Raw genomic sequence first — 72089 nt, 5'->3', positions numbered from 1 at the left:
TTTTGGCCTCTAGCTCAGCCGGCACCTAGGGAAACCTACCAAACCTGTGCATTTTTTAAAACTAAAGTCCTAGGGGAATCCAAGTTGGGGTGACGTGTGGGGCTCTAACCAGGTTCTGTTACCAGAATCCTTTGCAAAACTCAAAATTCGGCTAAAAAAACACATTTTCCTCACATTTCGGTGACAGAAAGTTCTGGAATCTGACAGGAGCCACACATTTCCTTCCACCCAGCATTCCCCCAAGTCTCCTGATAAAAATGGTACCTCACTTGTGTGGGTAGGCCTAGCGCCCGCGATAGGAAATGCCCGTAAACACAACGTGGACACATCACAATTTTTGACAGAAAACAGAGGTGTTTTTTGCAAAGTGCCTACCTGTAGATTTTGGCCTCTAGCTCAGCCGGCACCTAGGGAAACCTACCAAACCAGTGCATTTTTGAAAACTAGTGACCTAGGGGACTCCAAGATGGGGTGACTTGTGGGGCTCTGACCAGGTTCTGTTACCCAGAATCCTTTGCGAACCTCAAAATTTGGCTAAAAAAAACACATTTTCCTCACATTTCGGTGACAGAAAGGTCTGGAATCTGACAGGAGCCACAAATTTCATTCCACCCAGCCTTTCCCCAAGTCTCCCGATAAAAATAATACCTCACTTGTGTGGGTAGGCCTAGCGCCCGCAACAGGAAATGCCCCAAAACACAACTTGGACACATCACAATTTTTGACAGTAAACAGAGGTGTTTTTTGCAAAGTGCCTACCTGTAGATTTTGGCCTCTAGCTCAGCCGGCACCTAGGGAAACCTACCAAACCTGTGTATTGTTGAAAACTGGAGGCCTAGGGGAATCCAAGATGGGACGACTTGTGGGGCTCTGACCAGGTTCTGTTACCCAGAATCCTTTGCAAACCTCAAAATTTGGCTAAAAAAAAACTTTTTTCCTCACATTTCGGTGACAGAAAGTTCTGGAATCTGAGAGGAGCCACACATTTCCTTCCACCCAGCGTTCCCCCAAGTCTCCCCGATAAAAATGATACCTCACTTGTGTGGGTAGGCGTAGCGCCCGCAACAGGAAATGCCCCAAAACACAACTTGGACACATCACAATTTTTGACAGTAAACAGAGGTGTTTTTTGCAAAGTGCCTACCTGTAGATTTTGGCCTCTAGCAGCCGGCGCCTAGGGAAACCTACCTAACCTGTGCATTTTTGAAAACTAGATACCTAGGGGAATCCAAGATGGGATGACGTGTGGGGCTATGACCAGGTTCTGTTATCCAGAATCCTTGGAAAACCTCAAAATTTGGCTAAAAAAACACATTTTCCTCACATTTCGGTGACAGAAAGGTCTGGAATCTGACAGGAGCCACAAATTTAGTTCCACCCAGCGTTTCCCCAAGTCTCCCGATAAAAATGATACCTCACTTGTGTGGGTAGGCCTAGAGCCCACGACAGGAAATGCCCCAAAACACAACATGGACACATCACAATTTTTGACAGAAAACAGAGGTGTTTTTTGCAAAGTGCCTACCTGTAGATTTTGGCCTCTAGCTCAGCCGGCACCTGGGGAAACCTACCTAACCTGTGCATTTTTGAAAACTAGATACCTAGGGGAATCCAAGATGGGATGACTTGTGGGGCTCTGACCAGGTTCTGTTACCCAGAATCCTTTGCAAACCTCAAAATGTGGCTAAAAAAACACGTTTTCCTCACATTTTGGTGACAGAAAGTTCTGGAATCTGAGAGGAGCCACAAATTTCCTTCCACCCAGCATTCCCCCAAGTCTCCCGATAAAAATGATACCTCACTTGTGTGGGTAGGCCTAGCGCCCGCGACAGGAAATGCCCCAAAACACAACGTGGACACATCACAATTTTTGACAGAAAAGAGAGGTGTTTTTTGCAAAGTGCCTACCTGTTGATTTTAGCCTCTAGCTCAGCCGGCACCTAGGGAAACCTTCCAAACCAGTGCATTTTTGAAAACTAGAGACTTAGGGGAATCCAAAATGGGGTGACTTGTGGGGCTCTGACCAGGTTCTGTTACCCAGAATCCTTTGCAAACCTCAAAATTTGGCTAAAAAACACATTTTCCTCACATTTTGGTGACAGAAAGGTCTGGAATATGACAGGAGCCACAAATTTCGTTCCACCCAGCCTTTCCCTAAGTCTCCCGATAAAAATGATACCTAACTTGTGTGGGTAGGCCTAGCGCCCGAAACAGGAAATGCCCCAAAACACAACGTGGACACATCACATTTTTTGACAGAAAACAGAGGTGTTTTTTACAAAGTGCCTATCTGTAGATTTTGGCCTCTAGCTCAGCCGGCACCTAAGGAAACCTACCAAACCTGTGCATTTTTGAAAACTAGAGACCTAGGGGATTCCAAGATGGGGTGACTTGTGGGGCTCTGACCAGGTTCTGTTACCCAGAATCCTTTGCAAACCTCAAAATTTGGCTAAAAAAACACATTTTCCTCTCATTTTGGTGACAGAAAGGTCTGGAATCTGACAGGAGCCACAAATTTTGTTCCACCCAGCGTTTTCCCAAGTCTCCCGATAAAAATGATACCTCACTTGTGTGGGTAGGCCTAGCACCCACGACAGGAAATGCCCCAAAACACAACATGGACACATCACGTTTTTTGACAGAAAACAGAGCTGTTTTTTGCAAAGTGCCTACCTGTTGATTTTGGCCTCTAGCTCAGCCGGCACCTAGGGAAACCTACCAAACCTGTGCATTTTTTAAAACTAAAGTCCTAGGGGAATCCAAGTTGGGGTGACGTGTGGGGCTCTAACCAGGTTCTGTTACCAGAATCCTTTGCAAAACTCAAAATTCGGCTAAAAAAACACATTTTCCTCACATTTCGGTGACAGAAAGTTCTGGAATCTGACAGGAGCCACAAATTTCCTTCCACCCAGCATTCCCCCAAGTCTCCTGATAAAAATGGTACCTCACTTGTGTGGGTAGGCCTAGCGCCCGCGATAGGAAATGCCCGTAAACACAACGTGGACACATCACAATTTTTGACAGAAAACAGAGGTGTTTTTTGCAAAGTGCCTACCTGTAGATTTTGGCCTCTAGCTCAGCCGGCACCTAGGGAAACCTACCAAACCAGTGCATTTTTGAAAACTAGTGACCTAGGGGACTCCAAGATGGGGTGACTTGTGGGGCTCTGACCAGGTTCTGTTACCCAGAATCCTTTGCGAACCTCAAAATTTGGCTAAAAAAACACATTTTCCTCACATTTCGGTGACAGAAAGTTCTGGAATATGAGAGGAGCCACAAATTTCCTTCCACCCAGCCTTCCCCCAAGTCTCCCAATAAAAATGATACCTCACTTGTGTGGGTAGGCCTAGCGCCCGCCAGGAAATGCCCCAAAACACAACGTGGACACATCACAATTTTTGACAGAAAACAGAAGTGTTTTTTGCAAAGTGCCTACCTGTAGATTTTGGCCTCTAGCTCAGCCGGCACCTAGGGAAACCTACCAAACCTGTGCATTTTTTAAAACTAGAGACCTGGGGGAATCTAAGATGGGATGACTTGTGGGGCTCTGACCAGGTTCTGTTACCCAGAATAATTTGCAAACCTCAAATGTGGCAAAAAAACACATTTTCCTCACATTTAGGTGACAGAAAGTTCTGGAATCTGAGAGGAGCCACAAATTTCCTTCCACCCAGCATTCCCCCAAGTCTCCCAATAAAAATGATACCTCACTTGTGTGGGTAGGCATAGCGCCCGTGACAGGAAATGCCCCAAAACACAACGTGGACACATCACATTTTTTGACAGAAAACAGAGGTGTTTTTTGCAAAGTGCCTACCTGTTGATTTTGGCCTCTAGGTCAGCAGGCACCTAAGGAAACCTACCAAACCAGTGCATTTCTGAAAACTAGAGACCTAGGGGAATCCAAGATGAGGTGACTTGTGGGGCTCTGACCAGGTTCTGTTACCCAGAATCCTTTGCAAACCTCAAAATTTGGCTAAAAAAACACATTTTCCTCACATTTCGGTGACCGAAAGGTCTGGAATCTGACAGGAGCCACAAATTTCATTCCACCCAGCCTTTCCCCAAGTCTCCCGATAAAAATAATACCTCACTTGTGTGGGTAGGCCTAGCGCCCGCAACAGGAAATGCCCCAAAACACAACTTGGACACATCACAATTTTTGACAGTAAACAGAGGTGTTTTTTGCAAAGTGCCTACCTGTAGATTTTGGCCTCTAGCTCAGCCGGCACCTAGGGAAACCTACCAAACCTGTGCATTGTTGAAAACTAGAGGACTAGGGGAATCCAAGATGGGATGACGTGTGGGGCTATGACCAGGTTCTGTTATCCAGAATCCTTTGCAAACCTTAAAATTTGGTTAAAAAAACTTTTTTCCTCACATTTCGGTGACAGAAAGTTCTGGAATCTGAGAGGAACCACAAATTTCCTTCCACCCAGCGTTCCCACAAGTCTCCTGATAAAAATTATACCTCAGTTGTATGGGTAGGACTAGCGCCTGCGACAGGAAATGCCCCAAATCACAACGTGGACACATCACAATTTTTGACAGAAAACAGAGGTGTTTTTTGCAAAGTGCCTACCTGTAGATTTTGGCCTCTAGCTCAGCCGGCACCTGGGGAAACCTACCTAACCTGTGCATTTTTGAAAACTAGATACCTAGGGGAATCCAAGATGGGGTGACTTGTGGGGCTCTGACCAGGTTCTGTTACCCAGAATCCTTTGCAAACCTCAAAATGTGGCTAAAAAACCACGTTTTCCTCACATTTTGGTGACAGAAAGTTCTGGAATCTGAGAGGAGCCACAAATTTCCTTCCACCCAGCATTCCCCCAAGTCTCCCGATAAAAATGATACCTCACTTGTGTGGGTAGGCCTAGCGCCCACGACAGGAAATGCCCCAAAACACAACGTGGACACATCACAATTTTTGACAGAAAACAGAGGCGTTTTTTGCAAAGTGCCTACCTGTTGGTTTTGGCCTCTAGCTCAGCCGGCACCTAGGGAAACCTACCAAACCAGTGCATTTTTGAAAACTAGAGACCAAGGGGAATCCAAGATGGGGTGACTTGCTGGGCTCTGACCAGGTTCTGTTACCCAGAATCCTTTGCAAACCTCAAAATGTGGCTAAAAAAACACATTTTCCTCACATTTCGGTGACAGAAAGGTCTGGAATCTGACAGGAACCACAAATTTCGTTCCACCCAGCCTTTCCCCAAGTCTCCCGATAGAAATGATACCTCACTTGTGTGGGTAGGACTAGCGCCCGAAACAGGAAATGCCCCAAAACACAACTTGGACACATCACAATTTTTGACAGTAAACAGAGGTGTTTTTTGCAAAGTGCCTACCTGTAGATTTTGGCCTCTAGCTCAGCCGGCACCTAGAGAAACCTACCAAACCTGTGCATTGTTGAAAACTAGAGGCCTAGGGGAATCCAAGATGGGATGCCTTGTTGGGCTCTGACCAGGTTCTGTTACCCAGAATCCCTTGCAAACCTTAAAATTTGGCTAAAAAACACAGTTTCCTCACATTTCGGTGACAGAAAGGTCTGGAATCTGACAGGAGCCACACGTTTCGTTCCACCCAGCGTTTCCCCCAGTCTCCCGATAAAAATGATACCTCACTTGTGTGGGTAGGCCTAACGCCTGTGACAGGAAATGCCCCAAAACACAACGTGGACACATCACATTTTTTGACAGAAAACAGAGGTGTTTTTTGCAAAGTGCCTACCTGTAGATTTTGGCCTCTAGCTCAGCCGGCACCTGGGGAAACCTACCTAACCTGTGCATTTTTGAAAACTAGATACCTAGGGGAATCCAAGATGGGATGACTTGTGGGGCTCTGACCAGGTTCTGTTACCCAGAATCCTTTGCAAACCTCAAAATGTGGCTAAAAAACCACGTTTTCCTCACATTTTGGTGACAGAAAGTTCTGGAATCTGAGAGGAGCCACAAATTTCCTTCCACCCAGCATTCCCCCAAGTCTCCCGATAAAAATGATACCTCACTTGTGTGGGTAGGCCTAGCGCCCACGACAGGAAATGCCCCAAAACACAACGTGGACACATCACAATTTTTGACAGAAAACAGAGGCGTTTTTTGCAAAGTGCCTACCTGTTGGTTTTGGCCTCTAGCTCAGCCGGCACCTAGGGAAACCTACCAAACCAGTGCATTTTTGAAAACTAGAGACCAAGGGGAATCCAAGATGGGGTGACTTGCTGGGCTCTGACCAGGTTCTGTTACCCAGAATCCTTTGCAAACCTCAAAATGTGGCTAAAAAAACACATTTTCCTCACATTTCGGTGACAGAAAGGTCTGGAATCTGACAGGAACCACAAATTTCGTTCCACCCAGCCTTTCCCCAAGTCTCCCGATAGAAATGATACCTCACTTGTGTGGGTAGGACTAGCGCCCGAAACAGGAAATGCCCCAAAACACAACTTGGACACATCACAATTTTTGACAGTAAACAGAGGTGTTTTTTGCAAAGTGCCTACCTGTAGATTTTGGCCTCTAGCTCAGCCGGCACCTAGAGAAACCTACCAAACCTGTGCATTGTTGAAAACTAGAGGCCTAGGGGAATCCAAGATGGGATGCCTTGTTGGGCTCTGACCAGGTTCTGTTACCCAGAATCCCTTGCAAACCTTAAAATTTGGCTAAAAAACACAGTTTCCTCACATTTCGGTGACAGAAAGGTCTGGAATCTGACAGGAGCCACACGTTTCGTTCCACCCAGCGTTTCCCCCAGTCTCCCGATAAAAATGATACCTCACTTGTGTGGGTAGGCCTAACGCCTGTGACAGGAAATGCCCCAAAACACAACGTGGACACATCACATTTTTTGACAGAAAACAGAGGTGTTTTTTGCAAAGTGCCTACCTGTAGATTTTGGCCTCTAGCTCAGCCGGCACCTGGGGAAACCTACCTAACCTGTGCATTTTTGAAAACTAGATACCTAGGGGAATCCAAGATGGGATGACTTGTGGGGCTCTGACCAGGTTCTGTTACCCAGAATCCTTTGCAAACCTCAAAATGTGGCTAAAAAACCACGTTTTCCTCACATTTTGGTGACAGAAAGTTCTGGAATCTGAGAGGAGCCACAAATTTCCTTCCACCCAGCATTCCCCCAAGTCTCCCGATAAAAATGATACCTCACTTGTGTGGGTAGGCCTAGCGCCCGCGACAGGAAATGCCCCAAAACACAACGTGGACACATCACATTTTTTGACAGAAAACAGAGGTGTTTTTTGCAAAGTGCCTACCTGTTGATTTTGGCCTCTAGCTCAGCCGGCACCTAGGGAAACCTACCAAACCAGTGCATTTTTGAAAACTAGAGACCTAGGGGAATCCAAGATGGGGTGACTTGTGGGGATCTGACCAGGTTCTGTTACCCAGAATCCTTTGCAAACCTCAAAATTTGGCTAAAAAACACATTTTCCTCACATTTCGGTGACCGAAAGTATGGAATTTGACAGGAGACACAAATTTCGTTCCACCCAGCGTTTCCCCAAGTCTCCCGATAAAAATGATACCTCACTTGTGTGGGTAGGCCTAGCGCCCACGACAGGAAATGCCCCAAAACACAACGTGGACACATCACAATTTTTGACAGAAAACAGAGGCGTTTTTTGCAAAGTGCCTACCTGTTGGTTTTGGCCTCTAGCTCAGCCGGCACCTAGGGAAACCTACCAAACCAGTGCATTTTTGAAAACTAGAGACCAAGGGGAATCCAAGATGGGGTGACTTGCTGGGCTCTGACCAGGTTCTGTTACCCAGAATCCTTTGCAAACCTCAAAATTTGGCTAAAAAAACACATTTTCCTCACATTTCGGTGACAGAAAGGTCTGGAATCTGACAGGAACCACAAATTTCGTTCCACCCAGCCTTTCCCCAAGTCTCCCGATAGAAATGATACCTCACTTGTGTGGGTAGGACTAGCGCCCGAAACAGGAAATGCCCCAAAACACAACTTGGACACATCACAATTTTTGACAGTAAACAGAGGTGTTTTTTTGCAAAGTGCCTACCTGTAGATTTTGGCCTCTAGCTCAGCCGGCACCTAGAGAAACCTACCAAACCTGTGCATTGTTGAAAACTAGAGGCCTAGGGGAATCCAAGATGGGATGCCTTGTTGGGCTCTGACCAGGTTCTGTTACCCAGAATCCCTTGCAAACCTTAAAATTTGGCTAAAAAACACAGTTTCCTCACATTTCGGTGACAGAAAGGTCTGGAATCTGACAGGAGCCACACGTTTCGTTCCACCCAGCGTTTCCCCCAGTCTCCCGATAAAAATGATACCTCACTTGTGTGGGTAGGCCTAACGCCTGTGACAGGAAATGCCCCAAAACACAACGTGGACACATCACATTTTTTGACAGAAAACAGAGGTGTTTTTTGCAAAGTGCCTACCTGTTGATTTTGGCCTCTAGCTCAGCCGGCACCTAGGGAAACCTACCAAACCAGTGCATTTTTGAAAACTAGACACTTCGGGGAATCCAAAAATGTGGTGACTTGTGGGGCTCTGACCAGGTTCTGTTACCCAGAATCCTTTGCAAACCTCAAAATGTGGCTAAAAAACACATTTTCCTCACATTTTGGTGACAGAAAGGTCTGGAATCTGACAGGAGCCCACAAATTTTGTTCCACCCAGCCTTTCCCCAAGTCTCCCTATAAAAATGATACCTAACTTGTGTGGGTAGGCCTAGCACCCGAAACAGGAAATGCCCCAAAACACAACGTGGACACATCACATTTTTTGACAGAAAACAGAGGTGTTTTTTGCAAAGTGCCTACCTGTAGATTTTGGCCTCTAGGTCAGCCGGCACCTAAGGAAACCTACCAAACCCTGTGCATTTTTGAAAACTGGAGACGTAGGGGAATCCAAGATGGGGTGACTTGTGGGGCTCTGACCAGGTTCTGTTACCCAGAATCCTTTGCGAACCTCAAAATTTGGCTAAAAAAACACATTTTCCTCACATTTCGGTGACAGAAAGTTCTGGAATATGAGAGGAGCCACAAATTTCCTTCCACCCAGCGTTCCCCCAAGTCTCCCAATACAAATTATACCTCACATGTGGGTAGGCCTAGCGCCCGCCAGGAAATGCCCCAAAAAACAACGTGGACCCATCACAATTTTTGACAGAAAACAGAGGTGTTTTTTGCAAAGTGCCTACCTGTAGATTTTGGCCTCTAGCTCAGCCGGCACCTAGGGAAACCTACCAAACCTGTGCATTTTTTTAAACTAGAGACCTAGGGGAATCTAAGATCTGATGAGTTGTAGGGCTCTGACCAGGTTCTGTTACCCAGAATCCTTTGCAAACCTCAAAATGTGGCAAAAAAACACATTTTCCTCACATTTAGGTGACAGAAAGTTCTGGAATCTGAGAGGAGCCACAAATTTCCTTCCACCCAGCATTCCCCCAAGTCTCCCAATAAAAATTATACCTCACTTGTGTGGGTAGGCGTAGCGCCCGTGACAGGAAATGCCCCAAAACACAACGTGGACACATCACGTTTTTTGACAGAAAACAGAGCTGTTTTTTGCAAAGTGCTTACCTGTTGATTTTGGCCTCTAGCTCAGCCGGCACCTAGGGAAACCTACCAAACCAGTGCATTTTTGAAAACTAGAGACCTAGGGGAATCCAAGATGGGGTGACTTGTGGGGCTCTGACCAGGTTCTGTTACCCAGAATCCTTTGCAAACCTCAACATTTGGCTAAAAAAACACATTTTCCTCACATTTCGGTGACAGAAAGGTCTGGAATCTGACAGGAGCCACAAATTTCATTCCACCCAGCCTTTCCCCAAGTCTCCTGATAAAAATGATACCTCACTTGTGTGGGTAGGCCTAGCGCCCGCAACAGGAAATGCCCCAAAACACAACTTGGACACATCACAATTTTTGACAGTAAACAGAGGTGTTTTTTTGCAAAGTGCCTACCTGTAGATTTTGGCCTCTAGCTCAGCCGGCACCTAGGGAAACCTACCAAACCTGTGCATTGTTGAAAACTAGAGGCCTAGGGGAATCCAAGATGGGATGACGTGTGTGGGGCTATGCCCAGGTTCTGTTACCCAGAATCCTTTGCGAACGTCAAAATTTGGCTAAAAAAACACATTTTCCTCACATTTCGGTGACAGAAAGTTCTGGAATCTGAGAGGAGCCACAAATTTCCTTCCACCCAGCATTCCCCCAAGTCCTCCCAATAAAAATGATACCTCATTTGTGTGGGTAGGCATAGCGCCCGTGACAGGAAATGCCCCAAAAACAACGTGGACACATCACGTTTTTTGACAGAAAACAGAGCTGTTTTTTGCAAAGTGCTTACCTGTTTGATTTTGGCCTCTAGCTCAGCCGGCACCTAGGGAAACCTACCAAACCTGTGCATTTTTTAAAACTAGAGACCTAGGGGAATCTAAGATCTGATGACTTGTGGGGCTCTGACCAGGTTCTGTTACCCAGAATCCTTTGCAAACCTCAAAATGTGGCAAAAAAATACATTTTCCTCACATTTAGGTGACAGAAAGTTCTGGAATCAGAGAGGAGCCACAAATTTCCTTCCACCCAGCATTCCCCCAAGTCTCCCAATAAAAATGATACCTCACTTGTGTGGGTAGGCATAGCGCCCGTGACAGGAAATGCCCCAAAACACAACGTGGACACATCACGTTTTTTGACAGAAAACAGAGCTGTTTTTTGCAAAGTGCTTACCTGTTGATTTTGGCCTCTAGCTCAGCCGGCACCTAGGGAAACCTACCAAACCAGTGCATTTTTGAAAACTAGAGACCTAGGGGAATCCAAGATGGGGTGACTTGTGGGGCTCTGACCAGGTTCTGTTACCCAGAATCCTTTGCAAACCTCAACATTTGGCTAAAAAAACACATTTTCCTCACATTTCGGTGACAGAAAGGTCTGGAATCTGACAGGAGCCACAAATTTCATTCCACCCAGCCTTTCCCAAGTCTCCTGATAAAAATGATACCTCACTTGTGTGGGTAGGCCTAGCGCCCGCAACAGGAAATGCCCCAAAACACAACTTGGACACATCACAATTTTTGACAGTAAACAGAGGTGTTTTTTGCAAAGTGCCTACCTGTAGATTTTGGCCTCTAGCTCAGCCGGCACCTAGGGAAACTACCAAACCTGTGCATTGTTGAAAACTAGAGGCCTAGGGGAATCCAAGATGGGATGACGTGTGGGGCTATGCCCAGGTTCTGTTACCCAGAATCCTTTGCGAACGTCAAAATTTGGCTAAAAAAACACATTTTCCTCACATTTCGGTGACAGAAAGTTCTGGAATCTGAGAGGAGCCACAAATTTCCTTCCACCCAGCATTCCCCCAAGTCTCCCAATAAAAATGATACCTCATTTGTGTGGGTAGGCATAGCGCCCGTGACAGGAAATGCCCCAAAAACAACGTGGACACATCACGTTTTTTGACAGAAAACAGAGCTGTTTTTTGCAAAGTGCTTACCTGTTGATTTTGGCCTCTAGCTCAGCCGGCACCTAGGGAAACCTACCAAACCTGTGCATTTTTTCAAACTAGAGACCTAGGGGAATCTAAGATCTGATGACTTGTGGGGCTCTGACCAGGTTCTGTTACCCAGAATCCTTTGCAAACCTCAAAATGTGGCAAAAAAATACATTTTCCTCACATTTAGGTGACAGAAAGTTCTGGAATCAGAGAGGAGCCACAAATTTCCTTCCACCCAGCATTCCCCCAAGTCTCCCAATAAAAATGATACCTCACTTGTGTGGGTAGGCATAGCGCCCGTGACAGGAAATGCCCCAAAACACAACGTGGACACATCACGTTTTTTGACAGAAAACAGAGGTGTTTTTTGCAAAGTGCTTACCTGTTGATTTTGGCCTCTAGCTCAGCCGGCACCTAGGGAAACCTACCAAACCAGTGCATTTTTGAAAACTAGAGACCTAGGGGAATCCAAGATGCGGTGACTTGTGGGGCTCTGACCAGGTTCTGTTACCCAGAATCCTTTGCAAACCTCAACATTTGGCTAAAAAACACATTTTCCTCACATTTCGGTGACAGAAAGGTCTGGAATCTGACAGGAGCCACAAATTTCATTCCACCCAGCCTCTCCCCAAGTCTCCCGATAAAAATGATACCTCACTTGTTTGGGTAGGCCTAGCGCCTGCAACAGGAAATGCCCCAAAACACAACTTGGACACATCACAATTTTTGACAGTAAACAGAGGTGTTTTTTGCAAAGTGCCTACCTGTAGATTTTGGCCTCTAGCTCAGCCGGCACCTAGGGAAACCTACCAAACCTGTGCATTGTTGAAAACTAGAGGCCTAGGGGAATCCAAGATGGGATGACGTGTGGGGCTATGACCAGGTTCTGTTACCCAGAATCCTTTGCAAACCTTAAAATTTGGTTTAAAAAAATGTTTTCCTCACATTTCGGTGACTGAAAGTTCTGGAATCAGAGAAGAGCCACAAATTTCCTTCCACCCAGCGTTCCCACAAGTCTCCCGATAAAAATTATACCTCACTTGTATGGGTAGGACTAGCGCCCGCGACAGGAAATGCCCCAAATTACAACGTGGACACATCACAATTTTTGACAGAAAACAGGGTTTTTTTTTGCAAAGTGCCTACCTGTAGATTTTGGCCTCTAGCTCAGCCGGCACCTAGGGAAACCTACCAAACCTATGCATTGTTGAAAACTGGAGGCCTAGGGGAATCCAAGATGGGATGACTTGTGGGGGCTCTGACCAGGTTCTGTTAACCAGAATCCTTTGCAAACCTTAAAATTTGGCTTAAAAACACATTTTTCCTCACATTTCGGTGACAGAAAGTTCTGGAATCTGAGAGGAGCCACACATTTCCTTCCACCCAGCGTTCCCCCAAGTCTCCCGATAAAAATTATACCTCACTTGTGTGGGTAGGCCTAGCGCCCGTGACAGGAAATGCCCCAAAACACAACGTGGACACATCACAATTTTTGACAGAAAACAGAGGTGTTTTTTTGCAAAGTGCCTACCTGTAGATTTTGTCCTCTAGCTCAGCCGGCACCTATGGAAACCTACCAAACATGTGCATTTTTGAAAACTAGAGACCTAGGGGAATCCATGATGGGGTGACTTGTGGGGCTCTGACCAGGTTCTGTTAACCAGAATCCTTTGCAAACCTTAAAATTTGGCTAAAAAAACACGTTTTCCTCACATTTCGGTGACAGAAAGTTCTGGAATCTGAAAGGAGCCACAAATTTCCTTCCACCCAGCGTTCCCCCAAGTCTCCCGATAAAAATTATACCTCACTTGTGTGGGTAGGCCTAGCGCCTGTGACAGGAAATGCCCCAAAACACAACGTGGACACATCACATTTTGTGACTGAAAACAGAGGTGTTTTTTGCAAAGTGCCTACCTGTAGATTTTGGCCTCTAGCTCAGCCGGCACCAAGGGAAACCTACCAAACCTGTGCATTTTTTAAAACTAGAGGCCTAGGGGAATCCAAGATGGGATAACTTGTGGGGTTCTGACCAGGTTCTGTTACCCAGAATCCTTTGCAAACCATAAAATTTGGCTAAAAAAACACGTTTTCCTCACATTTCGATGACAGAAAGTTGTGGAATCTGACAGGAGCCACAAATTTAGTTCCACCCAGCGTTTCCCCAAGTCTCCCGATAAAAATGATACCTCACTGTGTGGGTAGGCCTAATGCCCACGACAGGAAATGCCCCAAAACACAACATGGACACATCATAATTTTTGACAGAAAACAGAGGTGTTTTTTGCAAAGTGCCTACCTGTAGATTTTGGCCTCTAGCTCAGCCGGCACCTAGGGAAACCTACCTACCCTGTGCATTTTTGAAAACTAGAGACCTAGGGGAATCCAAGATGGGATGACTTGTGGGGCTCTGACCGGGTTCTGTTACCCAGAAACCTTTGCAAACCTCAAAATGTGGCTAAAAAAACACGTTTTCCTCACATTTTGGTGACAGAAAGTTCTGGAATCTGAGAGGAGCCACAAATTTCCTTCCACCCAGCATTCCCCCAAGTCTCCAGATAAAAATGATACCTCACTTGTGTGGGTAGGCCTAGCGCCCGCGACAGGAAATGCCCCAAAACACAACGTGGACACATCACAATTTTTGACAGAAAATAGAGGTGTTTTTTGCAAAGTGCCTACCTGTTGATTTTGGCCTCTAGCTCAGCCGGCACCTAGGGAAACCTACCAAACCAGTGCATTTTTGAAAACTAGACACCTAGGGGAATCCAAGATGGGGGTGACTTGTGGGGCTCTGACCAGGTTCTGTTACCCAGAATCTTTTGCAAACCTCAAAATTTGGCTAAAAAACACATTTTCCTCACATTTCGGTGACAGAAAGTCTGGAATTTGACAGGAGACACAAATTTCGTTCCACCCAGCGTTTCCCCAAGTCTCCCGATAAAAATGATACCTCACTTGTGTGGGTAGGCCTAGCGCCCACGACAGGAAATGCCCCAAAACACAACATGGACACATCACAATTTTTTACAGAAAACAGATGCGTTTTTTGCAAAGTGCCTACCTGTTGATTTTGGCCTCTAGCTCAGCCGGCACCTAGGGAAACCTACCAAACCTGTGCATCGTTGAAAACTAGAGGCCTAGGGGAATCCAAGATGGGATGACTTGTTGGGCTCTGACCAGGTTCTCTTACCCAGAATCCCTTGCAAACCTTAAAATTTGGCTAAAAAACACATTTTCCTCACATTTCGGTGACAGAAAGGTCTGGAATCTGACAGGAGCCACAAATTTCGTTCCACCCAGCGTTTCCCCAAGTCTCCCGATAAAAATGATGCCTCACTTGTGTGGGTAGGCCTAGCGCCCGAAACAGGAAATGCCCCAAAACACAACTTGGACACATCACAATTTTTGACAGTAAACAGAGGTGTTTTTTGCAAAGTGCCTACCTGTTGATTTTGGCCTCTAGCTCAGCCGGCACCTAGGGAAACCTACCAAACATGTGCATTTTTTAAAACTAGAGACCTAGGGAAATCCAAGATGGGATGACTTGTGGGGCTCTGACCAGGTTCTGTTACCCAGAATCCTTTGCAAACCTCAAAATTTGGCTAAACAAACACGTTTTCCTCACATTTCGGTGACAGAGAATTCTGGAATCTGAGAGGAGCCACTAATTTCCTTCCACCCAGAGTTACCCCTAGTCTCCCAATAAAAATTATACCTCACTTGTGTGGGAAGGCAGAGCGCCCGTGACAGGAAATGCCCCAAAACACAACGTGGACACATCACATTTTTTGACAGAAAACAGAGGTGTTTTTTGCAAAGTGCCTACCTGTAGATTTTGGCCTCTAGCTCAGCCGGCACCTAGGGAAACCTACCAAACCCGTGCATTTTTGAAAACTAGAGACCTAGGGGAATCCAAGATGGGGTGACTTGTGGGGCTCTGACCAGGTTCTGTTACCCAGAATCCTTTGCAAACCTCAAAATTTGGCTAAAAAACACATTTTCCTCACATTTTGGTGACAGAAAGGTCTGGAATATGACAGGAGCCACAAATTTCGTTCCACCCAGCCTTTCCCTAAGTCTCCCTATAAAAATGATACCTAACTTGTGTGGGTAGGCCTAGCGCCCGAAACAGGAAATGCCCCAAAACACAACGTGGACACATCACATTTTTTGACAGAAAACAGAGGTGTTTTTTACAAAGTGCCTATCTGTAGATTTTGGCCTGTAGCTCAGCCGGCACCTAAGGAAACCTACCAAACCTGTGCATTTTTGAAAACTAGAGACCTAGGGGATTCCAAGATGGGGTGACTTGTGGGGCTCTGACCAGGTTCTGTTACCCAGAATCCTTTGCAAACCTCAAAATTTGGCTAAAAAAACACATTTTCCTCACATTTTGGTGACAGAAAGGTCTGGAATCTGACAGGAGCCACAAATTTTGTTCCACCCAGCGTTTTCCCAAGTCTCCCGATAAAAATGATACCTCACTTGTGTGGGTAGGCCTAGCACCCACGACAGGAAATGCCCCAAAACACAACATGGACACATCACAATTTTTGACAGAAAACAGAGGCGTTTTTTGCAAAGTGCCTACCTGTTGATTTTGGCCTCTAGCTCAGCCGGCACCTAGGGAAACCTACCAAACCTGTGCATTTTTTAAAACTAAAGTCCTAGGGGAATCCAAGTTGGGGTGACGTGTGGGGCTCTAACCAGGTTCTGTTACCAGAATCCTTTGCAAAACTCAAAATTCGGCTAAAAAAACACATTTTCCTCACATTTCGGTGACAGAAAGTTCTGGAATCTGACAGGAGCCACAAATTTCCTTCCACCCAGCATTCCCCCAAGTCTCCTGATAAAAATGGTACCTCACTTGTGTGGGTAGGCCTAGCGCCCGCGATAGGAAATGCCCGTAAACACAACGTGGACACATCACAATTTTTGACAGAAAACAGAGGTGTTTTTTGCAAAGTGCCTACCTGTAGATTTTGGCCTCTAGCTCAGCCGGCACCTAGGGAAACCTACCAAACCAGTGCATTTTTGAAAACTAGAGACCTAGGGGACTCCAAGATGGGGTGACTTGTGGGGCTCTGACCAGGTTCTGTTACCCAGAATCCTTTGCGAACCTCAAAATTTGGCTAAAAAAACACATTTTCCTCACATTTCGGTGACAGAAAGTTCTGGAATATGAGAGGAGCCACAAATTTCCTTCCACCCAGCCTTCCCCCAAGTCTCCCAATAAAAATGATACCTCACTTGTGTGGGTAGGCCTAGCGCCCGCCAGGAAATGCCCCAAAACACAACGTGGACACATCACAATTTTTGACAGAAAACAGAAGTGTTTTTTGCAAAGTGCCTACCTGTAGATTTTGGCCTCTAGCTCAGCCGGCACCTAGGGAAACCTACCAAACCTGTGCATTTTTTAAAACTAGAGACCTAGGGGAATCTAAGATGGGATGACTTGTGGGGCTCTGACCAGGTTCTGTTACCCAGAATAATTTGCAAACCTCAAATGTGGCAAAAAAACACATTTTCCTCACATTTAGGTGACAGAAAGTTCTGGAATCTGAGAGGAGCCACAAATTTCCTTCCACCCAGCATTCCCCAAGTCTCCCAATAAAAATGATACCTCACTTGTGTGGGTAGGCATAGCGCCCGTGACAGGAAATGCCCCAAAACACAACGTGGACACATCACATTTTTTGACAGAAAACAGAGGTGTTTTTTGCAAAGTGCCTACCTGTTGATTTTGGCCTCTAGGTCAGCCGGCACCTAGGGAAACCTACCAAACCAGTGCATTTCTGAAAACTAGAGACCTAGGGGAATCCAAGATGGGGTGACTTGTGGGGCTCTGACCAGGTTCTGTTACCCAGAATCCTTTGCAAACCTCAAAATTTGGCTAAAAAAACACATTTTCCTCACATTTCGGTGACAGAAAGGTCTGGAATCTGACAGGAGCCACAAATTTCATTCCACCCAGCCTTTCCCCAAGTCTCCCGATAAAAATAATACCTCACTTGTGTGGGTAGGCCTAGCGCCCGCAACAGGAAATGCCCCAAAACACAACTTGGACACATCACAATTTTTGACAGTAAACAGAGGTGTTTTTTGCAAAGTGCCTACCTGTAGATTTTGGCCTCTAGCTCAGCCGGCACCTAGGGAAACCTACCAAACCTGTGTATTGTTGAAAACTGGAGGCCTAGGGGAATCCAAGATGGGACGACTTGTGGGGCTCTGACCAGGTTCTGTTACCCAGAATCCTTTGCAACCCTCAAAATTTGGCTAAAAAACACTTTTTTCCTCACATTTCGGTGACAGAAAGTTCTGGAATCTGAGAGGAGCCACACATTTCCTTCCACCCAGCGTTCCCCCAAGTCTCCCGATAAAAATGATACCTCACTTGTGTGGGTAGGCCTAGCGCCCGCAACAGGAAATGCCCCAAAACACAACTTGGACACATCACAATTTTTGACAGTAAACAGAGGTGTTTTTTGCAAAGTGCCTACCTGTAGATTTTGGCCTCTAGCTCAGCCGGCGCCTAGGGAAACCTACCTAACCTGTGCATTTTTGAAAACTAGATACCTAGGGGAATCCAAGATGGGATGACGTGTGGGGCTATGACCAGGTTCTGTTATCCAGAATCCTTTGCAAACCTCAAAATGTGGCTAAAAAAACACGTTTTCCTCACATTTTGGTGACAGAAAGTTCTGGAATCTGAGAGGAGCCACAAATTTCCTTCCACCCAGCATTCCCCCAAGTCTCCCGATAAAAATGATACCTCACTTGTGTGGGTAGGCCTAGCGCCCGCGACAGGAAATGCCCCAAAACACAACGTGGGACACATCACAATTTTTGACAGAAAGAGAGGTGTTTTTTGCAAAGTGCCTACCTGTTGATTTTAGCCTCTAGCTCAGCCGGCACCTAGGGAAACCTTCCAAACCAGTGCATTTTTGAAAACTAGAGACTTAGGGGAATCCAAAATGGGGTGACTTGTGGGGCTCTGACCAGGTTCTGTTACCCAGAATCCTTTGCAAACCTCAAAATTTGGCTAAAAAACACATTTTCCTCACATTTTGGTGACAGAAAGGTCTGGAATATGACAGGAGCCACAAATTTCGTTCCACCCAGCCTTTCCCTAAGTCTCCCGATAAAAATGATACCTAACTTGTGTGGGTAGGCTAGCGCCCGAAACAGGAAATGCCCCAAAACACAACGTGGACACATCACATTTTTTGACAGAAAACAGAGGTGTTTTTTACAAAGTGCCTATCTGTAGATTTGGCCTCTAGCTCAGCCGGCACCTAGGGAAACCTACCAAACCAGTGCATTTTTGAAAACTAGAGACCTAGGGGAATCCAAGATGGGGTGACTTGTTGGGCTCTGACCAGGTTCTGTTACCCAGAATCCTTTGCAAACCTCAAAATTTGGCTAAAAAAAACACATTTTCCTCACATTTCGGTGACAGAAAGGTCTGGAATCTGACAGGAACCACAAATTTCGTTCCACCCAGCCTTTCCCCAAGTCTCCCGATAGAAATGATACCTCACTTGTGTGGGTAGGACTAGCGCCCGAAACAGGAAATGCCCCAAAACACAACTTGGACACATCACAATTTTTGACAGTAAACAGAGGTGTTTTTTGCAAAATGCCTACCTGTAGATTTTGGCCTCTAGCTCAGCCGGCACCTAGAGAAACCTACCAAACCTGTGCATTGTTGAAAACTAGAGGCCTAGGGGAATCCAAGATGGGATGCCTTGTTGGGCTCTGACCAGGTTCTGTTACCCAGAATCCCTTGCAAACCTTAAAATTTGGCTAAAAAACACAGTTTCCTCACATTTCGGTGACAGAAAGGTCTGGAATCTGACAGGAGCCACACATTTCGTTCCACCCAGCGTTTCCCCCAGTCTCCCGATAAAAATGATACCTCACTTGTGTGGGTAGGCCTAACGCCTGTGACAGGAAATGCCCCAAAACACAACGTGGACACATCACATTTTTTGACAGAAAACAGAGGTGTTTTTTGCAAAGTGCCTACCTGTAGATTTTGGCCTCTAGCTCAGCCGGCACCTAGGGAAACCTACCAAACATGTGCATTTTTGAAAACTAGAGACCTAGGGGAATCCATGATGGGGTGACTTGAGGGGCTCTGACCAGGTTCTGTTAACCAGAATCCTTTGCAAACCTTAAAATTTGGCTAAAAAAACACGTTTTCCTCACATTTCGGTGACAGAAAGTTCTGGAATCTGAAAGGAGCCACAAATTTCCTTCCACCCAGCGTTCCCCCAAGTCTCCCGATAAAAATTATACCTCACGTGTGTGGGTAGGCCTAGCGCCTGTGACAGGAAATGCCCTAAAACACAATGTGGACACATCACATATTTTGACTGAAAACAGAGGTGTTTTTTGCAAAGTGCCTACCTGTAGATATTGGCCTCTAGCTCAGCCGGCACCAAGGGAAACCTACCAAACCTGTGCATTTTTTAAAACTAGAGGCCTAGGGGAATCCAAGATGGGATAACTTGTAGGGCTCTGACCAGGTTCTGTTACACAGAATCCTTTGCAAACCCTTAAATTTGACTAAAAAAACACGTTTTCCTCACATTTCGGTGACAGAAAGTTCTGGAATCTCAGAGAAGCCACAAATTTCCTTCCACCCAGCATTCCCCCAAATCTCCCGATAGAAATGATACCTCACTTGTGTGGGTAGGCCTAGCGCCCGCGACAGGAAATGCCCCAAAACACAACGTGGACACATCACAATTTTTGACAGAAAACAGAGGTGTTTTTTGCAAAGTGCCTACCTGTTGATTTTGGCCTCTAGCTCAGCCGGCACCTAGGGAAACCTACCAAACCAGTGCATTTTTGAAAACTAGACACTTCGGGGAATCCAAAATGGGGTGACTTGTGGGGCTCTGACCAGGTTCTGTTACCCAGAATCCTTTGCAAACCTCAAAATGTGGCTAAAAAACACATTTTCCTCACATTTTGGTGACAGAAAGGTCTGGAATCTGACAGGAGCCACAAATTTTGTTCCACCCAGCCTTTCCCCAAGTCTCCCTATAAAAATGATACCTAACTTGTGTGGGTAGGCCTAGCACCCGAAACAGGAAATGCCCCAAAACACAACGTGGACACATCACATTTTTTGACAGAAAACAGAGGTGTTTTTTGCAAAGTGCCTACCTGTAGATTTTGGCCTCTAGGTCAGCCGGGCACCTAAGGAAACCTACCAAACCTGTGCATTTTTGAAAACTGGAGACGTAGGGGAATCCAAGATGGGGTGACTTGTGGGGCTCTGACCAGGTTCTGTTACCCAGAATCCTTTGCGAACCTCAAAATTTGGCTAAAAAAACACATTTTCCTCACATTTCGGTGACAGAAAGTTCTGGAATATGAGAGGAGCCACAAATTTCCTTCCACCCAGCGTTCCCCCAAGTCTCCCAATACAAATTATACCTCACATGTGTGGGTAGGCCTAGCGCCCGCCAGGAAATGCCCCAAAAAACAACGTGGACCCATCACAATTTTTGACAGAAAACAGAGGTGTTTTTTGCAAAGTGCCTACCTGTAGATTTTGGCCTCTAGCTCAGCCGGCACCTAGGGAAACATACCAAACCTGTGCATTTTTTAAAACTAGAGACCTAGGGGAATCTAAGATCTGATGACTTGTAGGGCTCTGACCAGGTTCTGTTACCCAGAATCCTTTGCAAACCTCAAAATGTGGCAAAAAAACACATTTTCCTCACATTTAGGTGACAGAAAGTTCTGAAATCTGAGAGGAGCCACAAATTTCCTTCCACCCAGCATTCCCCCAAGTCTCCCAATAAAAATTATACCTCACTTGTGTGGGTAGGCCTAGCGCCCGTGACAGGAAATGCCCCAAAACACAACGTGGACACATCACGTTTTTTGACAGAAAACAGAGCTGTTTTTTGCAAAGTGCTTACCTGTTGATTTTGGCCTCTAGCTCAGCCGGCACCTAGGGAAACTTACCAAACCAGTGCATTTTTGAAAACTAGAGACCTAGGGGAATCCAAGATGGGGTGACTTGTGGGGCTCTGACCAGGTTCTGTTACCCAGAATCCTTTGCAAACCTCAACATTTGGCTAAAAAAACACATTTTCCTCACATTTTGGTGACAGAAAGGTCTGGAATCTGACAGGAGCCACAAATTTCATTCCACCCAGCCTTTCCCCAAGTCTCCTGATAAAAATGATACCTCACTTGTGTGGGTAGGCCTAGCGTCCGCAACAGGAAATGCCCCAAAACACAACTTGGACACATCACAATTTTTGACAGTAAACAGAGGTGTTTTTTGCAAAGTGCCTAGCTGTAGATTTTGGCCTCTAGCTCAGCCGGCACCTAGGGAAACCTACCAAACCTGTGCATTGTTGAAAACTAGAGGCCTAGGGGAATCCAAGATGGGATGACGTGTGGGGCTATGCCCAGGTTCTGTTACCCAGAATCCTTTGCGAACCTCAAAATTTGGCTAAAAAAACACATTTTCCTCACATTTCGGTGACAGAAAGTTCTGGAATCTGAGAGGAGCCACAAATTTCCTTCCACCCAGCATTCCCCCAAGTCTCCCAATAAAAATGATACCTCATTTGTGTGGGTAGGCATAGCGCCCGTGACCGGAAATGCCCCAAAAACAACGTGGACACATCACGTTTTTTGACAGAAAACAGAGCTGTTTTTTGCAAAGTGCTTACCTGTTGATTTTGGCCTCTAGCTCAGCCGGCACCTAGGGAAACCTACCAAACCTGTGCATTTTTTAAAACTAGAGACCTAGGGGAATCTAAGATCTGATGACTTGTGGGGCTCTGACCAGGTTCTGTTACCCAGAATCCTTTGCAAACCTCAACATTTGGCTAAAAAAACATATTTTCCTCACATTTCGGTGACAGAAAGGTCTGGAATCTGACAGGAGCCACAAATTTCATTCCACCCAGCCTCTCCCCAAGTCTCCCGATAAAAATAATACCTCACTTGTTTGGGTAGGCCTAGCGCCTGCAACAGGAAATGCCCCAAAACACAACTTGGACACATCACAATTTTTGACAGTAAACAGAGGTGTTTTTTGCAAAGTGCCTACCTGTAGATTTTGGCCTCTAGCTCAGCCGGCACCTAGGGAAACCTACCAAACCTGTGCATTGTTGAAAACTAGAGGCCTAGGGGAATCCAAGATGGGATGACGTGTGGGGCTATGACCAGGTTCTGTTACCCAGAATCCTTTGCAAACCTTAAAATTTGGTTTAAAAAAAATGTTTTCCTCACATTTCGGTGACTGAAAGTTCTGGAATCAGAGAAGAGCCACAAATTTCGTTCCACCCAGCGTTCCCACAAGTCTCCCGATAAAAATTATACCTCACTTGTATGGGTAGGACTAGCGCCCGCGACAGGAAATGCCCCAAATTACAACGTGGACACATCACAATTTTTGACAGAAAACAGGGTTTTTTTTTGCAAAGTGCCTACCTGTAGATTTTGGCCTCTAGCTCAGCCGGCACCTAGGGAAACCTACCAAACCTATGCATTGTTGAAAACTGGAGGCCTAGGGGAATCCAAGATGGGATGACTTGTGGGGCTCTGACCAGGTTCTGTTAACCAGAATCCTTTGCAAACCTTAAAATTTGGCTTAAAAACACTTTTTTCCTCACATTTCGGTGACAGAAAGTTCTGGAATCTGAGAGGAGCCACACATTTCCTTCCACCCAGCGTTCCCCTAAGTCTCCCGATAACAATTATACCTCACTTGTGTGGGTAGGCCTAGCGCCCGTGACAGGAAATGCCCCAAAACACAACGTGGACACATCACAATTTTTGACAGAAAACAGAGGTGTTTTTTGCAAAGTGCCTACCTGTAGATTTTGTCCTCTAGCTCAGCCGGCACCTATGGAAACCTACCAAACATGTGCATTTTTGAAAACTAGAGACCTAGGGGAATCCATGATGGGGTGACTTGTGGGGCTCTGACCAGGTTCTGTTAACCAGAATCCTTTGCAAACCTTAAAATTTGGCTAAAAAAACACGTTTTCCTCACATTTCGGTGACAGAAAGTTCTGGAATCTGAAAGGAGCCACAAATTTCCTTCCACCCAGCGTTCCCCCAAGTCTCCCGATAAAAATTATACCTCACTTGTGTGGGTAGGCCTAGCGCCTGTGACAGGAAATGCCCCAAAACACAACGTGGACACATCACATTTTGTGACTGAAAACAGAGGTGTTTTTTGCAAAGTGCCTACCTGTAGATTTTGGCCTCTAGCTCAGCCGGGCACCAAGGGAAACCTACCAAACCTGTGCATTTTTTAAAACTAGAGGCCTAGGGGAATCCAAGATGGGATAACTTGTGGGGTTCTGACCAGGTTCTGTTACCCAGAATCCTTTGCAAACCATAAAATTTGGCTAAAAAAACACGTTTTCCTCACATTTCGGTGACAGAAAGTTGTGGAATCTGACAGGAGCCACAAATTTAGTTCCACCCAGCGTTTCCCCAAGTCTCCCAATAAAAATGATACCTCACTGTGTGGGTAGGCCTAATGCCCACGACAGGAAATGCCCCAAAACACAACATGGACACATCATAATTTTTGACAGAAAACAGAGGTGTTTTTTGCAAAGTGCCTACCTGTAGATTTTGGCCTCTAGCTCAGCCGGCACCTAGGGAAACCTACCTACCCTGTGCATTTTTGAAAACTAGAGACCTAGGGGAATCCAAGATGGGATGACTTGTGGGGCTCTGACCGGGTTCTGTTACCCAGAAACCTTTGCAAACCTCAAAATGTGGCTAAAAAAACATGTTTTCCTCACATTTTGGTGACAGAAAGTTCTGGAATCTGAGAGGAGCCACAAATTTCCTTCCACCCAGCATTCCCCCAAGTCTCCAGATAAAAATGATACCTCACTTGTGTGGGTAGGCCTAGCGCCCGCGACAGGAAATGCCCCAAAACACAACGTGGACACATCACAATTTTTGACAGAAAATAGAGGTGTTTTTTGCAAAGTGCCTACCTGTTGATTTTGGCCTCTAGCTCAGCCGGCACCTAGGGAAACCTACCAAACCAGTGCATTTTTGAAAACTAGACACCTAGGGGAATCCAAGATGGGGGTGACTTGTGGGGCTCTGACCAGGTTCTGTTACCCAGAATCTTTTGCAAACCTCAAAATTTGGCTAAAAAACACATTTTCCTCACATTTCGGTGACAGAAAGTCTGGAATTTGACAGGAGACACAAATTTCGTTCCACCCAGCATTCCCCCAAGTCTCCAGATAAAAATGATACCTCACTTGTGTGGGTAGGCCTAGCGCCCACGACAGGAAATGCCCCAAAACACAACATGGACACATCACAATTTTTTACAGAAAACAGATGCGTTTTTTGCAAAGTGCCTACCTGTTGATTTTGGCCTCTAGCTCAGCCGGCACCTAGGGAAACCTACCAAACCTGTGCATCGTTGAAAACTAGAGGCCTAGGGGAATCCAAGATGGGATGACTTGTTGGGCTCTGACCAGGTTCTCTTACCCAGAATCCCTTGCAAACCTTAAAATTTGGCTAAAAAACACATTTTCCTCCCATTTCGGTGACAGAAAGGTCTGGAATCTGACAGGAGCCACAAATTTCGTTCCACCCAGCGTTTCCCCAAGTCTCCCGATAAAAATGATGCCTCACTTTTGTGGGTAGGCATAGCGCCCGCGACAGGAAATGCCCCAAATCACAATGTGGACACATCACAATTTTTGACAGAAAACAGAGGTTTTTTTTGCAAAGTGCCTACCTGTAGATTTTGGCCTCTAGCTCAGCCGGCACCTAGGGAAACCTACCAAACATGTGCATTTTTTAAAACTAGAGACCTAGGGGAATCCAAGATAGGGTGACTTGTGGGGCTCTGACCAGGTTCTGTTACCCAGAATCCTTTGCAAACCTCAAAATTTGGCTAAAAAAACAAATTTTCCTCACATTTCGGTGACAGAAAGGTCTGGAATCTGACAGGAGCCACAAATTTCGTTCCACCCAGCCTTTCCCCAAGTCTCCCGATAGAAATGATACCTCACTTGTGTGGGTAGGCCTAGCGCCCGAAACAGGAAATGCCCCAAAACACAACTTGGACACATCACAATTTTTGACAGTAAACAGAGGTGTTTTTTGCAAAGTGCCTACCTGTTGATTTTGGCCTCTAGCTCAGCCGGCACCTAGGGAAACCTACCAAACATGTGCATTTTTTAAAACTAGAGACCTAGGGAAATCCAAGATGGGATGACTTGTGGGGCTCTGACCAGGTTCTGTTACCCAGAATCCTTTGCAAACCTCAAAATTTGGCTAAACAAACACGTTTTCCTCACATTTCGGTGACAGAGAGTTCTGGAATCTGAGAGGAGCCACTAATTTCCTTCCACCCAGAGTTACCCCTAGTCTCCCAATAAAAATTATACCTCACTTGTGTGGGTAGGCAGAGCGCCCGTGACAGGAAATGCCCCAAAACACAACGTGGACACATCACATTTTTTGACAGAAAACAGAGGTGTTTTTTGCAAAGTGCCTACCTGTAGATTTTGGCCTCTAGCTCAGCCGGGCACCTAGGGAAACCTACCAAACCCGTGCATTTTTGAAAACTAGAGACCTAGGGGAATCCAAGATGGGGTGACTTGTGGGGCTCTGACCAGGTTCTGTTACCCAGAATCCTTTGCAAACCTCAAAAGTTGGCTAAAAAACACATTTTCCTCACATTTTGGTGACAGAAAGGTCTGGAATATGACAGGAGCCACAAATTTCGTTCCACCCAGCCTTTCCCTAAGTCTCCCGATAAAAATGATACCTAACTTGTGTGGGTAGGCCTAGCGCCCGAAACAGGAAATGCCCCAAAACACAACGTGGACACATCACATTTTTTGACAGAAAACAGAGGTGTTTTTTACAAAGTGCCTACCTGTTGATTTTGGCCTCTAGCTCAGCCGGCACCTAGGGAAACCTACCAAACCTGTGCATTTTTTAAAACTAAAGTCCTAGGGGAATCCAAGTTGGGGTGACGTGTGGGGCTCTAACCAGGTTCTGTTACCAGAATCCTTTGCAAAACTCAAAATTCGGCTAAAAAAACACATTTTCCTCACATTTCGGTGACAGAAAGTTCTGGAATCTGACAGGAGCCACAAATTTCCTTCCACCCAGCATTCCCCCAAGTCTCCTGATAAAAATGGTACCTCACTTGTGTGGGTAGGCCTAGCGCCCGCGATAGGAAATGCCCGTAAACACAACGTGGACACATCACAATTTTTGACAGAAAACAGAGGTGTTTTTTGCAAAGTGCCTACCTGTAGATTTTGGCCTCTAGCTCAGCCGGCACCTAGGGAAACCTACCAAACCAGTGCATTTTTGAAAACTAGAGACCTAGGGGACTCCAAGATGGGGTGACTTGTGGGGCTCTGACCAGGTTCTGTTACCCAGAATCCTTTGCGAACCTCAAAATTTGGCTAAAAAAACACATTTTCCTCACATTTCGGTGACAGAAAGTTCTGGAATATGAGAGGAGCCACAAATTTCCTTCCACCCAGCCTTCCCCCAAGTCTCCCAATAAAAATGATACCTCACTTGTGTGGGTAGGCCTAGCGCCCGCCAGGAAATGCCCCAAAACACAACGTGGACACATCACAATTTTTGACAGAAAACAGAAGTGTTTTTTGCAAAGTGCCTACCTGTAGATTTTGGCCTCTAGCTCAGCCGGCACCTAGGGAAACCTACCAAACCTGTGCATTTTTTAAAACTAGAGACCTAGGGGAATCTAAGATGGGATGACTTGTGGGGCTCTGACCAGGTTCTGTTACCCAGAATAATTTGCAAACCTCAAATGTGGCAAAAAAAACACATTTTCCTCACATTTAGGTGACAGAAAGTTCTGGAATCTGAGAGGAGCCACAAATTTCCTTCCACCCAGCATTCCCCAAGTCTCCCAATAAAAATGATACCTCACTTGTGTGGGTAGGCATAGCGCCCATGACAGGAAATGCCCCAAAACACAACGTGGACACATCACATTTTTTGACAGAAAACAGAGGTGTTTTTTGCAAAGTGCCTACCTGTTGATTTTGGCCTCTAGGTCAGCCGGCACCTAGGGAAACCTACCAAACCAGTGCATTTCTGAAAACTAGAGACCTAGGGGAATCCAAGATGGGGTGACTTGTGGGGCTCTGACCAGGTTCTGTTACCCAGAATCCTTTGCAAACCTCAAAATTTGGCTAAAAAAACACATTTTCCTCACATTTCGGTGACAGAAAGGTCTGGAATCTGACAGGAGCCACAAATTTCATTCCACCCAGCCTTTCCCCAAGTCTCCCGATAAAAATAATACCTCACTTGTGTGGGTAGGCCTAGCGCCCGCAACAGGAAATGCCCCAAAACACAACTTGGACACATCACAATTTTTGACAGTAAACAGAGGTGTTTTTTGCAAAGTGCCTACCTGTAGATTTTGGCCTCTAGCTCAGCCGGCACCTAGGGAAACCTACCAAACCTGTGTATTGTTGAAAACTGGAGGCCTAGGGGAATCCAAGATGGGACGACTTGTGGGGCTCTGACCAGGTTCTGTTACCCAGAATCCTTTGCAAACCTCAAAATTTGGCTAAAAAACACTTTTTTCCTCACATTTCGGTGACAGAAAGTTCTGGAATCTGAGAGGAGCCACACATTTCCTTCCACCCAGCGTTCCCCCAAGTCTCCCGATAAAAATGATACCTCACTTGTGTGGGTAGGCCTAGCGCCCGCAACAGGAAATGCCCCAAAACACAACTTGGACACATCACAATTTTTGACAGTAAACAGAGGTGTTTTTTGCAAAGTGCCTACCTGTAGATTTTGGCCTCTAGCTCAGCCGGCGCCTAGGGAAACCTACCTAACCTGTGCATTTTTGAAAACTAGATACCTAGGGGAATCCAAGATGGGATGACGTGTGGGGCTATGACCAGGTTCTGTTATCCAGAATCCTTGGAAAACCTCAAAATTTGGCTAAAAAAACACATTTTCCTCACATTTCGGTGACAGAAAGGTCTGGAATCTGACAGGAGCCACAAATTTAGTTCCACCCAGCGTTTCCCCAAGTCTCCCGATAAAAATGATACCTCACTTGTGTGGGTAGGCCTAGAGCCCACGACAGGAAATGCCCCAAAACACAACATGGACACATCACAATTTTTGACAGAAAACAGAGGTGTTTTTTTTGCTAAGTGCCTACCTGTAGATTTTGGCCTTTAGCTCAGCCGGCACCTGGGGAAACCTACCTAACCTGTGCATTTTTGAAAACTAGATACCTAGGGGAATCCAAGATGGGATGACTTGTGGGGCTCTGACCAGGTTCTGTTACCCAGAATCCTTTGCAAACCTCAAAATGTGGCTAAAAAACCACGTTTTCCTCACATTTTGGTGACAGAAAGTTCTGGAATCTGAGAGGAGCCACAAATTTCCTTCCACCCAGCATTCCCCAAGTCTACCAATAAAAATGATACCTCACTTGTGTGGGTAGGCATAGCGCCCGTGACAGGAAATGCCCCAAAACACAACGTGGACACATCACATTTTTTGACAGAAAACAGAGGTGTTTTTTGCAAAGTGCCTACCTGTTGATTTTGGCCTCTAGGTCAGCCGGCACCTAGGGAAACCTACCAAACCAGTGCATTTCTGAAAACTAGAGACCTAGGGGAATCCAAGATGGGGTGACTTGTGGGGCTCTGACCAGGTTCTGTTACCCAGAATCCTTTGCAAACCTCAAAATTTGGCTAAAAAAACACATTTTCCTCACATTTCGGTGACAGAAAGGTCTGGAATCTGACAGGAGCCACAAATTTCATTCCACCCAGCCTTTCCCCAAGTCTCCCGATAAAAATAATACCTCACTTGTGTGGGTAGGCCTAGCGCCCGCAACAGGAAATGCCCCAAAACACAACTTGGACACATCACAATTTTTGACAGTAAACAGAGGTGTTTTTTGCAAAGTGCCTACCTGTAGATTTTGGCCTCTAGCTCAGCCGGCACCTAGGGAAACCTACCAAACCTGTGCATTGTTGAAAACTAGAGGACTAGGGGAATCCAAGATGGGATGACGTGTGGGGCTATGACCAGGTTCTGTTATCCAGAATCCTTTGCAAACCTTAAAATTTGGTTAAAAAAACTTTTTTCCTCACATTTCGGTGACAGAAAGTTCTGGAATCTGAGAGGAACCACAAATTTCCTTCCACCCAGCGTTCCCACAAGTCTCCCGATAAAAATTATACCTCAGTTGTATGGGTAGGACTAGCGCCTGCGACAGGAAATGCCCCAAATCACAACGTGGACACATCACAATTTTTGACAGAAAACAGAGGTGTTTTTTGCAAAGTGCCTACCTGTAGATTTTGGCCTCTAGCTCAGCCGGCACCTGGGGAAACCTACCTAACCTGTGCATTTTTGAAAACTAGATACCTAGGGGAATCCAAGATGGGATGACTTGTGGGGCTCTGACCAGGTTCTGTTACCCAGAATCCTTTGCAAACCTCAAAATGTGGCTAAAAAAACAAGTTTTCCTCACATTTTGGTGACAGAAAGTTCTGGAATCTGAGAGGAGCCACAAATTTCCTTCCACCCAGCATTCCCCCAAGTCTCCCGATAAAAATGATACCTCACTTGTGTGGGTAGGCCTAGCGCCCGCGACAGGAAATGCCCCAAAACACAACGTGGACACATCACATTTTTTGACAGAAAACAGAGGTGTTTTTTGCAAAGTGCCTACCTGTTGATTGTGGCCTCTAGCTCAGCCGGCACCTAGGGAAACCTACCAAACCAGTGCATTTTTGAAAACTAGAGACCTAGGGGAATCCAAGATGGGGTGACTTGTGGGGCTCTGACCAGGTTCTGTTACCCAGAATCCTTTGCAAACCTCAAAATTTGGCTAAAAAACACATTTTCCTCACATTTCGGTGACCGAAAGTATGGAATTTGACAAGAGACACAAATTTCGTTCCACCCAGCGTTTCCCCAAGTCTCCCGATAAAAATGATACCTCACTTGTGTGGGTAGGCCTAGCGCCCACGACAGGAAATGCCCCAAAACACAACGTGGACACATCACAATTTTTGACAGAAAACTGAGGCGTTTTTTGCAAAGTGCCTACCTGTTGGTTTTGGCCTCTAGCTCAGCCGGCACCTAGGGAAACCTACCAAACCAGTGCATTTTTTAAAACTAGAGACCTAGGGGAATCCAAGATGGGGTGACTTGCTGGGCTCTGACCAGGTTCTGTTACCCAGAATCCTTTGCAAACCTCAAAATTTGGCTAAAAAAACACATTTTCCTCACATTTCGGTGACAGAAAGGTCTGGAATCTGACAGGAACCACAAATTTCGTTCCACCCAGCCTTTCCCCAAGTCTCCCGATAGAAATGATACCTCACTTGTGTGGGTAGGCCTAGCGCCCGAAACAGGAAATGCCCCAAAACACAACTTGGACACATCACAATTTTTGACAGTAAACAGAGGTGTTTTTTGCAAAGTGCCTACCTGTAGATTTTGGCCTCTAGCTCAGCCGGCACCTAGAGAAACCTACCAAACCAGTGCATTGTTGAAAACTAGAGGCCTAGGGGAATCCAAGATGGGATGCCTTGTTGGGCTCTGACCAGGTTCTGTTACCCAGAATACCTTGCAAACCTTAAAATTTGGCTAAAAAACACAGTTTCCTCACATTTCGGTGACAGAAAGGTCTGGAATCTGACAGGAGCCACACATTTCGTTCCACCCAGCGTTTCCCCCAGTCTCCCGATAAAAATGATACCTCACTTGTGTGGGTAGGCCTAACGCCTGTGACAGGAAATGCCCCAAAACACAACGTGGACACATCACATTTTTTGACAGAAAACAGAGGTGTTTTTTGCAAAGTGCCTACCTGTAGATTTTGGCCTCTAGCTCAGCCGGCACCTAGGGAAACCTACCAAACATGTGCATTTTTGAAAACTAGACACCTAGGGGAATCCATGATGGGGTGACTTGAGGGGCTCTGACCAGGTTCTGTTAACCAGAATCCTTTGCAAACCTTAAAATTTGGCTAAAAAAACACGTTTTCCCCACATTTCGGTGACAGAAAGTTCTGGAATCTGAAAGGAGCCACAAATTTCCTTCCACCCAGCGTTCCCCCAAGTCTCCCGATAAAAATTATACCTCACTTGTGTGGGTAGGCCTAGCGCCTGTGACAGGAAATGCCCTAAAACACAATGTGGACACATCACATTTTTTGACTGAAAACAGAGGTGTTTTTTGCAAAGTGCCTACCTGTAGATATTTGCCTCTAGCTCAGCCGGCACCAAGGGAAACCTACCAAACCTGTGCATTTTTTAAAACTAGAGGCCTAGGGGAATCCAAGATGGGATAACTTGTAGGGCTCTGACCAGGTTCTGTTACCCAGAATCCTTTGCAAACCCTTAAATTTGACTAAAAAAAACACGTTTTTCTCACATTTCTGTGACAGAAAGTTCTGGAATCTGAGAGAAGCCACAAATTTCCTTCCACCCAGCATTCCCCCAAATCTCCCGATAGAAATGAGACCTCACTTGTGTGGGTAGGCCTAGCGCCCGCGACAGGAAATGCCCCAAAACACAACGTGGACAAATCACAATTTTTGACAGAAAACAGAGGTGTTTTTTGCAAAGTGCCTACCTGTTGATTTTGGCCTCTAGCTCAGCCGGCACCTAGGGAAACCTACCAAACCAGTGCATTTTTGAAAACTAGACACTTCGGGGAATCCAAAATGGGGTGACTTGTGGGGCTCTGACCAGGTTCTGTTACCCAGAATCCTTTGCAAACTTCAAAATGTGGCTAAAAAACTCATTTTCCTCACATTTTGGTGACAGAAAGGTCTGGAATCTGACAGGAGCCACAAATTTTGTTCCACCCAGCCTTTCCCCAAGTCTCCCGATAAAAATGATACCTAACTTGTGTGGGTAGGCCTAGCACCCGAAACAGGAAATGCCCCAAAACACAACGTGGACACATCACATTTTTTGACAGAAAACAGAGGTGTTTTTTGCAAAGTGCCTACCTGTAGATTTTGGCCTCTACGTCAGCCGGCACCTAAGGAAACCTACCAAACCTGTGCATTTTTGAAAACTGGAGACGTAGGGGAATCCAAGATGGGGTGACTTGTGGGGCTCTGACCAGGTTCTGTTACCCAGAATCCTTTGCGAACCTCAAAATTTGGCTAAAAAAACACATTTTCCTCACATTTCGGTGACAGAAAGTTCTGGAATATGAGAGGAGCCACAAATTTCCTTCCACCCAGCGTTCCCCCAAGTCTCCCAATACAAATTATACCTCACATGTGTGGGTAGGCCTAGCGCCCGCCAGGAAATGCCCCAAAAAACAACGTGGACCCATCACAATTTTTGACAGAAAACAGAGGTGTTTTTTGCAAAGTGCCTACCCGTTGATTGTGGCCTTTAGCTCAGCCGGCACCTAGGGAAACCTACCAAACCAGTGCATTTTTGAAAACTAGAGACCTAGGGGAATCCAAGATGGGGTGACTTGTGGGGCTCTGACCAGGTTCTGTTACCCAGAATCCTTTGCAAACCTCAAAATTTGGCTAAAAAACACATTTTCCTCACATTTCGGTGACCGAAAGTATGGAATTTGACAGGAGACACAAATTTCGTTCCACCCAGCGTTTCCCCAAGTCTCCCGATAAAAATGATACCTCACTTGTGTGGGTAGGCCTAGCGCCCACGACAGGAAATGCCCCAAAACACAACGTGGACACATCACAATTTTTGACAGAAAACAGAGGCGTTTTTTGCAAAGTGCCTACCTGTTGGTTTTGGCCTCTAGCTCAGCCGGCACCTAGGGAAACCTACCAAACCAGTGCATTTTTTAAAACTAGAGACCTAGGGGAATCCAAGATGGGTTGACTTGCTGGGCTCTGACCAGGTTCTGTTACCCAGAATCCTTTGCAAACCTCAAAATTTGGCTAAAAAAACACATTTTCCTCACATTTCGGTGACAGAAAGGTCTGGAATCTGACAGGAACCACAAATTTCGTTCCACCCAGCCTTTCCCCAAGTCTCCCGATAGAAATGATACCTCACTTGTGTGGGTAGGCCTAGCGCCCGAAACAGGAAATGCCCCAAAACACAACTTGGACACATCACAATTTTTGACAGTAAACAGAGGTGTTTTTTGCAAAGTGCCTACCTGTAGATTTTGGCTTCTAGCTCAGCCGGCACCTAGAGAAACCTACCAAACCAGTGCATTGTTGAAAACTAGAGGCCTAGGGGAATCCAAGATGGGATGCCTTGTTGGGCTCTGACCAGGTTCTGTTACCCAGAATACCTTGCAAACCTTAAAATTTGGCTAAAAAACACAGTTTCCTCACATTTCGGTGACAGAAAGGTCTGGAATCTGACAGGAGCCACACATTTCGTTCCACCCAGCGTTTCCCCCAGTCTCCCGATAAAAATGATACCTCACTTGTGTGGGTAGGCCTAACGCCTGTGACAGGAAATGCCCCAAAACACAACGTGGACACATCACATTTTTTGACAGAAAACAGAGGTGTTTTTTGCAAAGTGCCTACCTGTAGATTTTGGCCTCTAGCTCAGCCGGCACCTAGGGAAACCTACCAAACATTTGCATTTTTGAAAACTAGAGACCTAGGGGAATCCATGATGGGGTGACTTGAGGGGCTCTGACCAGGTTCTGTTAACCAGAATCCTTTGCAAACCTTAAAATTTGGCTAAAAAAACAAGTTTTCCTCACATTTCGGTGACAGAAAGTTCTGGAATCTGAAAGGAGCCACAAATTTCCTTCCACCCAGCGTTCCCCCAAGTCTCCCGATAAAAATTATACCTCACTTGTGTGGGTAGGCCTAGCGCCTGTGACAGGAAATGCCCTAAAACACAATGTGGACACATCACATTTTTTGACTGAAAACAGAGGTGTTTTTTGCAAAGTGCCTACCTGTAGATATTGGCCTCTAGCTCAGCCGGCACCAAGGGAAACCTACCAAACCTGTGCATTTTTTAAAACTAGAGGCCTAGGGGAATCCAAGATGGGATAACTTGTAGGGCTCTGACCAGGTTCTGTTACCCAGAATCCTTTGCAAACCCTTAAATTTGACTAAAAAAACACGTTTTCCTCACATTTCGGTGACAGAAAGTTCTGGAATCTGAGAGAAGCCACAAATTTCCTTCCACCCAGCATTCCCCCAAATCTCCCGATAGAAATGATACCTCACTTGTGTGGGTAGGCCTAGCGCCCGCGACAGGAAATGCCCCAAAACACAACGTGGACACATCACAATTTTTGACAGAAAACAGAGGTGTTTTTTGCAAAGTGCCTACCTGTTGATTTTGGCCTCTAGCTCAGCCGGCACCTAGGGAAACCTACCAAACCAGTGCATTTTTGAAAACTAGACACTTCGGGGAATCCAAAATGGGGTGACTTGTGGGGCTCTTACCAGGTTCTGTTACCCAGAATCCTTTGCAAACCTCAAAATGTGGCTAAAAAACACATTTTCCTCACATTTTGGTGACAGAAAGGTCTGGAATCTGACAGGAGCCACAAATTTTGTTCCACCCAGCCTTTCCCCAAGTCTCCCGATAAAAATGATACCTAACTTGTGTGGGTAGGCCTAGCACCCGAAACAGGAAATGCCCCAAAACACAACGTGGACACATCCCATTTTTTGACAGAAAACAGAGGTGTTTTTTGCAAAGTGCCTACCTGTAGATTTTGGCCTCTAGGTCAGCCGGCACCTAAGGAAACCTACCAAACCTGTGCATTTTTGAAAACTGGAGACGTAGGGGAATCCAAGATGGGGTGACTTGTGGGGCTCTGACCAGGTTCTGTTACCCAGAATCCTTTGCGAACCTCAAAATTTGGCTAAAAAAACACATTTTCCTCACATTTCGGTGACAGAAAGTTCTGGAATATGAGAGGAGCCACAAATTTCCTTCCACCCAGCGTTCCCCCAAGTCTCCCATATACAAATTATACCTCACATGTGTGGGTAGGCCTAGCGCCCGCCAGGAAATGCCCCAAAAAACAACGTGGACCCATCACAATTTTTGACAGAAAACAGAGGTGTTTTTTGCAAAGTGCCTACCTGTAGATTTTGGCCTCTAGCTCAGCCGGCACCAAGGGAAACCTACCAAACCTGTGCATTTTTTAAAACTAGAGACCTAGGGGAATCTAAGATCTGATGACTTGTGGGGCTCTGACCAGGTTCTGTTACCCAGAATCCTTTGCAAACCTCAAAATGTGGCAAAAAAACACATTTTCCTCACATTTAGGTGACAGAAAGTTCTGGAATCTGAGAGGAGCCACAAATTTCCTTCCACCCAGCATTGCCCCAAGTCTCCCAATAAAAATTATACCTCACTTGTGTGGGTAGGCGTAGCGCCCGTGACAGGAAATGCCCCAAAACACAACGTGGACACATCACGTTTTTTGACAGAAAACAGAGCTGTTTTTTGCAAAGTGCTTACCTGTTGATTTTGGCCTCTAGCTCAGCCGGCACCTAGGGAAACCTACCAAACCAGTGCATTTTTTAAAACTAGAGACCTAGGGGAATCCAAGATGGTGTGACTTGTGGGGCTCTGACCAGTTTCTGTTACCCAGAATCCTTTACAAACCTCAACATTTGGCTAAAAAAACACATTTTCCTCACATTTCGGTGACAGAAAGGTCTGGAATCTGACAGGAGCCACAAATTTCATTCCACCCAGCCTTTCCCCAAGTCTCCTGATAAAAATGATACCTCACTTGTGTGGGTAGGCCTAGCGCCCGCAACAGGAAATGCCCCAAAACCCAACTTGGACACATCACAATTTTTGACAGTAAACAGAGGTGTTTTTTGCAAAGTGCCTACCTGTAGATTTTGGCCTCTAGCTCAGCCGGCACCTAGGGAAACCTACCAAACCTGTGCATTGTTGAAAACTAGAGGCCTAGGGGAATCCAAGATGGGATGACGTGTGGGGCTATGCCCAGGTTCTGTTACCCAGAATCCTTTGCAAACCTTAAAATTTGGTTTACAAAAACTTTTTTCCTCACATTTCGGTGACAGAACGTTCTAGAATCTGAGAGGAGCCACAAATTTCCTTCCACCCAGCGTTCCCACAAGTCTCCCGATAAAAATTATACCTCACTTGTATGGGTAGGACTAGCGCCCGCGACAGGAAATGCCCCAAATTACAACGTGGACACATCACAATTTTTCACAGAAAACAGAGGTTTCTTTTGCAAAGTGCCTACCTGTAGATTTTGGCCTCTAGCTCAGCCGGCACCTAGGGAAACCTACCAAACCTGTGCATTTGTGAAAACTAGAGACCTAGGGGACTCCAAGATGGGGTGACTTGTGGGGCTCTGACCAGGTTCTGTTACCCAGAATCCTTTGCGAACCTCAAAATTTGGCTAAAAAAACACATTTTCCTCACATTTCGGTGACAGAAAGTTCTGGAATATGAGAGGAGCCACAAATTTCCTTCCACCCAGCGTTCCCCCAAGTCTCCCAATAAAAATTATACCTCACATGTGTGGGTAGGTCTAGTGCCCGCCAGGAAATGCCCCAAAAAACAACGTGGACCCATCACAATTTTTGACAGAAAACAGAGGTGTTTTTTGCAAAGTGCCTCCCTGTAGATTTTGGCCTCTAGCTCAGCCGGCACCTAGGGAAACCTACCAAACCTGTGCATTTTTTAAAACTAGAGACCTAGGGGAATCTAAGATCTGATGACTTGTGGGGCTCTGACCAGGTTCTGTTACCCAGAATCCTTTGCAAACCTCAAAATGTGGCAAAAAAACACATTTTCCTCACATTTAGGTGACAGAAAGTTCTGGAATCTGAGAGGAGCCACAAATTTCCTTCCACCCAGCATTCCCCCAAGTCTCCCAATAAAAATGATACCTCATTTGTGTGGGTAGGCATAGCGCCCGTGACAGGAAATGCCCCAAAACACAACGTGGACACATCACGTTTTTTGACAGAAAACAGAGGCGTTTTTTGCAAAGTGCTTACCTGTTGATTTTGGCCTCTAGCTCAGCCGGCACCTAGGGAAACCTACCAAACCAGTGCAATTTTGAAAACTAGAGACCTAGGGGAATCCAAGATGGGGTGACTTGTGGGGCTCTGACCAGGTTCTGTTACCCAGAATCCTTTGCAAACCTCAACATTTGGCTAAAAAAACACATTTTCCTCACATTTCGGTGACAGAAAGGTCTGGAATCTGACAGGAGCCACAAATTTCATTCCACCCAGCCTTTCCCCAAGTCTCCCGATAAAAATGATACCTCACTTGTGTGGGTAGGCCTAGCGCCCGCAACAGGAAATGCCCCAAAACACAACTTGGACACATCACAATTTTTGACAGTAAACAGAGGTGTTTTTTGCAAAGTGCCTACCTGTAGATTTTGGCCTCTAGCTCAGCCGGCACCTAGGGAAACCTACCAAACCTGTGCATTGTTGAAAACTAGAGGCCTAGGGGAATCCAAGATGGGATGACGTGTGGGGCTATGACCAGGTTCTGTTACCCAGAATCCTTTGCAAACCTTAAAATTTGGTTTAAAAAAACTTTTTTCCTCACATTTCGGTGACAGAAAGTTCTGGAATCTGAGAGGAGCCACAAATTTCCTTCCACCCAGCGTTCCCACTAGTCTCCCGATAAAAATGATACCTCACTTGTATGGGTAGGACTAGCGCCCGCGACAGGAAATGCCCCAAATTACAACGTGGACACATCACAATTTTATACAGAAAACAGAGGTTTTTTTTGCAAAGTGCCTACCTGTAGATTTTGGCCTCTAGCTCAGCCGGCACCTAGGGAAACCTACCAAACCTGTGCATTTGTGAAAACTAGAGACCTAGGGGACTCCAAGATGGGGTGACTTGTGGGGCTCTGACCAGGTTCTGTTACCCAGAATCCTTTGCGAACCTCAAAATTTGGCTAAAAAAACACATTTTCCTCACATTTCGGTGACAGAAAGTTCTGGAATATGAGAGGAGCCACAAATTTCCTTCCACCCAGCGTTCCCCCAAGTCTCCCAGTAAAAAATTATACCTCACATGTGTGGGTAGGTCTAGCGCCCGCCAGGAAATGCCCCCAAAAACAACGTGGACCCATCACAATTTTTGACAGAAAACAGAGGTGTTTTTTGCAAAGTGCCTACCTGTAGATTTTGGCCTCTAGCTCAGCCGGCACCTAGGGAAACCTACCAAACCTGTGCATTTTTTTAAAACTAGAGACCTAGGGGAATCGAAGATCTGATGACTTGTGGGGCTCTGACCAGGTTCTGTTACCCAGAATCCTTTGCAAACCTCAAAATGTGGCAAAAAAATACATTTTCCTCACATTTAGGTGACAGAAAGTTCTGGAATCAGAGAGGAGCCACACATTTCCTTCCACCCAGCATTCCCCCAAGTCTCCCAATAAAAATGATACCTCACTTGTGTGGGTAGGCATAGCGCCCGTGACAGGAAATGCCCCAAAACACAACGTGGACACATCACGTTTTTTGACAGAAAACAGAGGTGTTTTTTGCAAAGTGCTTACCTGTTGATTTTGGCCTCTAGCTCAGCCGGCACCTAGGGAAACCTACCAAACCAGTGCATTTTTGAAAACTAGAGACCTAGGGGAATCCAAGATGCGGTGACTTGTGGGGCTCTGACCAGGTTCTGTTACCCAGAATCCTTTGCAAACCTCAACATTTGGCTAAAAAAACACATTTTCCTCACATTTCGGTGACAGAAAGGTCTGGAATCTGACAGGAGCCACAAATTTCATTCCACCCAGCCTCTCCCCAAGTCTCCCGATAAAAATGATACCTCACTTGTTTGGGTAGGCCTAGCGCCCGCAACAGGAAATGCCCCAAAACACAACTTGGACACATCACAATTTTTGACAGTAAACAGAGGTGTGTTTTGCAAAGTGCCTACCTGTAGATTTTGGCCTCTAGCTCAGCCGGCACCTAGGGAAACCTACCAAACCTGTGCATTGTTGAAAACTAGAGGCCTAGGGGAATCCAAGATGGGATGACGTGTGGGGCTATGACCAGGTTCTGTTACCCAGAATCCTTTGCAAACCTTAAAATTTGGTTTAAAAAAAATGTTTTCCTCACATTTCGGTGACTGAAAGTTCTGGAATCAGAGAAGAGCCACAAATTTCCTTCCACCCAGCGTTCCCACAAGTCTCCCAATAAAAATGATACCTCACTTGTATGGGTAGGACTAGCGCTCGCGACAGGAAATGCCCCAAATTACAACGTGGACACATCACAATTTTTGACAGAAAACAGGTTTTTTTTTTGCAAAGTGCCTACCTGTAGATTTTGGCCTCTAGCTCAGCCGGCACCTAGGGAAACCTACCAAACCTATGCATTGTTGAAAACTGGAGGCCTAGGGGAATCCAAGATGGGATGACTTGTGGGGCTCTGACCAGGTTCTGTTAACCAGAATCCTTTGCAAACCTTAAAATTTGGCTTAAAAACACTTTTTTCCTCACATTTCGGTGACAGAAAGTTCTGGAATCTGAGAGGAGCCACACATTTCCTTCCACCCAGCGTTCCCCCAAGTCTCCCGATAAAAATTATACCTCACTTGTGTGGGTAGGCCTAGCGCCCGTGACAGGAAATGCCCCAAAACACAACGTGGACACATCACAATTTTTGACAGAAAACAGAGGTGTTTTTTGCAAAGTGCCTACCTGTAGATTTTGTCCTCTAGCTCAGCCGGCACCTACGGAAACCTACCAAACATGTGCATTTATGAAAACTAGAGACCTAGGGGAATCCATGATGGGGTGACTTGTGGGGCTCTGACCAGGTTCTGTTAACCAGAATCCTTTGCAAACCTTAAAATTTGGCTAAAAAAACACGTTTTCCTCACATTTCGGTGACAGAAAGTTCTGGAATCTGAAAGGAGCCACAAATTTCCTTCCACCCAACGTTCCCCCAAGTCTCCCGATAAAAATTATACCTCACTTGTGTGGGTAGGCCTAGCGCCTGTGACAGGAAATGCCCCAAAACACAACGTGGACACATCACATTTTGTGACTGAAAACAGAGGTGTTTTTTGCAAAGTGCCTACCTGTAGATTTTGGCCTCTAGCTCAGCCGGCACCAAGGGAAACCTACCAAACCTGTGCATTTTTTAAAACTAGAGGCCTAGGGGAATCCAAGATGGGATAACTTGTGGGGTTCTGACCAGGTTCTGTTACCCAGAATCCTTTGCAAACCATAAAATTTGGCTAAAAAAACACGTTTTCCTCACATTTCGGTGACAGAAAGTTGTGGAATCTGACAGGAGCCACAAACTTAGTTCCACCCAGCGTTTCCCCAAGTCTCCCGATAAAAATGATACCTCACTTGTGTGGGTAGGCCTAATGCCCACGACAGGAAATGCCCCAAAACACAACATGGACACATCACAATTTTTGACAGAAAACAGAGGTGTTTTTTGCAAAGTGCCTACCTGTAGATTTTGGCCTCTAGCTTAGCTGGCACCTAGGGAAACCTACCTACCCTGTGCATTTTTGAAAACTAGAGACCTAGGGGAATCCAAGATGGGATGACTTGTGGGGCTCTGACCGGGTTCTGTTACCCAGAAACCTTTGCAAACCTCAAAATGGGGCTAAAAAAACACGTTTTCCTCACATTTTGGTGACAGAAAGTTCTGGAATCTGAGAGGAGCCACAAATTTCCTTCCACCCAGCATTCCCCCAAGTCTCCAGATAAAAATGATACCTCACTTGTGTGGGTAGGCCTAGCGCCCGCGACAGGAAATGCCCCAAAACACAACGTGGACACATCACAATTTTTGACAGAAAATAGAGGTGTTTTTTGCAAAGTGCCTACCTGTTGATTTTGGCCTCTAGCTCAGCCGGCACCTAGGGAAACCTACCAAACCTGTGCATTTTTTAAAACTAGAGACCTAGGGGAATCTAAGATCTGATGACTTGTAGGGCTCTGACCAGGTTCTGTTACCCAGAATCCTTTGCAAACCTCAAAATGTGGCAAAAAAACACATTTTCCTCACATTTAGGTGACAGAAAGTTCTGGAATCTGAGAGGAGCCACAAATTTCCTTCCACCCAGCATTCCCCCAAGTCTCCCAATAAAAATTATACCTCACTTGTGTGGGTAGGCGTAGCGCCCGTGACAGGAAATGCCCCAAAACACAACGTGGACACATCACGTTTTTGACAGAAAACAGAGCTGTTTTTTGCAAAGTGCTTACCTGTTGGATTTTGGCCTCTAGCTCAGCCGGCACCTAGGGAAACCTACCAAACCAGTGCAATTTTGAAAACTAGAGACCTAGGGGAATCCAAGATGGGGTGACTTGTGGGGCTCTGACCAGGTTCTGTTACCCAGAATCCTTTGCAAACCTCAACATTTGGCTAAAAAAAACACATTTTCCTCACATTTCGGTGACAGAAAGGTCTGGAATCTGACAGGAGCCACAAATTTCGTTCCACCCAGCGTTTTCCCCAAGTCTCCCGATAAAAATGATACCTCACTTGTGTGGGTAGGCCTAGCGCCCACGACAGGAAATGCCCCAAAACACAACATGGACACATCACAATTTTTTACAGAAAACAGATGCGTTTTTTTGCAAAGTGCCTACCTGTTGATTTTGGCCTCTAGCTCAGCCGGCACCTAGGGAAACCTACCAAACCTGTGCATCGTTGAAAACTAGAGGCCTAGGGGAATCCAAGATGGGATGACTTGTTGGGCTCTGACCAGGTTCTCTTACCCAGAATCCCTTGCAAACCTTAAAATTTGGCTAAAAAACACATTTTCCTCACATTTCGGTGACAGAAAGGTCTGGAATCTGACAGGAGCCACAAATTTCGTTCCACCCAGCGTTTCCCCAAGTCTCCCGATAAAAATGATGCCTCACTTTTGTGGGTAGGCATAGCGCCCGCGACAGGAAATGCCCCAAATCACAATGTGGACACATCACAATTTTTGACAGAAAACAGAGGTTTTTTTTGCAAAGTGCCTACCTGTAGATTTTGGCCTCTAGCTCAGCCGGCACCTAGGGAAACCTACCAAACATGTGCATTTTTTAAAACTAGAGACCTAGGGGAATCCAAGATAGGGTGACTTGTGGGGCTCTGACCAGGTTCTGTTACCCAGAATCCTTTGCAAACCTCAAAATTTGGCTAAAAAAACAAATTTTCCTCACATTTCGGTGACAGAAAGGTCTGGAATCTGACAGGAGCCACAAATTTCGTTCCACCAGCCTTTCCCCAAGTCTCCCGATAGAAATGATACCTCACTTGTGTGGGTAGGCCTAGCGCCCGAAACAGGAAATGCCCCAAAACACAACTTGGACACATCACAATTTTTGACAGTAAACAGAGGTGTTTTTTGCAAAGTGCCTACCTGTTGATTTTGGCCTCTAGCTCAGCCGGCACCTAGGGAAACCTACCAAACATGTGCATTTTTAAAACTAGAGACCTAGGGAAATCCAAGATGGGATGACTTGTGGGGCTCTGACCAGGTTCTGTTACCCAGAATCCTTTGCAAACCTCAAAATTTGGCTAAACAAACACGTTTTCCTCACATTTCGGTGACAGAGAGTTCTGGAATCTGAGAGGAGCCACTAATTTCCTTCCACCCAGAGTTACCCCTTGTCTCCCAATAAAAATGATACCTCACTTGTGTGGGTAGGCAGAGCGCCCGTGACAAAAAATGCCCCAAAACACAACGTGGACACATCACATTTTTTGACAGAAAACAGAGGTGTTTTTTGCAAAGTGCCTACCTGTAGATTTTGGCCTCTAGCTCAGCCGGGCACCTAGGGAAACCTACCAAACCCGTGCATTTTTGAAAACTAGAGACCTAGGGGAATCCAAGATGGGGTGACTTGTTGGGCTCTGACCAGGTTCTGTTACCCAGAATCCTTTCAAACCTCAAAATTTGGCTAATAAAACACATTTTCCTCACATTTCGGTGACAGACAGGTCTGGAATCTGACAGGAGCCACAAATTTTGTTCCACCCAGCGTATCCCCAAGTCTCCCGATAAAATTGATACCTCACTTGTGTGGGTAGGCCTAGCGCCCCGCGACAGGAAATACCCCAAATCACAACGTGGACACATCACAATTTTTGACAGAAAACAGAGGTGTTTTTGCAAAGTGCCTACCTGTAGATTTTGGCCTCTAGCTCAGCCGGCACCTAGGGAAACCTACAAAACCTGTGCATTTTTTTAAAACTAGAGACCTAGGGGAATCCAAGATGGGATGACTTGTGGGGCTCTGACCAGGTTCTGTTACCCAGAATCCTTTGCAAACCTCAAAATTTGGCTAAAAAAACACGTTTTCCTCACATTTCGGTGGACAGAAAGTTCTGGAATCTGAGAGGAAGCCACAAATTTCCTTCCACCCAGCGTTCCCCCAAGTCTTTCAATACAAATTATACCTCACTTGTGTGGGTAGGTATAGCGCCCGTGACAGGAAATGCCCCAAAACACAACGTGGACACATCACATTTTTTGACAGAAAACAGAGGTGTTTTTTGCAAAGTGCCTACCTGTTGATTTTGGCCTCTAGCTCAGCCGGCACCTAGGGAAACCTACCAAACATGTGCATTTTTTAAAACTAGAGACCTAGGGGAATCCAAGATGAGGTGACTTGTGGGGCTCTGACCAGGTTCTGTTACCCAGAATCCTTTGCAAACCTCAAAATTTGGCTAAAAAACACATTTTCCTCACATTTCGGTGACAGAAAGTCTGGAATTTGACATGAGACACAAATTTCGTTCCACCCAGCGTTTCCCCAAGTGTCCCGATAAAAAATGATACCTCACTTGTGTGGGTAGGCCTAGCGCCCACGACAGGAAATGCCCCAAAACACAACATGGACACATTACAATTTTTGACAGAAAACAGATGCGTTTTTTGCAAAGTGCCTACCTGTTGATTTTGGCCTCTAGCTCAGCCGGCACCTAGGGAAACCTACCAAACCAGTGCATTTTTGAAAACTAGAGACCTAGGGGAATCCAAGATGGGGTGACTTGTTGGGCTCTGACCAGGTTCTGTTACCCAGAATCCTTTGCAAACCTCAAAATTTGGCTAAAAAAAAACACATTTTCCTCACATTTCGGTGAAAGAAAGGTCTGGAATCTGACAGGAACCACAAATTTCGTTCCACCCAGACTTTCCCCAAGTCTCCCGATAGAAATGATACCTCACTTGTGTGGGTAGGCCTAGCGCCCGAAACAGGAAATGCCCCAAAACACAACTTGGACACATCACAATTTTTGACAGTAAACAGAGGTGTTTTTTTGCAAAGTGCCTACCTGTAGATTTTGGCCTCTAGCTCAGCCGGCACCTAGGGAAACCTACCAAACCTGTGCATCGTTGAAAACTAGAGGCCTAGGGGAATCCAAGATGGGATGACTTGCTGGGCTCTGACCAGGTTCTCTTTCCCAGAATCCCTTGCAAACCTTAAAATTTGGCTAAAAAACACATTTTCCTCACATTTCGGTGACAGAAAGGTCTGGAATCTGACAGGAGCCACAAATTTCGTTCCACCCAGCGTTTCCCCAAGTCTCCCGATAAAAATGATGCCTCACTTTTGTGGGTAGGCATAGCGCCCGCGACAGGAAATGCCCCAAATCACAACGTGGACACATCACAATTTTTGACAGAAAACAGAGGTTTTTTTTGCAAAGTGCCTACCTGTAGATTTTGGCCTCTAGCTCAGCCGGCACCTAGGGAAACCTACCAAACATGTGCATTTTTTTAAAACTAGAGACCCTAGGGGAATCCAAGATGAGGTGACTTGTGGGGCTCTGACCAGGTTCTGTTACCCAGAATCCTTTGCAAACCTCAAAATTTGGCTTAAAAAACACATTTTCCTCACATTTCGGTGACAGAAAGGTCTGGAATCTGACAGGAGCCACAAATTTAGTTCCACCCAGCCTTTCCCCAAGTCTCCCGATAAAAATGATACCACACTTGTGTGGGTAGGCCTAGCGCCCACGACAGGAAATGCCCCAAAACACAACATGGACACATCACAATTTTTGACAGAAAACAGAGGTGTTTTTTGCAAAGTGCCTACCTGTAGATTTTGGCCTCTAGCTCAGCCGGCACCTAGGGAAACCTACCTACCCTGTGCAATTTTGAAAACTAGAGACCTAGGGGGATCCAAGATGGGATGACTTGTGGGGCTCTGACCAGGTTCTGTTACCCAGAAACCTTTGCAAACCTCAAAATGTGGCAAAAAAACACGTTTTCCTCACATTTTGGTGACAGAAAGTTCTGGAATCTTAGAGGAGCCACACATTTCCTTCCACCCAGCATTCCCCCAAGTCTCCCAATAAAAATGATACCTCACTTGTGTGGGTAGGCCTAGCGCCCGCGACAGGAAATGCCCCAAAACACAACGTGGACACATCACAATTTTTGACAGAAAACAGAGGTGTTTTTTGCAAAGTGCCTGCCTGTTGATTTTGGCATCTAGCTCAGCCGGCACCTAGGGAAACCTACCAAACCAGTGCATTTTTTAAAACTAGAGACCTAGGGGAATCCAAGATGGGGTGACTTGTGGGGCTCTGACCTGGTTCTGTTACCCAGAATCCTTTGCAAACCTCAAAATTTGGCTAAAAAACACATTTTCCTCACATTTCGGTGACAGAAAGTCTGGAATTTGACAGGAGACACAAATTTCGTTCCACCCAGCGTTTCCCCAAGTCTCCCGATAAAAATGGTACCTCACTTGTGTGGGTAGGCCTAGCGCCCACGACAGGAAATACCCCAAAACACAACATGGACACATCACAATTTTTGACAGAAAACAGAGGCGTTTTTTGCAAAGTGCCTACCTGTTGATTTTGGCCTCTAGCTCAGCCGGCACCTAGGGAAACCTACCAAACCAGTGCATTTTTGAAAACTAGACACCTAGGGGAATCCAGGATGGGGTGACTTGTTGGGCTCTGACCAAGTTCTTTTACCCAGAATCCTTTGCAAACCTCAAAATTTGGCTAAAAAAACACATTTTCCTCACATTTCGGTGACAGAAAGGTCTGGAATCTGACAGGAACCACAAATTTCGTTCCACCCAGCCTTTCCCCAAGTCTCCCGATAGAAATGATACCTCACTTGTGTGGGTAGGCCTAGCGCCCGAAACAGGAAATGCCCCAAAACACAACTTGGACACATCACAATTTTTGACAGTAAACAGAGGTGTTTTTTGCAAAGTGCCTACCTGTTGATTTTGGCCTCTAGCTCAGCCGGCACCTAGGGAAACCTACCAAACATGTGCATTTTTTAAAACTAGAGACCTAGGGAAATCCAAGATGGGATGACTTGTGGGGCTCTGACCAGGTTCTGTTACCCAGAATCCTTTGCAAACCTCAAAATTTGGCTAAACAAACACGTTTTCCTCACATTTCGGTGACAGAAAGTTCTGGAATCTGAGAGGAGCCACTAATTTCCTTCCACCCAGAGTTACCCCTAGTCTCCCAATAAAAATTATACCTCACTTGTGTGGGTAGGCAGAGCGCCCGTGACGGGAAATGCCCCAAAACACAACGTGGACACATCACATTTTTTGACAGAAAACAGAGGTGTTTTTTGCAAAGTGCCTACCTGTAGATTTTGGCCTCTAGCTCAGCCGGCACCTAGGGAAACCTACCAAACCCGTGCATTTTTTAAAACTAGAGACCTAGGGGAATCCAAGATGGGGTGACTTGTGGGGCTCTGACCAGGTTCTGTTACCCAGAATCCTTTGCAAACCTCAAAATTTGGCTAATAAAACACATTTTCCTCACATTTCGGTGACAGACAGGTCTGGAATCTGACAGGAGCCACAAATTTCGTTCCACCCAGTGTTTCCCCAAGTCTCCCGATAAAATTGATACCTCACTTGTGTGGGTAGGCCTAGCGTCCGCGACAGGAAATACCCCAAATCACAACGTGGACACATCACAATTTTTGACAGAAAACAGAGGTGTTTTTTGCAATGTGCCTACCTGTAGATTTTGGCCTCTAGCTCAGCCGGCACCTAGGGAAACCTACAAAACCTGTGCATTTTTTAAAACTAGAGACCTAGGGGAATCCAAGATGGGATGACTTGTGGGGCTCTGACCAGGTTCTGTTACCCAGAATCCTTTGCAAACCTCAAAATTTGGCTAAAAAAACACGTTTTCCTCACATTTCGGTGACAGAAAGTTCTGGAATCTGAGAGGAGCCACAAATTTCCTTCCACCCAGCGTTCCCCCAAGTCTTTCAATACAAATTATACCTCACTTGTGTGGGTAGGTATAGCGCCCGTGACAGGAAATGCCCCAAAACACAACGTGGACACATCACATTTTTTGACAGAAAACAGAGGTGTTTTTTGCAAAGTGCCTACCTGTAGATTTTGGCCTCTAGCTCAACCGGCACCTAGGGAAACCTACCAAACATGTGCATTTTTGAAAACTAGAGACCTAGGGGAATCCATGATGGGGTGACTTGTGGGGCTCTGACCAGGTTCTGTTAACCAGAATCCTTTGCAAACCTCAAAATTTGGCCAAAAAAACACTTTTTCCTCTCATTTCGGTGACAGAAAGTTCTGGAATCTGAGAGGAGCCACAAATTTCCTTCCACCCAGCGTTCCCCCAAGTCTCACGATAAAAATGGTACTTCACTTGTGTGGGTAGACATAGCGCCCACGAAAGGCAATGGCCCAAAACACAACGTGGACACATCACATTTTTTCACAGAAAACAGAGGTGTTTTTTGCAGAGAGCCTACCTGTGGATTTTTGCCTCTAACTCAGCCGGCCCCAGGGGGTGCAGAAATGGCCTAAATAAATTTGCCCCTCCTGCCCCCCAACCCTCCACCCGGGAGCGACCCTTGGCTATGGGGTCGCTCACCCTTGCTTGACATTGGCGCAAAAAAAAATAATCTCCGGTGCCTCGTGGTTTCTGCCCCCTTGGGGGCAGATTGACCTAAATTCTGCTGATCTGCCCCCAAGGGGGGCAGAAATGGTCTAAATACAATTTGCCCCCCAAGGGAGTGACCCTTGCCTAATGTGTCGCTCCCCATCTTTAAAAAAACAAACAAACCAACAACAAAAAATCAACCAAAAAACAATTCGCCCTGACGCCTAGAGGTTTCTGCCCCCCATGGGGGCAGATCGGCCTGATAACAATAGGTTGATCTGCCCCCAGTGGGGGTAGAAATGGCCTAAAATAAATTCCCCACCCCCCTAACCCTCCCCCCAGGAGCGACCCTTGCCTACGGGGTTGCTCCGCTTGCGTGACATTGGCGCAAAAAAAAATCCCCGGTGCCTAGTGGTTTCTGCCCCCTTGGGGTCAGATTGGCCTAAAATCAGCTGATCTGCCCCCAAGGGGGGCAGAAATGGTCTAAATACAATTTGCCCCCCAGGGGAGAGACCCTTGCCTAATGGGTCGCTCCCCATCTCTAAAGAAACAAACAAACAAAAAAAAAACACAAAAAGAAAAATTGCCCTGGCGCCTAGAGGTTCTGCCCCCCCGGGGGGAGATCGGCCTATTAACAATAGGCCGGTCTGCCCTTAGGGGGGGCAGAAATAAATTTGCCCCCCCAACGCCCCCAGGGAGCGACCCTTGCCTACGGGGTCGCCCCCCTTGCATGACATTGGCGCAAAAAAAAACTTGGGGGCCTATTCTTTTTAGGCCCATCCACGTAGTCACCACGGATAGTGTTTGTGTGGTTTGTTTTTTGTTTGGGGGGTGGCCCCTTGGGCAGGGGTCGCTCCCCATGGGGACACACTTCCAAATGTATTTTCTGCCCTCCTTGGGGCAGATAGGCCTATTTTTTAGTAGGCCCATCTGCCCTTATGGCAGAATCCACTTAGACACCAATTTCTAAATGCTTGATGGTTGGGTGTTTGTCAATTGACAAAGTATTTGTATTTGTGATTACAAAAAATTCTCTTTTTTGTTCTAGTTCAAAGCTTTTGTTTTTTTTGCTGTGGCTCCTTGTAGTTTTGGCGGGGGTTGACCTGCGGTTTGCATAGTTGCATGTTTTAGATAAGTAAAAACAATTTACTCCAAAGGAGTATTGTTGCCATGCATGAATGACATGTTTGTAGGTGGTGTACTAAATGTAAGTTTGTGTGTGAAATTGTCCTGAGATTTGTGCACAAATATATTTGTGTTGTCTTATTTCTAATTTGCTTTTCTTTCTTTCTTTTTAGTGGGATATCGTTGGTGATTGCTGTGTCTGTTCAGAGTAGTTGCTGGTGAGTCAAGCTTTTTCAGGCAAGTGAGCGGTATAGTTTTTGAGTTAATAACTCTTACAGCTAAAGCTACACTTTATTACTTATCTTACACAGGGGTGGTTGTTGGTGGTGCATTTGTCCAGTTAATTTTCGTAGGAAAGATCATGGCTAGCCGCAGGATGACCGCTCAGCAGGTGGTTGGTATGCTTTTCGAGTCATTGTCTGATCATGATTATGAGACGGACTCTGCATCTGAGGCAGAGGAGGAAGTGAGAGATTCTGGCAGTGAAGTTTCTGTTGGAGAGGAATCGTATGATGAGGAAGCCACACTCAGTGGAGATGAAGGGCCTGTTTTAGAGGAGGACACTGATGTGCCATTAGTGCAGCAACCTGGGGCTGAAAGGTTTCCCGTTATAAGACCTGAACTCTGGGTTGCCCCAAACATGGAGCAGCCTGAGTTGCCTGCCTTTACTGATCTGCCGGGGTGTAGAGTTAATACAGAGAACTTTTTGCCTGTCAATTTCTTTGAGTTATTTGTGGATGATGTGTTTTTGGAAGAGATTGTTGAGCAGACTAATTTGTGTGTGAAGCAGTATTTGAGGGACAACGCTGCTAGACTTAGGCCACACTCTAGAGCTACCCAGTGGATTCCCACAAATTTGGAGGAGATTAAAAGGTTTTTGGGTTTGACTCTTTTGATGGGGTTGATAAGGAAGCCATCTGTGGCTTCTTATTGGTCTACTAGTCCCTTGATGGCAACAGCTATATTTCCTGCAACCATGAGTCGTAATCGGTATTTGCTTTTTCTTAGGACGCTGCATTTTATTGACAATGCATTAGCCTTGCCATGAGATCACCCTGATTCTGACCGTCTTTTTAAGATTAGGCCTGTCCTTGATCATTTTGTAGATCGGTTTTCAGAGGTCTATGTTCCAGGCAAAGAAATAGCTGTGGACGAGTCTTTGGTCCTCTTCAAAGGTCGTTTGGTTTTTAGGCAGTACATTCTTAGCAAGAGGGCACGATGTGGAATTAAATTGTATATGCTGTCTGAAAGTAGTACAGGATAAGTGTATAATTTCCATGTCTACACTGCTAGGGATTCAAGTATTGACCCCCCTGGTTGTCCTCCCACTTTTGGAGTTACTGAGAAGATTGTGTGGGAACTTTGTAGACGACTGTTAAACAAAGGTCACCATTTTTATGTAGATAACTTTTACACTGGAGTGCAGTTGTTCAAGGAATTGTTTAGAGTGGACACTGTTGCTTGTGGCACAATTTGTTGTAACCGGAAAGGATATCCAAAGGGAGCTTGTCTGTAAAAAACTTGAGAGGGAACAGTGCAGAGCCTTGCGGAATGATGAGCTGCTAGCTTTGAAGTTTTCAGACAGGAGGGATGTCTACATGCTAAGTAACATCCATGATTAGAGTACTTCCCCCGTGACTGTTTGGTGCCAGGTTGCTGAAGTGCCAGGTTGCTGAGGTTGCAAACCTGTGTGCATTTTAGATTATAATAAGCACATGGGAGGTGTAGATAGAGTTGATCAAAGGTTGGAACCTTATACTGCTATTCGTAAGTCTTACATTTGGTATAAGAAGTTAGCAATTTACCTCTTCCACTTAGCAGCTTTTAATGCTTTTATTGTGTTTAAGGATAGGTCTCCAGATTCAAAGATGACATTTGTGAAATTTCAGGAGTCAGTGATAGAGAGCCTTATTGTGGTGGAACAGGCCAGAGTTCCTAGAGAAGCAGTGGTGGAGGATGTGGCTAGATTGAAAGATCGCCACTTTGCTGAGCACATTCCTCCCACACCCAAAAAAGACTTTCCAGCTAAGAAATATAGAGTGTGGTTTCGAAGAGGTATCTGGAGGGAGACTTGAATGTACTACCCAGATTGTCCTTCAAAGCCTGGGCTGTGTGTGGGTGGTTGTTTCAAGAATTACCACGCCCAGAAGAATTACTGGGAACAACCATGAGTGTAAAATGCCTGTTTTGTATTTTCATGTGTTCAGTTTCATGGTTGGCATTTCTGTCATGTACTTAGTTAGAGCTTTTGTATTTGTAGTTTTGTAATTATTTCTAATTAGTTAGTGGTTTCTTTGTTTAAAAAAAATAATTGATGCCCTTGTGTGTGGAGTGGGGCTTGGCTGACAGTGTACATATTGACTTGCTGTTGGCTACTGCAACACACTGCCAGCCAAACACCAGTCCACACACTCCCATCAGCTGGTGTGATTGCTGTATCAAGCATGTGGGTGTATGTAAGTGATGGGCCCTTGAGTGGTGCTGTCTGTCGATGCGAGTGTTGTAATGTGCTGGGCCCGTGGCTGGCGGCGTGAATGGTCTTGTGCATGTCATGTATGAAAGGTGTGTGAATGGACTGTAAAGCGGTTGGTGCCTTGCCGTGACTTTACAGCTCGCGAGCTGTGAGTCATTGGTTCTGTTTTTTGGCCTTTCAGTTATTAACAGTATATTTCATTTTTGTGAAATCTCTTGTTAATAAAATTTGATCCACTGAACCATTACTCACCCTCGTGCCAAATCCAACCAGTATGTGTGGTAAAAATGACAAAACCTGCTCCGCTGTAATCAGGCGTCGCAGCACACCTGTGACACACTAGGTGCCTTGGGTGGGACCCTGATGATGAAGCATGCCACCAACTTAGATGGTGGGTGAGGGGTATTTTTAACATAACCTAAGTGCGTTTCTTTTCACAATTTTAGTGTTTGGAACATCACATAAGTATGTGGACACACCAAAATGATCTATTGTAAAACTACCTGTGTTTGGGGGTTTTGCACCTATGGTTTTGGTCCCGGGTGCGTCCTTTATCTCGGGAAACCTACCAAACTCAGACATGTTTTAAAAATAGACCCCCCTAGGAGTCCAAGGAGTTGTGGCTTGCCTGGATCCCCTAACATTTTCTTACCCAGAATCCTCGGCAAACCTCAAAATTTGCATACAAAAATCCTATTTTCCTCACTTTTCTTTGTAGGATCACTGCTGCCGCACAAATTTCCTACCACCCAGCATTCCCCTCAGTCCCCCAAGTAAAATGATACCTCACTTGCATGGGACCCCAAAGCAGAGTCAGCCTAAAAGATGTATAAAAGAAAAATATGTGCTTATCAACTCGCTGTGCTATCCCCTCAATCGCTACAAGTTTTTGGCCTTTTTCTGTTGCAGGCACCTGGCCACCCGCACAAGTGAGGTACCATTTTTATTAGGAGACTAGGGGGAACACTGGGTGGAAGGACATTTGTGGCTTTTGTCAGATTCCAGAACTTTCTGTCACCGAAATGTGAGGAAAAAGTGTTTTTTTGGCAAATTTTGAGGTTTGCAAAGGATTCTGGGTAACAGAACCTGGTCAGAGCCCCACAAGTCACCCCATCTTGGATTCCCCTAAGGGTTTAGTTTTCAAAAATGCGCTGGATCGCTAGGTTTCCCCAGGTGCCGGCTGAGCTAGAGGCCAAAATCCACAGGTATGCACTTTGTAAAAAACACCTCTGTTTTCTGTGAAAAAATATGATGTGTCCACGTTGTGTTTTGGGCCATTTCCTTTCGAGGGCGCTAGGCCTACTCACACAAGTGAGGTACCATTTTTATCTGGAGACTTGGGGGAACGCTGGGTGGAAGGAAATTTGTGGCTCCTGTCAGATTCCAGAAGTTTCTGTCACCGAAATGTGAGGGAAAATTGTTTTTTTGGGCAACTTTTGAGGTTTGCAAAGGATTCTGGGTAACAGAAACTGGTCAGAGCCACACAGGTCACCCCATCTTGGATTCCCCTAGGTGTCTAGTTTTCAAAAATGTGCTGGTTTGCTAGGTTTCCCTAGGTGCCGGCTGAGCTAGAGGCCAAAATCCACTGGAAGGCACTTTGTAAAAGAACACCTCAGTTTCCTGTTAAAAAATGTGATGTGTCCACGTTGTGTTTTGGGCCATTTCCTTTTGTGGGCGCTAGGCCTACCCACACAAGTGAGGTGCCATTTTTATCGAGAGACTTGGGGGAACGCTGGGTGGAAGGAAATTTGTGGCTCCTGTCAGATTCCAGAACTTTCTGTCACCAAAATGTGAGGAAAAAGTGTTTTTTTGGCCAAATTTCTGGGTTTGCAAAGGATTCTGGGTAACAGAACCAGGTCAGAGCCCCACAAGTCACCCCATCTTGGATTCCCCTAAGTGCCTCGTTTTGAAAAATGCGCAGGTTTTCTAGGGTTCCCCAGGTGGCGGCTGAGCTAGAGGCCAAAATCCACAGGGAGGCACTTTGTAAAAAACACCTCTGTTTTCTGTAAAAAATTTGATGTGTCCACAAGTGTTTTGGGCCATTTCCTTTTGTGTGCACTAGACCTACCCAAACAAGTGAGGTACCATTTTTATCAGGAGACTTGGGGAACGCTGGGTGGAAGGAAATTTGTGGCTCCTGTCAGATTCCAGAACTTTCTGTCACCGAAATGTGAGGAAAAAGCATTTTTTTGGCCAAATTTCTAGGTTTGCAAAGGATTCTGGGTAACAGAACCTGGTCAGAGCCCCACAAATCACCCCATCGTGGATTCCCCTAGGTGTCTAGTTTTCAAAAAGGCGCAGGTTTGCTAGTTTTCCCCAGGTGCCAGCTGAGCTAGAGGCCAAAATCCACAGGTAGGCACTTTGTAAAAAAACACCTTGTTTTCTGTGAAAAAATGTGATGTGTCCACGTTGTGTTTTGGGCCATTTCCTTTTGTGGGCGGTAGGCCTACCCACACAAGTGAGGTACCATTGTTATCAGGAGACTTGGGGAAACGCTGGGTAGAAGGAAATTTGTGGCTCCTGTCAGATTCCAGAACTTTCTGTCACCAAAATGTGAGGAAAAAGTGTTTTTTTGGCCAAATTTCTGGGTTTGCAAAGGATTCTGGGTAACAGAACGAGGTCAGAGCCCCACAAGTCACCCCATCTTGGATTCCCCTAAGTGCCTAGTTTTGAAAAATGCGCAGGTTTGCTAGGGTTCCCCAGGTGGCGGCTGAGCTAGAGGCCAAAATCCACAGGGAGGCACTTTGTAAAAAACACCTCTGTTTTATGTAAAACATTTGATGTGTCCACAAGTGTTTTGGGCCATTTCCTTTTGTGTGCACTAGACCTACCCAAACAAGTGAGGTACCATTTTTATCAGGAGACTTGGGGAACGCTGGGTGGAAGGAAATTTGTGGCTCCTGTCAGATTCCAGAACTTTCTGTCACCGAAATGTGAGGAAAAAGCATTTTTTTGGCCAAATTTCTAGGTTTGCAAAGGATTCTGGGTAACAGAACCTGGTCAGAGCCCCACAAATCACCCCATCGTGGATTCCCCTAGGTGTCTAGTTTTCAAAAAGGCGCAGGTTTGCTAGTTTTCCCCAGGTGCCAGCTGAGCTAGAGGCCAAAATCCACAGGTAGGCACTTTGTAAAAAACACCTTGTTTTCTGTGAAAAAATGTGATGTGTCCACGTTGTGTTTTGGGCCATTTCCTTTTGTGGGCGGTAGGCCTACCCACACAAGTGAGGTACCATTTTTATCAGGAGACTTGGGGAAACGCTGGGTAGAAGGAAATTTGAGGCTCCTGTCAGATTCCAGAACTTTCTGTCACCGAAATGTGAGGAAAAAGTGTTTTGTTGGGCCAAATTTTGAGGTTTGCAAAGGATTCTGTGTAACAGAAACTGGTCAGAGCCCCACAGGTCACCCCATCTTGGATTCCCCAGGTGTCTAGTTTTAAAAAATGTGCTGGTTTGCTAGGTTTCCCAGGTGCTAGCTGAGCTAGAGGCCAAGATCCACAGGTAGGCACTTTGTAAAAAAAAAACTCTGTTTTCTGTGAAAAAATGTGATGTGTCCACGTTGTGATTTGGGCCATTTCCTTTCGTGGGCGCTAAGCCTACCCACGCAAGTGAGATACCATTTTTATCAGGAGACGTGGGGGAACACAGAATAGCAAAACAAGTGTCATTGCCCCTTGTCTTTCTCTATATTTTTTCCTTCACAAACTAGTATGGGCACCCCAGAATTCAGAGATGTGCAAATAACCACTGCTTCTCAACACCTTATCTTGTGGCCATTTTGGAAATACAAAGTTTTTCTTGATACCTATTTTTCACTTTTTATATTTCAGCAGATGAATTGCTGTATACCCAGTATAGAATAAAAACCCATTACAAGGTGCAGCTCATTTATTGGCTCTGGGTACTTAGAGCTCTTGATGAACCTAAAACCCCTATATATCCCCGCAACCAGAAGAGTCCAGCTGACGTAATGGTATATTACTTTCAAAAATCTGACATTGCAGTAATAAGTTACAGAGTAAAACGTGGAGAAAAATTGCAGTTTTTTTACCTCAATTTCAATATGTTTTTATTTCAGCTGTTATTTTCTGTAGGAAACACTTGTAGGATCTACACAAACGACCACTTGCTGAATTCAAAATTTGTCTACTTTTCAGAAATGGTTAGCTTTCTGGAATCCAGCATTGGTTTCTCATGCATTTTGGTCACTAACTGAAAGGAGACTGAAAGCACAAAAAATAGTAAAAATGGGGTATGTCCCAGTAAAATGTCAAAATTGTATTGAAAAATTGGGGTTTCCAGTTCAAGTTTGCCTGTTCCTGAAAGCTGGGAAGATGGTGATCTTGCCTCCGCAAACCCTTTGTTGATGCCATTTTCAGGGGAAACAACACGAGCTGCTTTCTGCAGCCCTTTTTTCCCATTGTTTTGAAAAAAACAAAATGTTCACTTTATTTTGGCTAATTTCTTGGTCTCCTTCAGGGGAACCCACAAAGTCTGGGTACCTCTAGAATACCTAGGATGTTAGAAAAAAAGGACACAAATTTGGCGTGGGTAGCTTATGTGAACAAAATGTTATGAGGGCCTAAGCGCGAACTGCCCCAAATAGCCAAAAAAAGGCTCAGCACAGTAGGGGGAAAAGGCCTGGCAGCGAAGGGGTTAATTGTTATACTCAATATAAATAAATCAGTAACAAAGGAACATTGTGAAGTGAAAATCACAAACAAGTGAAACCATTGTGATCGTAGAATTATGCATGTAACATGGCCCGAACTAATGATCTTTCCATTAAATCAGAGACCATATTTCATCAATGTAATTTAGTCCTTGGTGTGCTGTCTGATATTTTTCAATCATCCTTGCTTCCAGTTTGAGAAGTCTGTTCATTATCGATTGTCCTCCTTGATTAGTTTGTATCCAGCCAAAACTGTCCAACGGATATCCTCTGCTGAATGCTAGTGTTCAGTGTAATGTTCAACCAATGGTGATCCTTTAGTGGCACAATTATTCCGCGACCTGTGTTGCAGGATCCGAGTCTTGACTTTCTGGGAAGTCTGTCCGATATATATTTTGTTACAAGGACACATAATACAATAAACCACATTTTTGGTGTTACAATTGGAGAAGTCTCTCTGGGTGTGGACTTTACCATTCAATATCACTTCTTTTGAGTCTTGCGTGTAGCGGCAAGCTAGGCATTTGCTGCATTTATAATGGCCCTGAATGGCTGGTAGCTGCAACATTGTTCTCACCCCTCTTATTTCTGTTTGTGTAGTATTTGCTCTAACCCCAGCGGTCTTTGAGGCTGCGTACTTTTTTAAAAGCAAAAAGGGGTTTCTTAATGCCTAAATCTTTAACAATTTTCCAATTGTGTTCTATTATAGACCAGATTTTATTGGCCTTGGGACTGAATGTAATGGTACATGTTAGGGAAGTTTCATTAGTTTTGGCTTTAGGAATTAGAAGTGTTTCTCTGGGCGTGTACCACGCCCGTTTAGCAGCAAATTTCACCAATTGTTTGGGATAGCCTCTGTTCCTCAGTTTTTCTATGAGTTCATGTGCGTTGTGGAAGTAGTCGTCTTTGTCAGTGCAGTTTCTCCTGATGTGTAGGAATTGACCGTATGGGAGATTCTCTTTTAATTTCCTAGGGTGGCCGCTGGAGAAATGTAATAACGTATTGAAGTCTGTGGGTTTTTTAAAAAGACTGACTTGTAACTGTCCATTATTAGTCTGGATCCATAGGTCAAGAAAGTTGATTCTGTTATTGTGTTTGCTTATAGTGAACTTGAAGTCTACTGTTCTTTGGTTCAACCACTCCTGAAACATATTGAATCCTTCTTCTGTATCCTCCCAGATCATAAAAATATCATCAATGTACCTATGCCATTTGGATATGTTATTCCTAAAGGGGTTGGATTGTGGATAGATCCATTTTTGCTCAAAGAAGTCCATGACTAGATTGGCTATCTCTGGGGCGAAGCTGCACCCCATAGCCACTCCTTTGATCTGTTGGTGCCATTTATCTTTGTACTTAAAGAAATTGTGTTTAAGGCACAGTGTAACTAAAGAGACTAGGAATTCAGTGGGAGGATTAGATGGGCTGGTGCTGGTATCGAGCACTTCCCTAACTACTTCTATGGCTTCGTCTTGGGGGATGTTGGTATAAAGTGATTCGATGTCAAACGTAACCAGCACCTGTTTATTCATATCGAAGGGCAACCCTTCTATTTTATTAATCATATCCATGGAATCACGGATATATGACTTGGTCTTGGTAACATAAGGTTTTAAGAAGGTGTCTACAGATTGTTCCAAGGGTTCTAAAATAGATCCACAGGCCGAAACTATGGGTCTCCCAGGTGGTTTCTGTGGGTTTTTATGGATCTTAGGTAGAATGTAGAAGCATGGGATTCTCCCTTCATTCTGATTGAGGAATTGGTATTCTTTGTTACAGATCCATCTATGGTCTCTGGCTTCCTTTGTGATAAGGTCAATCTGGGACCTGACGTGTTTGAGGATGTTATCTTCTATCTCGCGGTAGTGTAGTGTATTATTCAGTTGTCTCATAACTTCTTGATGGTATTGCTCCGATTCCCAAATGACTATACCGCCGCCTTTATCGGCTGGTTTAATAACAATATCTTTTTTGTTGGCCAAGCTGGTTATCGCCTCTTTTTTTGTACCCCCATGCAAAGGTTGTTGGTGTTGTGTTGCGCTGTGCCCCTGGATGCCCCTGCACAGCCCATGCACCCATGCTGTGCCCTTTCCACTGCCTGATTTCCATGGCTGACATGCATTGTGTAGTAGGTATGTACCTACCCCTTCTTGCACTTGATATTTAGGCATTTTGGTCCCCCATGCAACTTACCCTGCATATGTATTGTTTCCTGAAAGTCTGCCCTGTCCTGCAATTCCTGTGATGATCTCCTCCGGGATAACGGCTGCAACCATCTCCTCCATCTCGTTCAGGGCCTCCTGCGGTGCTGGACTCCCACGTCCAGTTTGCAGTGCTGCCTTCCTGTTCCTTGCCATTTTCTCCTTTGTCCTGCGCTTGAAGTCATGCCAGCGTTTCTTGCACTGAGTGACAGTTCCCCTGACCTCTGCCACACTGTTTATCTTGTCGACAATTTGCTGCCAAATTGCCTCTCTCCTCCCAATTGGCAATTTAGAGGTGATGAAAAGTTGATGCTGGTGCTCCGTCACCTCCCAGACCAGTATTTCATGCTCCTCTGTGCTGAAACAACTCTTCCTTTTCTTCCTGTCTCTCCCCTGGGTCCTGTCTGTTTTTTACGATATTGCAGTGGAAAATGGCACATATCCGGTTTGCGATGCTTTCCATGTCACAAACGGATTAGAGTCATTTTGCTTTACGATGTAGCGCAATGGTTAGCATTAAAAAAATTACTCTAACCAGTTCTTAGCACCACAGTGCGTCAAAGTATAAATTTGATGCACGGGTGGCGCTAAGAAATGGCGTTAGCCTGCATTACATTTTTTGATGCATGACTACATTAGCGCAGTTTTGCATCAAAAAGTTAAAATATGGGCCTTTGTCCCTATCTAGCTCGGCGTGGATAGCACTTTGCTGATCCTATGCTTAAAAACTTTGCTAGATAAACAAACATTTGAGGTGAGCAAATCTAGAGTGTTGCAGGGTGCTCCTTACTGGAGCTGTTCTCCACCTAAACTTGGGAACTATCCAGAGTTCTCTCTTCTTTTTTGCATAATTTTTGCATCATTCTAACCCTGAAAGGGATTTATTTTGACTTATACTGGGTGCTCCCATGTGTCTGGACAAAGCTAAACCTCTCTGAGGAACTCTAATGAGAGCGAAACTGTGGTATTGAAAATTCTGGACCCGTGTTATAAACATCGTCGAATCACAACGATTTTGGTATCAGCAGACCGAGAATGATTAGAATAGTATGCACAAGCATTGTATTCATATTTGGGTAACGAAATCACCCGAATATCAGAGTTTCCGTCTTGAACCCTCGTGTTCCATTTACACGACAGCCATTTTGTGATTGCCCTCACATAGGCCAATGTCTAATGCTGAAAACGAGTCTGAAGGACACATACACCTTTGCTGACTCCTCTGTGACCTGGGCAAGCTGACTCCACTGCCTGAAGCCAAACCTGTTCGGCCAGTTTCTTTCCCAGTGGCCGAATGAGATTAGTATCAAGGCACAACACATCATAAACCTTTCATCACACACAAACCATGCCTAATCTTACACACACCTGTCCCTGTTTCTTTCTTTATGACTTGCTTTACAAGGAGGAGGTGCCCGTTTATATTGGGGCCCGTCGATATCTGATGAAAGTACTAAGCCTTGCCGGGTAATTGATTGAGGGCTGGACAAACTGAAATATGGGCTTGTCATCATAAACCTGCTATTTCTTTGTAGTGAAAACATGTGAATGGTCAACTGTAAAATAAGGAATGTTTGCCTAAAGCATAATATTTTGTATAAAAGAGAAGGTTAGCTTTGCAAAGGGAGCAGTCTCCTGAGAATATACACCGTGTTGTACTTCTAGGATACCTGTTACTGGCTGCAGCCAATAAACAAGATCTTTGACTTCACCAAGAAGACTCTGTGTTTCTGTAGTCTGAAACAGGAAGGACTCGAAGTCTTAGGGTGTGTTCCCTGGCACCACTGGGTTCTGAAAAACCCAGTACTTCAGTTGGCGCCCAACGTGGGGCGATTTCAGCGGTACCAGTCCAAGCCAGAGGTTCGTGAGGAGCTTCGTGTGAAAATTCTGGAGGAAGGCCGCCACTTCATCGACCCCTGTATGTCGACGTGGTCCGAAAGTCTTTGCTGCGAGGTTCCCCGCTTTCCGACGGCTACGAAGGACTGCTGCCCTGACTATCGCCCTGTTTTGGACCCTTGATGATTTGGTAGGGCGAAACGATAAACGAGTCTTCTGGTGACGTCATCGATACCTCAGTTAAGTATAAGTGGAGCGTCTCCCAGTCCTTAGTTTGGTTCTTAGTTTGGTATCCCCTTGGGATCTTTGATTTGGAACTTGCAAGTACCAAAGCCGAGGGATTCGTGTATTCACGAGACTATCGTATTCGATAATCCTTTGAAGTTTGAAGCTAGACTAGAGAGCGAAGATGCCTGGTCTTAGCAGATATGGAAATTTGTTTTGTCTTGGTTATAATAGGGATTCCCGATTGGAGGACTCGTGTCCGGTTCCTCCGATTGGAACTCCAACCTATGAACTATATGTGAAACATGGCATAGGCCCCCTCACATATAATGAAGTATGGATCCGATACACCAGGAAAGATGGTGTTTTAAAATGGCCCCAATATGGTAGTTTTGACACAGAGATTCTGAATAATCTGGAGGTTAAACTTTTAAAGAAGAAAGCCCGGCCGGCGATGTTAAACTCTTTCCGCCTATGGCGTAAGGAAGCCAAACAGAAGGAAATTAAATTAGCAAAGAGAAATAAGAGGAAAGAGGGTATCTCGATAATGCAAGCTGCCATGCAGTTTAAAGATGATGAAGAAGAACAGATGAATGAGCAGTTGCACAGGCAACGTAAATTGGTGACCGATAAATGTTATCCAGTTCTTACGCTTCTTCAGCAAGATGCAGCAAAAGAACTTGCGAAAGATCCTTTAATGTCACACTTGTTGAGTTCGCCACCCCCTTATGCGCAGAATGCTACAGCACCCCCGTAACCTTTATCTGTGCAACCTCCGGTTATTGTACTTCAGGTTCTTCCACAGCCGCCAGCTCCTTTTCAGTTGGCTCCTACTACTATGGCGCAGCCCCTTCAAGGGCCGCCGACTTTGCTACCTGCTCCATCTCTACCTTCTACAACTTTATGTACTACATCGACTGCCTCTTCTGGTGTTCTTCCTGATACGGCCTCTGTGTCTGCTTCTGCGTCTGCCTTGCCTCCCTCTGTTTTTCCTCCTGTTCTTTTATCAACTTCTCCTTCTGTCCGACAGAGAATGACAGATACTGTTGCCAGCCTTATATTTCCTCTCTTTGGGTCGTCTGGTGTGACCCCAGATTCGGAGCGTAAACAGTCGCGTAGTCAACTGCCCAATTCTCAAGAGAAAGAAATGTTGGACCGTATGGCACGTAAATGGGTTGTTTACCCTTTAAGATACGATGTAGAGTCTGTTATGGATGTCTTCCGTCAATGGGGAGCACCGAAACAAAGATACGTTTTTGAGAAAATGTGTGCTTTCCTTTGTGAGGAATTGGAGGATAATGATTTGGAAACAAATCCGCCTGATTTGTGCCGTGTACGGTTTGAGTTTGCAAAGGGCACGATTGTGGGTCCCGATGTTGAGACAGCAGTTGCGACGTTGTTGTCCTTTAGGAATAAGGATCCTTCTCAGTCATTGTTCCAACATAACTCTTCTGTTAAAAAAAAGGTGCGACAGTACCCAATGAGAGAAGTCCCTCCGGTATGGAAGGACGCTGTTGAGGCTGATGATGCTAATCACATTGATGCTGTCCCAGCTCATTTTCAGCGTGTTTGGGTACATGTTCCGTGGAAGCGAGCTGAAGTTTTAGCCCTTAAGCAGACTTTGCCTGATCCCCGTAAAAACCCTGCAGGGTATTATAAGGAATTATCACAGACTGCAGACTCATGCATTATGAATTTAGCCGACATAGACATGTTATTTGGGAATGTTGTTCCACAGCCTTTGTGGGGATTGATTCGCCATACAGATCATGCACAAGAGTTAGGTGACTGATGGGCTAATATTAGCGCTGCAAATGATAGACAAGTTGGTGGTGCCAAGCCTGAGCCTATGGTAGCAGAACTGCCTGCTAGGATTATTACTTACATGAAGACTTTAATGCCTGCGATGCGTGTGAATTGGGATAAATTGTCTGCGTGTAAGCAGAAGAAAGATGAAACAGTGTCTGATTTCTTTACCAGGTTTGAGGAAACGTTTATCGACCACAGTGGTCAAGATATGAGTACAGAAGGTGGTCAACGGTTGTTCGTCGACAAGTTTGTGCACAATTTGCTTGCCGAGCTGTGTAAGAAATTGAAGGATTCAGAGAGTTCTTGGGCCGTTTCCTCTTCAGCACAAATATTGGCTACTGCACAGTACTACGAAAATAGGGATAAAGATGAGAAAGATGGAGCAGACAAGAAAACTAAAGAATTAAAGACGAAGGTTCTTTTACAACAGGCGTATCCGCCACGTGGTGGTCAGAGTAACTATCAGCAACCTCAACAGTTCCAGAGAAACTCGCAAAGGTTCAAGTTTTCTCAACCACGTGTTCCTGTAGGTCCCAATAAGTGTTCATATTGTAAAGAAGAGGGTCATTTCAAGTATAGTTGTCCTATTTTGTTACAGCGTACGAATGGTGCTTCTGGCGCAAGAGGTCGAGGTGTTGAACAAGCTCCTAGAGGTAGAGAGGACGTGGAAGTTTTCCCCAGAACACGCGTTCCTTTCCATCTCAAAACTCAATTAATAGTTTTGACCAGCAACATAACGCGTCTGGTAGGACAGCTCAGTACTATGCTGACGACTACTATGCAGAAGATGAGAACTTGGAAGGTAATAATTGCTAGGAAAGCCATAGACGAAGAGAGGGAGTTTTTTTAGTTCCAGTGGATCAGAATGGACCTTATGTTAAGGTGATTACATCAGGTGTGTCGGAGCCTTTTCTGTTGGATACTGGTGCTACAAAGAGTTCTATTATGCACTCAAAACTCCCTGGCGCACCTTTGTCTGGCAAGATGAATGTTTCAGTAGGTTTTTCTGGCGCCCCGGTTAGGAACCCGATTTCTAGTCCTATGTCCCTTTCAGTTGGACCTTGTGAATTGGAAGCACCCCTTATTCTGACGACAGGTTGTGGTGAAAACTTGTTAGGATTGGATTTGTTGAAAAGATTGTATGCGACATTATATTGTTCTCCTTCGGGAGTACAACTTACACTAGGTAGGAAAATGGTCTCTCCAATGTATTTGTCGAAGGATAAACTTCCGACCGAATTGTCGTTTCTTACTGATATCATTTGGGCTACTGGTCCTAATGACGTGGGTCTGTTGGAAATACCGCCTTATGTTGTGACATTGAAAGCCAATGTTAAATTACCACGCATTCAACAATACAAGATCTCTAGTGAAGGTGAAAAGGCGTTGCTAGCGATCATTTAAGATTTCATTGAAAAAGATGTAATTGAAGAGACAAGAGGCAACGTTTGTAATAGTCCTGTTCTGCCTGTTTTGAAACGTACTGACCCCTCTAAGCCACCTGTTTACAGGCTTGTGATTGATCTTAGAGAGGTAAATAAAATAGTTGTGCCACAGTTTCCAGTTGTTCCTGATATCACTGCCCTATTAACTATGATTCCAGCTTCCGCCACCTGGTTCTCAGTGATTGACTTAAAGAATGCTTTCTTCAGCATCCCGATTGCAGAGGAGAGCAGGGATATTTTTGGCTTCAGTTTAGGAGGCCGAAGTTTCCGCTTTAAACGCGCTCCAGAAGGCTACTGTGAAAGTCCATCAATATATAGTCAGGCTTTAAAAACACAGCTGGATGCAATTGTTTTACCTGACGGCGCTACCCTTATTCAGTACATTGATGATTTGCTAGTCGCTACAGATACTGAAGAGATTTGTAAAGAAGCCACCTTGTTGTTGTTGCGTCATTTGTGTGATTTACATCACAAAGTGTCCCTTTCAAAACTGCAATATTGTCGACAAGAAGTGACCTACTTAGGTCATCTCTTATCGAAGGAGGGAAGGAAACTGACCTCAGAAAGAATTCAGGCAATTGCAAAATTGAGTGTGCCAAAGACACAGAGAGAAGTACGTGCTTTCTTGGGCATTACATCATACTGCAGACAATGGATACCAAATTTTTCTTTGCTGGCCAAACCTTTGGTAGCATTGACCTATAAAGATACACCAAACCCCGTTCCGTGGTCTGAAGATTGTCAGAAAGTTTTTCCGAATTGCGTAATGCATTGTGTTCGGTTCCTGTGTTGGGTACCCCCGACTACAGTAAACCCTTTACACTGTATGTCCATGAGAATGAGGGTTGTGCATTGTCAGTGCTGACACAGTCTTTTGGAGACAAGCAGCGCCCATGCGCATATTTTTCGTCGACTTTGGATCCAGTAGCTAAAGCATTGCCGAGTTGCTTGAGAGCCACAGCGTCAGCAGCTGTTTCTAATCGACAGTCTGCTGGGTTAGTGATGAATAATATGTTGATTGTGATGGTTCCACATGCAGTGGACACGTTGTTAAACAGGACCAAGACACAGCATTTAACTAGTGCTCGATTGTCAGGTTACGAGTTGACACTGTTAGCGAGTCATGTGCACATAAAGAGGTGCAATACGTTGAATCCAGCCACGTTATTGCCAATTTCAGTAGAAACAGATGATGTTGAACAACATGATTGTTTTCTTAGGACAGAAGAAGAAACGAAAGGGAGAGTAGATCTTAAAGATACTCCTCTTGTAGAGTGTGATGGTACCTTATGAGTGGATGGTTCATGCTTCAAGCTTCCGAATGGTGATACGACTGCAGCATATGCTGTCACAACTTTGCATACGATTGTTGAAGCTGCACGTATACCACATAATTCAGCTCAAGCAGCAGAGCTGATTGTACTTACGAGAGCGTGTGTGTTATCAAAAGGAATGAAAGTGACCATATATACCGACAGCCAGTATGCGTTTGGTGTGGCCCATAGTTTCGGACGACTGTGGAAAGAACGTGGGTTCCTGACTTCGCATGGAGCTAAAATTCAGCATGGTCAGTTGGTGAATGAGCTTCTTGAGTCACTGACCTTGCCATTACAAGTTGCGATTGTGAAATGCAGTGCACACTAGAAGGTTACTGATGATGTCGGTCGTGGCAATGCATTTGCTGACGAAATCGCAAAGGAAACAGCAAAAGATGTGATGAATCGAATGTATGTTGCAGGCCCCGCAAGATGGGTTGGTGACGTTGGAATATGTGAAGATACGATAGAGGGTGTGAAGTCTCTTCAAGCTGAAGCTTCAGAGAAAGAGTTGAGTGTGTGGAAAGAAAGTATGGGTAAATTGGATGAAAATGGTTGTTGGGTTGACTTGTCAGAACATCAGCGATGGTTGTTACCCGATGCGTATGTGCTTGCAGTGGTGACAATGGCTCATGGAATGGCCCATATCAGTGTGAAAGGTATTTGTAAGTTGTTGGCTCCAGTATGGCAAAATGCTGGAATTCCTAAATGTGCAGAGAATGTGGTCAAGAATTGCATGGTGTGTCTGAAATACAATCCTGGTAGGGGAACCCCAACTACAGCTGGTCATTTTGCGCCTACAACGTATCCGTTCGAGGTTTTGCAGCTAGATTTCATCCACATGGAAAGGTGCAACAATCTGAAATACGTACTCGTTGTTGTTTGTGCTTTTTCAAGATGGGTAGAAGCATATCCCTTAAAAGACAACTCTGCCTTATCCACAGCTAAAGCCCTTGCCAAAGAATTCTTCCCTAGGTTTGGAATGCCGAGAATGGTCTGGAGTGATAATGGGAGTGAATTTGTGGGTCGAGTGATGAAAAAAGTATGTGAAGGGCTAGGTATCCAGCAAAAATTCCACGCTGCAAATCACCCCCAATCAGCTGGACTAGTAGAGTGCTATAATGGCACGCTAAAACTGAAGATGGCAAAGATACAAGCGAGCTCTGGTCTTAAATGGCCTGACGCTCTGCCTCTAGCACTCCTATCAACAAGAATGACTGTGCATTCGCGAGTGGGACTTAGTCCCCATGAAATTGTGTTTGGCCGCCCGGCCAACATATGGGGAGTGCCAAGACCAACAAAATTCAGTGAGATCGAACACCCTGTACTGCTTGATTATTTGTATGAATTGACAGCTAAATTGTGTGTTCTACACCAACAGGTTCACGATACTCTGCCTCAGGTCTCTGAAGCTCCAGGACATCTTATCGATCCTGGATCATGGGTGCTGGTCAAGAACTTCCAGCGGACAAAGAATGACCAGCCCCGTTGGACCGGCCCCTACCTCGTCCTTCTCTCAACAAGATCAGCTGTTCGAGTGGAAGGGAAAAAGAACTGGATCCACGGCGTACACTGCAAGAGGGTCCCTTTTCCTCTAACGCACGACCGATGGGTCCAGGAGGGGATCGCTGACTCTGAGACTGAGACTGTGCCTCGGTTTTGCCATTTAGCGATGCACATGTAAAAGGAACAATTTCTGAACAAGAAAGTGACAATAATTTGCAAGAAGCTGTGCCACCGTCAATTCGATTGAACACTACAGAGCCTGAACTCTTGTTCCAGAACCAGACAGTACCTGGAAAAAGCCGTTATAATTTGAGACCAAGAACTAAGGACAAATAATTTTTTTCCTGTTCCTTTGCTATTTTTTTTTAAAGTGCAGCTCTCTCATCTGAGAAACGTTCCTATTTTAGTTTTTTTCTTTTTGAACCGCCATCCGGGTTCAGCTGTAGGGTCGTGGTTGCCCAAGTCTTTGGAGTGCAGCTGAAGACGTTAGGTTGACAGTTCTGGTCGGTCTAAGGGAGTTGCCCTGGACTGACAGAAGCATTCCCTAGCATAGAACACCCTACCACCACGAGCAGCAATTAGAGAGGATGGAGTTTTTCAAGAATGAGAGACCTGCCAGACAGATGGACTTTAAAGCCAGAATGGGTATAATAATGACAAATAAACGATTTTTGATATGATGTATTTTCATGTTGCTTAGTGTAATGACGTTTTTAATAGGATATGTTTTATTCTCTTTTCAAGTGACATTTGCACCCATTACTCAGCCCATACCTCCTTCTACTGTTTCCTCACATTCTTTTCACCCCCTGCCTGAACACGAGTCTGCCAGAAGATTAGAATTTGTCAACAATTCATTCATTCAGCTTCTACACCAACACCAATTAGTAGTGAACACAACTAACGGTTGGGTGTGTGGTCTTATGCCTCATACTACTGATAAAGGTATCCCTTATCTGGTCCTGCCTTTCAGCCATAATGGTTCTGTGTGGGCATATAGAACGGTGTTCATATACGCGTATGAAGCCAACCCCCTACGTTCTGTGAAAGATAATCCTAAGAATAGTGCTCTAGCTAAGGGTATAGTAGATATGATTAGGGAAGATATTTCCTATGAGACTATCCCGAGAGATGAGACACTAGCATATATTGGATGGAACATAACAGGATATGGAGTTACTCTGAGTGGGAACCAGCGAGCAAAGAGATCCTCCCCGATTTGGATTGTACCCCATCAGGGTCACCTATGTCTGCAAGGTAATGGCAAGAATCCCAGAGCTCAGTTAGGGAAAAGTATCTGCACTGAAACATATGTTTTTACGTCTCAGACTTCTCCTTCGTTCTTAGCAGCTAAGGGTACCTATTTCATCTGCCATAATAGAGCCTATACATGGTTGCCTCCTGACTTCTCAGGCACATGTTTTGTTTCGTTCCTGTTACCTCCCACCTACACGGCCGCGGCAGATTACCATAAGACAAGGATAGTTAGAGGTGTCATAAGTAAAGAAGATACTACAGGACAAGAATTTGGAGATTTCGTAAAGGGTTTTCTGCCGTTTTGGGGTCCTATGGTTAACAGCAGAAACATAAGGCAATTGACAAGGGTGGTTGAATCCACGGTAGTTGAAACCGCCGGTGCCCTTAGTAATTTGACTGCTGAGCTCCAGTCGGATCGCCTTATGACTCTTCAGAACAGGGTCGCATTAGACGTCATACTTGCAGACCGAGGTGGGGTATGTAAAGTGATCCAATCAAGTTGCTGTGTTTTCATCCCAGATAACGCTCCGACAGTCTACCAGGCCATTTCCAAACTGCATAAGATCTCCGAGTCTATTCACGTGGATAAAGGAGATTGGTCATTGATGGGGTGGTTCTGGGAGCTGATATCCGCCTGGGGATGGAAGACTCTGATAGTCATTGGGATGATCTTAGCCATTCTTTTCCTGTCCTGTCTGTGTGTACAGTGTGCTCCTGCAATATGTGGCCTCTGTGCTACATCGTGTGTAAGGAAACCTGTATCAAGGGACGAGCTAAGTAATAGGATGATCCTACAGCAACATCTCAATGACTTTATGAATATAGACCTGGACTCAGATTAGCGCGAGTATAGGTTATTGCCTATGTAGGGGCAAAAGGAGGGTCTGTGGTACTGAAAAGTCTGGACCAGTGTTTGGTATCAGCAGACCGAGAATGATTAGAATAGTATGCACAAGCATTGTATTCATATTTGGGTAACAAAATCACCCGAATATCAGAGTTTCTGTCTTGAACCCTCGTGTTCCATTTACACGACAGGCATTTTGTGATTGCCCTCACATAGGCCAATGTCTAATGCTGAAAACGAGTCTGAAGGACACATACACCTTTGCTGACTCCTCTGTGACCTGGGCAAGCTGACTCCACTGCCTGAAGCCAAACCTGTTCGGCCAGTTTCTTTCCCAGTGGCCGAATGAGATTAGTATCAAGGCACAACACATCATAAACCTTTCATCACACACAAACCATGCCTAATCTTACACACACCTGTCCCTGTTTCTTTCTTTATGACTTGCTTTACAAGGAGGAGGTGCCCGTTTATATTGGGGCCCGTCGATATCTGATGAAAGTACTAAGCCTTGCCGGGTAATTGATTGAGGGCTGGACAAACTGAAATATGGGCTTGTCATCATAAACCTGCTATTTCTTTGTAGTGAAAACATGTGAATGGTCAACTGTAAAATAAGGAATGTTTGCCTAAAGCATAATATTTTGTATAAAAGAGAAGGTTAGCTTTGCAAAGGGAGCAGTCTCCTGAGAATATACACTGTGTTGTACTTCTAGGATACCTGTTACTGGCTGCAGCCAATAAACAAGATCTTTGACTTCACCAAGAAGACTCTGTGTTTCTGTAGTCTGAAACAGGAAGGACTCGAAGTCTTAGGGTGTGTTCCCTGGCACCACTGGGTTCTGAAAAACCCAGTACTTCAAAAAATGTGTCAGGGGTTACTTTTACTCATCTCATGCTGGCTTGGATAGTAGTTTACCAATCCAAAGCTGTAATACTATGCTTGGAATAATAAATGACTTTTGTCATTTTACAGCTTAGCAAGGTTGACACTGTGTCAAACCTATGCTTAAAGACTTTGCTGTATAAATGGCAAAGGACTTTGTCCCTGTCTAGTTCGGCGTTGATAGCACTTTGCTGATTCTATCCTTAAAAACTTTGCTTGATGAACAGACATTTGAGGTGAGCAAATCTAGAGTGTCGCTGGTGTTGCAGGGTGCTCCTTATTGGAGTTGCTCTCCTCCTAAACTTGGGAACTATCCAGAGTTCTCTCTTCTTTTTTTCTCCATAATTTATGCATCACTCTAACCCTATAAGGGATTTGTTTTGCTATTTATTTATTTAAAAAAATACCAAAGGTTACAGGGACACAAGGACTTTATCCTTATGCTCACATTTTAAATGTACAAAACTATAGACATTCACCAGTTGTAGAGTTACCTCAAGTAACTATAATTCATGCTCTAAAATAACTATGACTCGTGCCCCCACCATGCACAGTTTTTTTTGTCAAAACTGTTTCTGCAAATTTGACATTCATATTATCAATTATGTTATCAAAGATGGCATGAGTGCCGTAATTTGTGGGGTCAATAGCAGAACATGGCAAGGGCGCATGTTATAGTTACCTAAAGGTACGAGTTATAGTTTGGGTTTTTAAAGTGAATTTCAATCCAGAAGAACAATCCTGCGAGACTTTTTCCTCTTTCTATGTATGTAACAGAATTCCTGGAAATCTGGCAAAACGTCAAAATCCATGGATGTTATGTGGAACCAGCCATGCAACCCATGGATATGCCTTCTTGGCACATAGTAATGTAATGCAGTGATTTAACTCTGTTACATTACCCAAGATTTATGAAGCATGGCTTCAGAAATCACACTTATGTTTTGTGTCACTCTTGCAATAGGTTGTGTGGCAATTAAACCATGCTATAACATGGCCCTAGGTCCTTGAGTGCTGTAATAGCTGCCAGCAACATTTTTCTCATTTTGCTAGCAGACATTTGGTGTGCTTGCTGCTGCAGGAGTCTGACTCCTGTGGGAGCAAACTTGCCCATGGGAAAAAGCTCCCTGGGCAAATCAGAATGCTCTGTTTTTAAATTGGTGCTTTCGTTAGAATCTCTTGGACCTCCTGCCCACCCAACCATCCAGTTATACAATTATTTTTGACGCTAAGGGCCATATATAAGAAAAGTGGTGCTGCACTTTCTTGCTCCCCTGAACGCCCCCTACAGCCACCATGTTTGTGCCGAATTTAAAATATGGCGCACCATGGCTCAGGGTAGGGGGGCAATAGCGTAAACGTTTTTTATGACATTGATATACTTTTCAGCATTAGCACGAAAACTTTGGTGCTAACCCTGAGCAGCACATAGGGGCCCATTGTAACCAATGGTGTTCCCCCTTTTAACGCCTGCTCTAAGCAGGCATTAAAAGTAGCCACAAAAAAAGACACAGTGAAATCTCTTCGATTCCATTGCACCATTTTTGTGATCCCCCTAATGGGGGAATGCCCCCTTTGCATACATTATGCGTGGGGCATGCACGATGTGGCGCAAGGGGTTACCAAGTGGTGCAATCCATGAGTTTTGCTACTTTGTAAACGTGGAGCAGTGATTTTTGAAGCCAAACACCACATTAGCTTAAAAAAAATGGCACTAATGTGGCACTAGAGCTTCATAAATCTGGGCCACAGTTTCTAAAAACTACTGAACAAGTTTTCACCAAATCATACAAAGCACAAACTGGGACCAAGATCTATTTTCCTGCCAAATTTGGTGTATCTATTCAGCAGTTTTTGCTGTAGCCTTTTTTTTAAGAAGGTTATGGAAAATGCACGGGGATTTTGTGTTTTGGGGCCCCCCTTTCTTTCTCGGGTCCCAATCGCCCAAAAACTTTCCGTGCTCAAACTAGTCAAAAACTAGCAATTTATTGGTAAGTTTCATGGAGATTCGTCAAACGAGGCAAAAGTTATTCACAACACGAAAAAAAGCATTTTCTATGCACACACACACAACGCTACTAACAGATACTCGATTACTGGTGAGAAATTACCTATAAAAAAGTGGCCTTATGACCAGAAGGATAAAACAGAGGGATAGAAATAATA

This window comes from Pleurodeles waltl, chromosome 1_1 (genome assembly GCF_031143425.1).
Source record: "Pleurodeles waltl isolate 20211129_DDA chromosome 1_1, aPleWal1.hap1.20221129, whole genome shotgun sequence".
NCBI lineage: Eukaryota > Metazoa > Chordata > Amphibia > Caudata > Salamandridae > Pleurodeles > Pleurodeles waltl.
This window is presented reverse-complemented; position numbering follows the sequence as displayed.